The sequence below is a fragment of the Lemur catta genome, chromosome 1 (assembly GCF_020740605.2).
Source record: "Lemur catta isolate mLemCat1 chromosome 1, mLemCat1.pri, whole genome shotgun sequence".
Taxonomy (NCBI): domain Eukaryota; kingdom Metazoa; phylum Chordata; class Mammalia; order Primates; family Lemuridae; genus Lemur; species Lemur catta.
The window spans coordinates 45,081,977-45,143,753 of NC_059128.1; the positions used below are offsets into that span (position 1 = coordinate 45,081,977).

At 39.1% G+C, this 61,777-nt stretch overlaps 1 protein-coding gene and 1 long non-coding RNA gene across 2 annotated transcripts; both read right to left on the reverse strand.

The window, feature by feature from the left end:
• Positions 1-27,748: 27,748 nt before the first annotated feature.
• On the reverse strand, positions 27,749-31,106 carry ARF6 (ADP ribosylation factor 6). Its single transcript, XM_045567686.1, has one exon. It carries the CDS (start codon positions 31,036-31,038, stop codon positions 30,511-30,513), a length of 528 nt encoding a protein of 175 aa, XP_045423642.1. The 5' UTR covers positions 31,039-31,106; the 3' UTR covers positions 27,749-30,510.
• Positions 31,107-52,518: 21,412 nt separating this feature from the next.
• Positions 52,519-55,133, reverse strand: LOC123649497. Its single transcript, XR_006739024.1, has 3 exons — positions 55,019-55,133; positions 52,889-53,003; positions 52,519-52,767 (listed from the first exon to the last, which is right to left on the reverse strand). It is a non-coding gene; the product is annotated as an uncharacterized LOC123649497 (long non-coding RNA).
• Positions 55,134-61,777: the final 6,644 nt, after the last annotated feature.

Consider the following 61,777-nt stretch of genomic DNA (forward strand, 5'->3'; position numbering starts at 1 on the left):
ATGGAAAAACAAACACTGCATGTATTCATTGTTAAATTGGAACTGACCGATGAGCACACATGTGCACAGAGGGAAGTAAAACAGTAGAAATCAAGCAAGGGGGAGAGGGGAGTAGGGGAGGGGCAAAAACCTACCTAATGGGGACAATAAACACTATTTGTGTGATGGGCACACCTATAGCTGTGACTCATGCATTACAAAAGCAATCCATGTAACGAAAAACATTTGTATCCCCTTAATATTTTGAAATTTTGAAAAAATGCTTGAGAGAGAATGAATATTCTTCTCGAAGTAGCAAACCCAAAATGTAGGCTAGTGGTAAGCAATGCAAAGGTTTATTTATGAAAAATAAAGTACTTGTGGTTTGTGAGGTTTTTTTTTTTTTTTAATGTTTAAAAGCAGACAGTGTAACATCTACAAATTCAACATTTATTGTGCATTATATGTCCATCAATCAAGGGGTTTTTTTGTTTGTTTTGAGACAAGGTCTCTCTATATTACCCAGGCTGGCCTTGAACTGCTGGGCTTAAGGGATCCTCCAGCCTCAGCCTCTCGAGTAGTTGGGACTGCAGGCATAATCCACTGTGAAAGGCTTTTTTTTCTTTTCTTTTGGCTAAGCCCACCTGCTTTGAAGCATATGATTTTTATCAGCTCCTTTTCTTTTCAGAACTAGCCATAACGATAGCTTAAAATTGAGCTGGAAGAGTCTGCCTTATACCATCATCAGCTGCCTTCCCTTCCCCGCCACCCCACCCTGCCACGCCTCATCTCCTCCCAGACCCAGTCAATAGGCACCACAGCAATCCCAACTGATGGGTCTTTCTCTGTCAGCCAATCTTGGTGGTTGGGATATTATGTGCTAGATCAACGCAAAGCCTTGGACAGGGAATGAACTAGAATGGTCCTGGCTCACCTTAGCTTTTTCTGGGAGAAAGGTGTTTCACAGCACACACGCTTGGTCTATTAGGCTGTTGAATTCCAGGTTAAGTGGAAAGAGGGCAAACACAATGGTGAAATGTGCATTGACACCAACATCATTGATGTAACATGTCTTCTGCTAACATGAACTTCCCTCAATCTTTTAAAACAGTTATTACAGCAGAGTTTATTTCTAGATCCAAAGAGATATGGAAACTCCTGAGATGATGTATAGAGCACACATCTGTCCCATACCCCATATTCCTGGGACTATCTCATCATTGACATAGTATGTTGAGGCAGAATATATCAAAACATACCAGCACTCAATTTTTAAAGTGAGTTATATCTAGACTGAGAGCCATTAATTGATTACCTTAAAACAAATTAGACATTAGGTAAATTCTGAAAAGTGTGACACAAATTCTCCGAGAGGAAAGGATTGAACATTTATGTGAGATATTAATAGGAAAAGCTATATCCAGCCAGGACAGACTAAAGAAAGTTTAAGGGTACTTTCTCCACAATATTTTATTATAAAAAATTTTAAACAGGAGTTGAAAGAGTTTTATAGTGAACACCTATATACCCAGTGCCTAGATTCCACCATTACCATTTTACTACACTTGCTATTAATATATCATTCTATCTTTCCCTCTATCTATTGTTAATACATCTGATTTTTTGATACATTTCAAAGAAAATTAGACATCAGTATACTTTTCCCTAAATACTTTAGCATGCATATTAGCTAGAATTTAATATTTTACAGTTTTATGTAAAAATCATATACAATGAAATATATACTCTTTAAGTGTGTATTTGCTGAGCTTTGACAAATGCACACATGTGTAACCCAAATCCCTATCAAAATACAGAACATTAACATTGCCCCAAAACTTTCCTCATGCCCCTTCCCAGTTAATCCACACTTCCATGCCCTTAGATGCACAGTCACCTGTCTGATCATTTTTCTACATAGACTAGTTCTTGTTCTAGAATTTCATATAAATGGAATTGTGGAATATGTACTCTTTTGTATATGGTTTCTTTTGCTCAGCATAATATTTTTATGTGTCAGTAGTTTATTTCTTTTTATTGCTGAGCTATGGTTTACTATATAAATATACCACAGTGTATTTACCCTTTCTCATGTTCACAGACACATATGCTATTTCCAGTTTGGGGCTGTTATGAATAAGGCTGCTATGAACATCCTGTATTTTGTATAAGTCTTTTTATTAACATGTTTTTATTTTTCTGGGTCGCAGGTAGCTACATTTCATTTTATAAGAAACTGCTACATTTCTCATAAGTTATACATTTTACATCCCCACCAGAATATTTGAGGGTTCCAGTTGCTCCACATCACCATCAATGTTTGGTGTTGTTACTTTTTAGTTTTAGCCATTTTAGTGGTTGTGTAAGCAGTTTTATTTCTTAATTAAAATATTCTTCCTGGGTGGGTGCAGTGGCTCACACCTATCAGCCCATCACTTTGGGAGGCTGAGGGAGGAGGATTGCTTGAGACTAGACGTTTGAGACCACCCTGAGCAACACAGCCAGACCTCATCTCTACAAAAAATATAAAAAAATTACCTAGGCGTGGTTGCACGTGCCTATAGTCCCAGCTACTGGGGAGGCTGAGGTAGGAGGATCACTTAGCCCAGGAGTTTGAGGTTGCAGTGAGCTATGGTGATGGCACTATCTCTAGCCCAGACAAGAGTATATATATAAAAAAATCCTTACTCTAAACAGTGTTTACAGAAGATAACAAAAATTCATATAATATGAAAAACGAAAATCAGAGTGAAGAAAGAACAAGGGTCCATAGGATGATGAAGCCAGGAAGCATTAATACAGAGAAATAAATGCATGAGGGAAGTGGCTCATAATAGAGCTTCTTAGTGGCCCAAATAAAGATGGAAACATGACCAGTTATAGAATTTATTCTGTCATTAAGGTAAAAACATATTAGCTGTTGTCCTGACACTGGGACTGTGGGTTCTCATGTAGAACACACTGAGTGAGTGATGGTGTAGCCCGTACTCTCAACAGTTCTGTGACAAATACAAAACTGAGTATCAAATTGCCTTTTTACATATAACATCTCTCAATGCAATCTAAAGGTATATAAGGGCTTATGACTCCAAAACACCCCCAAGAAATGAAGTACATCAGAAAATATAAATATCACCTTTCATAATGAGCTAAGAGCATGCAAATTACCTTTTCTAATTTTTTCTCTGCCTCATAATCTGTCTTATCCAAGCTGACCATTTGAAGTCAAAGAATCGATTTGTATTAGATTAAACTCAAATTATTCATATGTATTTATTGAAACATTATTCTCTACATTATTTCCAAAAAAATGTATTATATTTTGTTATCTTATATGTTTTTACCAGTGACCTTAAATCTTCTGTGTAAATAAACACTACCTTCCCAACTAGATTATAAATTCCTCAAGGGCAATGACAACGTATATATTTCAGTCAACAATGTTAACTATTAGTAAAATTGCTGGTAGAGAAGACAATGACATAAATATTAGCATTGTGCTACTCTCCATGGGTAGCATAGCATTCACATTAAAATAGAAAAGTAGAACCACTAAAACACATGCAGAACACCATAAATCTGTTATAGCAGACAGCTAAACATAACACCATTTAGAAGTCACTATTACTTTACATATCCAATTATCCCTTTGGTTCTTTTCAAATTGGGCCTTTAATCATTTCTCTCTTAAAAATTCTAAGAGGGAAAGTCTGTTTTATTACTTGAAAAATTCTTCCTTGATCACTTATAAGGATATGTAATATTCAGTTGGCACCCATAAATATTAAATATTATCACCACCTCACTAGGGTGAGAAGAGCTACTTGTACCACATACTGTGTGTTGACCGATCAGCCTACATTTCTACACCTTTCTCCCTCACCTGTCTTCACTGAAGAAGATACCAAAGGTAAAATCTCAATTTCCTAGATGCCTTAGTGTCTTGGTGTGGTCATGTGATGGTTTTGGCAAATGGAGCACAAATGGAAGTATGGTAGCATCCCTATTTCTTTTCCCCCACCTTCCAGCCTGATACCTAAAAGCAACACCTGGAGGTACCACAGCCATATTTAACCATAGGACAAAGGCTTATAACTAGGGATGGAAGAATGGCAAATTAGAAAGAGCCTGAGACCATGATGACATACCTGAGTCTTCATACCAGCGGTGGATTTCCTACTGTTGTGGCCAGCATCTAAGATGATCCCCAGTGACCCTCAATTGCTGCTATGTATTCATACCTTTGAGTAGGCCCATCCTACAATAAATCGGGGCTGACCTGTGTGATTAATAGAGCAGAAGTTGAGGGTGTGTGACTTCTGATGCTAGAATATTAAAGGCATTGCAGCTTCTGTGTTCTCTTGGCTTATTCACTGTGAGGGCAGTCAAGCTACCCTGTGGAGAGGCCCAGCAGACTTCCTGCCAATAGCCAGCACCAACTTGCCAATTATGAAAGTGAGCCACGGTGGAAGTGGATTCTCCAGCCCTAGTCAAGCCTTCGGATGACAACAGCCCTCACAGCAACCTGGTCAGAGTCCTGCAGACTGAATCACCTAGCCAAAGTGCTTCTGAATTATTGAACTACAGAAAGCATCAGAGAGAGGAAATTATTGTTTAATACATTAAGTTTTATTTTGTTTTGTTTTGTTTTGTTTTGAGACAGAGTCTCACTCTGTTGCCTGGGCTAGAGTGAGTGCCATGGTGTCAGCCTAGCTCACAGCAACCTCAAACTCCTGGGCTCAAGCAATCCTCCTGCCTCAGCCTCCCGAGTAGCTGGGACTACAGGTATGCGCCACCATGCCTGGCTAATTTTTCTATATATATTTTTAGCTGTCCATATAATTTCTTTCTATTTTTAGTAGAGACAGGGGTCTCGCTCTTGTTCAGGCTGGTCTCGAACTCCTGAGCTCAAACAATCCGCCCGCCTCGGCCTCCCAGAGTGCTAGAATTACAGGCGTGAGCCACCGCGCCCGGCCCAATACATTAAGTTTTAGGGGTGATTTGTTATGCATCATTAGATAACAAATATATCAAAATTTTTGTTATGAACGATGAGTTTCTGACAGTGTGTGTTGGTTAATCTTTTATTTGTAGCCAGACATTCCTAACTGAAACTACTCTGGAAATTTAAAAAAAAAGTAGCTATATACATTTCTATATGCTGATCTAGCCTAAAAACAGTAGCTAAGGCAATATCTGATACAAAATGAGGTTTAATTTCAATACTAATTTAAGGAACAGAACGGGGAAAAAAATGAACCATGTCTCATGAAATCTAAACTCTACCCCCAACTTCATCATAATTTGCCTATGACACCATGCAAAGCAACTTGCTAGAGTTGCTTTTTTTCATTTGAATGAGAGAACTAGACTAGATCATCTCTATAGCTCCCTTTAACTCCTAAATTCTGACCCTTCAGTTATAAGAGTTCCTTGGTGCTATTTTTCAGGGCTCTTAGTGATCTTTAAAGAGAAAATTTTGCCTACAATACTCAATACTGGAAAAAATGCAGGAAGACTGGCATTCACACACTGTTGTTGGGGACACAAATTGGACTAATCCTCTTAGAAAGTAATTTGGTATTATGTCAATAGTCTTTTAAGTCAATATTCTTACAGAAAATAATGGCATTGTAATCTTAAAGGTGAAACATACAGTATCATTAGAAATTATGTTTATAAAGAATTTATAACAAATATATTTTCATGCTAAGAAAATTGAAAAAGTAGAAATATCTATGCTACTAGCTTTCTTTGGGTGGTGGATCTAGAGATTTTCTTCTCTCCATTTTTTTTTTTTTGTATTTTCCCAATTTTTTATAAAGATCATGGCTCACTTTCATAATTTTAAAGCTTTAATGCAAGGTTAGTTAGAGAAGGTAAAATTCAAAGAGAAAAATTCAAGAGAATGAAAAAAATTAAAATTCGAGAGGATGACTTTAGGTAGGCTAAATAACCCCAGGATCTATTGTGAGTATCTTGGGGGATGGTCAAAAAAGGATGTTGGCAGTAAGATAGATTAGTGAAAGAAGAGCCAGTTGGTGAGGCTATGACTTGGAAAATTGGATTAGGAAATATTCAAACATATATGGCACAAACCCAAGAATAGAGTTTATAGAGTCCTAGGAGTCAAGGCCAATGGGAAGTGAAAAATGAAACATTCAACAAAATATATGAACATAGCAATCACCTAAATAACAGGTAGAATGGGAAAACTAGTGTAAACACTCAATATAGGTGTTGTATAATAGGGGATATTTGAGTCAATCAACAGACCACAAAAACACAAAATCAAGGATTCGGTTTTTTAACATGGAGTGTAATATAAGCACTAGGTCATTCACAACTGGAAATTCATATTGGAGCATAATCTTAGGGGGTTTTTTGGCCTCATTAAAATTAATAGAATGTTATAGTTGGTGAGCATAAGAAGGAACTGAATACCATGTGTTGTACTCACTTTCACTATCTGGGAGCTGATTACAGTCAGGAGACCAAAGGTGAGCATGGGCAATACCAGCCCCAGAAAGTGTGTATCATTTCAAAACACAACAAAGAGACTGTGTCAACTTGGGGAGGGTCTAGGAAGGACTTTCCTCCTGGGCTTTCTAGATTCAGACATTTTCCTTTTGTGTGTCTCCTCACCAAATTAAAATGTGTACTTCAGTACAAAAACCTATAAAGGTGGAGTACCTTTAAGGAATGTGACAGTACATACAAGAATTGTTGTGAAACTACAAATCAAGGTAACAGAGAAAAGTTCTGCTTAGATATCTGTACTGGTTGTAACCTGGAGACAAAGATAAGCCAAAACAAACATATCATTAACTTAGCACACCAGCAGACTTTCCTACACCCGGTACAGTGCTCCATAACGTGCCAAATGAACAATTCTTGTGTAATCTCACTGATCCTCTGGTGGTAGTTTTTTCTCCATCCTCTAATTATGAGCATGCCTTTGGATCAGTCCTTGCCACCCTGTCCTGGCCTTTCTTCACGGGACAACTTATCCACATTCATAGCAATGCATTGAACATACAGATATTGAGCACCAACTGAGAACCAGGCACTATACTAGATACCAAGAACACTTGTCCATGACCCAGAGAAAAACACTTGAATAGCAATACATAGTGATAAAGTGCTCTACTAAAGATTAAAGAGAATTACCATGGGAAGAGAAAGAAAGGAATGACACATCTGAGAAGTCTTCATAAAAAGAGGTATTGCTAAAGGATAATCAAAACGTTCAAAGGTACAAATGACAATTGCAGACAAAAGGAACAATAGATGCAAAGGCATGAGATCATGACACAGCATAGGATGTATAAAATAGGACAAGAAGTTTGGTGGTAGGAGAAATTAGAGTGCGGGAAGATGCAAGGATGTGAGGCTGGAGATAAAATGGGGGCCATGGAAAGTCTTTTAAGCCCTGCTGATGAATTTTAACTTTATTTTGCACTGAAAGCCATTAAAAGGGGGCCAGGCACAGTGGCTCACGCCTGTAATCCTAGCACTTTGGGAGGCAGAGGTGGGAGGATTGCTTGAGCTCAGGAGTTAGAGACCAGCCTGAACAAGAGTGAGACTCCCACTCTACTAAAAATAGAAAAGTTAGCCGGGCATGGTGGCTCATGCCTGTAGTCCCAGCTATTCGGGAGGCTGAGGCAGTAGGATCACTTAAGCCCAGGAGTTTGAGGTTGCTGTGAGCTAGGCTGACGTCACGGCACTCACTCTAGCCTGGGCAACAGAGCAAGACTCTGTCTCAAAAAAAAAAAAAAAAAAAAGAAAAGAAAAGAAAAGGTGGGGGTTAAGCAAGAAAGAGACGTGGTCATATTTGTATTTTAAAATGACCCCTTGGGTTGCAGTGTGGATGTTTCCCTGCTAAGACTTAAGCAGGTAAGAAGCATTTCAATAATCCAGGTGAGAAGTGATGGGAGTCTAAACTAAGAGTGGCAGTGGGAGATGGAGAGGAAGGATAGATTCAAGAGACAGAATTTATTAGCTCTATGAGCAAAAGGAGGTAGGGGGTAAAGAGAGGGATCAATCAAAGAGAAGCGCAAAGTTTTAAATGTAGTCAGCTAGTTGGATGTTGATATCACTAAATGAGACAATATGAGGCAAGAAAGAGAGGAATGAGGCAAGGGGAAAGAAGAAAATGATAACTGTTTCAGATATGTTGAGCTGGAAGAGTCCATTGGGACATCCAAGAGCAGATGTCCCAAGAACAATTGAATATAAGAGTATGGAGCTTAGAAATAAATGTGCAGGCTAAAGCCATCACCAAGTGACAGCTTCAGCATTGAAATAAAAACCACACAGGTAATATATGACAGAAAGTATCTACTTTTATCTAGAAATTCAAACTTTTCTCCAATATTTTATTCTCAAAAACTCTGTCCTTATCTTCATCTATTTATCAGATTTTTCCATTTGGATATCCGACCATCACCTCAAATATGAATGCATCTAATATTGTAGGTAAAAAATGGTTGAATATTAGAATTGCAAATGTTTCAACCTTAATAATTAGCCTTTCACGACTACATTATCACAGCAGTATCCTAGCTTCCTTACCTCCTGCTTATCTCCTTATAATTCCTATCGCCAAATATTTCTCAAACCCTTTCTTCATATCGTAGTCTCCTGTTCAAAACTCTTTAGTAGTAGCCTATTAATCACTACACACTAGAGCCAAGCTAACCCCCACCCTCACTTTCCATCACTTTTCAATATGATTCTCCACCTCCATCGAAGGCCAGGCTCTTCGATGTCCTGTGACCTAACCGCAGTGCTCATTCCATCTTTGGTTCATGTTGTACCCCTTACCTGGAATTTCCTTCTCTTGGCTTATCCAAATCTTTTTTTTTTTTTTTGAGACAGAGTCTCACTCTGTTGCCCTGGCTAGAGTGCTATGGTGTCAGCCTAGCTCACAGCAACCTCAAACTCCTGGGCTCAAGCAATCCTTTTGCCTCAGCCTCCCGAGTAGCTGGGACTACAGGCATGTGCCACCATGCCTGGCTAATTTTTTGTATATATATTTTTAGTTGTCCATATAATTTCTTTCTATTTTTAGTAGAGATGGGGGTCTCACTCTTGCTCAGGCTGGTCTCAAACTCCTGAGCTCAAATGATTCACCTGCCTCGGCCTCCCAGAGTGCTAGGATTACAGGTGTGGGCCACCACGCCCAGCCTAAATCCTGTTTAAGAGAACTTTTAAAGCAGGGTTTCTCAGCTTTTTGACCATGATTCTATTTGATAAAGCTAACTCAAAACCCATTCTGAACCTCTTTCCTCCTGTCTCCTTCCACTGGAGAGGCTAGAAGTTAAGTGCTACTTTTCTGAGGCTCCTTTGTAATTAGGAAAAGCCACGTGAAGCAGTTCAGGCCAATAGCACTACCCACTTCTCCTTCCTGCCTTGAAAATGGGCACAAGTACTTAGAACTGCAGCAGTCGTCTTGGAATCATAAGTCCATAGGCCGGCACACTAAAGATCACAGAGTAGTAAAAACCTTCCGGATCCTTAATTACATCCCTGAGCCACAACAGGCCAGGACTGCCTACTTCTAGACTTACTATGTGAGAAAGTAAGTCACTAATCATTTAGGCTACAGTGCCTATTTTTATTTTTGTCTTTGTTTTTGCTGCAGAAAATATTCCAAATTGATATACATAACATGCTCACATTATATATATTTCTACAAGCAATAACATTCTCTTATAGCCAATAAATTAATGGGAGTCTTTATGCACACAAAGATTAACATTTACTTCATACTTTAAACATGTATCTAATGATGGCAAATTGTTTTGCTAAGCCAGCTAGAATTTGTAGACACATATATTTCACCAATTATGCCTTTTTACAGGAGTTATTCTCTCTGAAGGTCACAGAATCTAAGGTAGTCAATAGTTAAAATACTTCTATAATATTAGTTAAAGGGAGAGTTTCAATTCTTCAGTAGCAATATGTTTAAATCATTCTATAAGCATTTAGTTCTCCTTTCCTGAAACTAGAAAAAAGAGTGCTAAGTTCTAAATTTTTGATATTTTTTTCAACAACAACAAAAAGTTTCTTTCTTACCTATATATTCCAAACTGTTCCTAATTGGTGTCTAGGCCTCCTACAAGGAGACATCCAGGAAACCTGTTCCTTACTTACATCTTAGGGCTCCTCTGTCCTCAACAACACATGGCTTTCAAGTAAGCTGTGCTATTCTGTATAAACCCAGAAGAAAGGAAAGTAGCATGGAAGAGTATGTGAGGGAGGATTTTATAGATGAGACCAAAAAGTAACATAAGAGGTCTGTCCGGAAAGTATCCAGCCATTGTTAATATAAAAATGGTTTGCATAACATTGATGTAACCTGGCAGCCAAGGCAAGGGGACTGGGATGCACATGCGTGAACAATGACAACTTCACTGTACTAGTCAGTGGAGCGCCAGAGGCCACTGAGTGAGCGTGTGTACCGTGTGGTCATCGCATTCAAAATGACCGAGCAAATAGAGCAACGAATCTTCATCAAATTTTGCATTAAGCTTGAACAATCGTCCACAGAAACTATTTGGATGATTCAGAAGGCTTTCAGGGATGATGCGCAATGAGTGCAGCACAAATGAAAGCGTGGCACAAATGCTTCAAAGATGGTTGAGAATCTGTTCAAAGCAATCCACATTCTGGAAGGCCTGCAACAAGCAGAACACCTGAGAATGTTGAACGTGTGCGGGTTAGGTTAAGAGACACTGGGAGAACTGTGTGAGGTCCCAAGGTGCCTACTTTGAAGGGGACTGAAGCGTCATTGTCCTATGTACAATGTTTCTTGTATCTTCTTCAATAAATATCTCTATTTTTCATATGGCATGGCCGGATACTTTCTGGACAGACCTCGTATATCACTTTCATTCATATTTAATTGGCTAGAACTCAGTTGCAAGGCCGCATCTAACTGCAAGTCCAGATGGGAAATGTAGTCTCTTGGTACACAAAAGAAAAGGAAATGGATTCTGTGAATTGCTAGCCAATCTATGGCACACAAGAAAAGAAAGTTGAAGTTAAAAGGGAATAAGAAGGCAAGTCCCTCTGAAAACAATCTTAAACTGTTTCTCCTAAGGCATTTTCACACTTAAATCCCCACTTTCCTCCTAACAAAATAATGGCTCCATCCTCAAGGGCATGGAGAGGTGGGACTCTCCTGATGCATTTTAACCTTTTGCTTTCCCATGTAAAAAGAGATGGACAACCCATCAGAGTGGAGTACAGGTATATCCTCTATACTGATTTGGGCAGATAACCATCCCATGCTATGCTAGGCAGTCTCTAAGCCCCCAATAATCCCCACCTCCTGGTTTTTACACCCATGTTAATCCCCTCCCCTTAAATGTGTGTGGACTTAATGGCCAGATCATATGCTAACTCTCTGTTTATCATTCTGAGGAACTGCCAAACTGTTTTTCTAAAGAGGCTACAGCATTTTACAATCCAGATGAACTACTTTTTAATCTATGGAACCAAATGCAAATTATTTAACCTGAGTTTTCCATCATTTATAAAATAATAGTCATCATTTTTAGTTTCAAAAATAAAGACTAGTATTTATTGAGCACTTAAAATACACCAACACTATTCTAAGTACTTTCTAAAATTTTACTAATTTAATCCTCTGTGATAGGGTTATCAGATAAAATACAGGACATTCCATGAAATTTACATTTCATATTTAAATAACTAATCTTTTAGGCCTGGTGCCTCATGCCCATAATCCCAGCACTTTGGGAGCCCAAGGCAAGAGGATCAATTGAGGCCAGGAGTTCGAGACCAGCCTGGGCAACATAACAAGGCCCCATCTCTAGAAACATTTCGAAAGTTAGCCAGATGTTGTGGTATGTGCCTGTAGTCCCAGCTCCTTGGGAGGCTGACACAGGAGGACCACTTGAGCCTGGGGCTACAGTGAGCTATGATGGATCGGTCACTGCACTCCAGCCTGGGTGACAGAGTGAGACCCTGTCTTAAAAAAATATTTAAAAACTAATCTTTTACAATAGTATAATTATGTCCCATGCAATCTTTGCCCAAAGTCTCATAGTATTATATACTATTGTATGGCAGGCCTAAAACTTAGGTAGTCTGACTGTAGAACAACCATGGTTAGTTTCAAGTAACTTCAAGCAGTTCTTGCAAGACAAATAAAGGACATAAGAGGACATGGTAACAACAATAGTAAATTCTTAATAAGTGTTAGTTCCTTTCCAGGTCACTGCCTTCCCTGTCCTTGATCTTTCCTCCTCACCTGATACCTCCATCACCATTAGAATTAAAGCAACCCTTTTGGGTGCCCATAGCACTTTACTTATTAAATATGAAGATACTTAATATTTAATCCCCTACTAGTTCCTTAAGTACCAGGATGGTGGGTGTTATTGTTGAATGATTGTAATTCCTGAAATGAAACTGTAATGAGAATTCATTTAAATATAAATCTAGTATACCAGGTTATAGTAAAGATAACAAAATCCTTGGGGAAAGTTTTAAGAAAGAAACAATTGTAAATTCAGAACAGGAAAGTGAAAGTCCTTGTTCTGTCTAAATTGATACTTGATTTCTAATTTTGTTCTTTAAAAATAAGTCTTTCATCCCAACACTTTGGGAGGCTGAGGTAGGAGGATCACTCTAGCCCAGGAGTTCAAGACCAAGCTGGGCAACATAGCAAGACTCTGTCTCTACAAAAATTAAAAAAATTAGCCAGGCAGGGTGGCACATGCCTGTAGTCCCAGCTACTCAGGAGGCTGAGGCAGGAGGGTTGCCTGAGCCCAGGAGTTTGAAGTTGCAGTGAGCTATGATGATGCCACTATACCCTAGCTCAAGCAGCAGAGTGAGACCCTATCTCAAAAAAAAAAAAAAAAGAGAAAGTCTTTCACAGCTAGCCAGGAGAAAAATAAATGAATAAATAAATAAATAAAAATAAGTCTTTAATTAATGATCAAGAACATCAAACGACTGAAATACTAAGTATATCAATCTAATTCTACTCCTGTACTATGAATACCAATAGTTTAAATATATCAATGGTAATTCTTTTTTCTAAGAAAGTTTCTCAAATACATTGGTCTGTAGGCTTTACCCCAACAGGATTTGCAGAGATTTTTTAAAAAGGAGATCTTTAGTTTTCTGCAGTAATCAATGTGCCTTTAAACAATCATTAAACACAAGAAAATCCTACAGTTTTTTTCTTCTATATCTCAATGCTGTATGCTGTACATCCCCATTTGTAAGTAGCCCATGTTTGTTTGCTCTCTAGAATTTTTTCAATTATGTTTGTAACTTGGTATATATTCATTCTTAGAAAATTAATATAGGGCTGGGCACGGTGGCTCACGCCTGTAATCCTAGCACTCAGAAAGGCCAAGGCAGGAGGATTGCTTGAGTTCAGGAGTTTGAGACTAGCCTGAGCAAGACTGAGACCCCGTCTGTACTAAAAATAGAAAAAAATTAGCTGGGCAACTAAAAATAGATAAAATTAGTCGGGCTCGGTGACACACACCTGTAGTCCCAGCTACTCAGGAGGCTGAAGCAGGAGGATTGCTTGAGCCCAGGAGTTGCTGTGAACTAGGCTGGCGCCTTGGCACTCCAGAGACTCTGTCTCAAAAAGGAAAAAGAGAAGAAAATTAATATGGTTCAGAAGAGAAAATGCTGGTATGTCTTCATTATTAATTCTGAGATAATAGAGAAAATGTTTGTATATAAAGCTGGTTCCAGTGTCAGAGCAGTCATTTTGGTAACTGTGTTTCTTGGCCCAACTGCTCTCTTTTTGCAGCTGAAAATTTTGTTGGCAGGGAGCCATACCACAGAAACTCCACCCTGAGAAGTGACTCAGATAATTAGACAAAAGCATTCAAACCTCTTCAGGATTTTTTCAGGCTTCCTTCTTGGCGCTCCTTTCTCTTAGTCAAAGAATTGGTGGTCACACATTTTATGTAGTTGAAGGAAAAAAACTACTACCACCATTCTTGAATCAATAATGCCTGTTCTCAATTGCTATCTTTTAAAGGATACAACACAACAAATAGTTGATTCTTCATCATATGGAGAATATCTGTGTTCACTGAATATTTTATGTATAGCATAATTTTTAAAACTTTTTATTATAGACAATTTCAAATATATAAATAATGAACACCCATTCACTCAGCTTCAACAATTATCAACCTACCGTATTGTTTCATCTATAATCCCACTCCTCACTCTCAGATTATTTTAATACAAATCCTAGACATACAATTTCTTTTTTTATACAGTATATCTTATTTTATTTTATTTTATTTATTTTTTTTCAGACAGGATCTCCTGTAGCCTGGGCTAGAGTGCAGTGACATCATGATAGCTCACTGCAACCTCAAACTCCTGGGTTCAAGTGATCCTATTGCCTAAACCTCACAAATAGCTGGGACTACAGGAGGAAGCCACAATGCCCAGCTAATTTTTCTATTTTTTTGTAGAGACAGGGTCTTGCTCTTGCTTAGGTTGGCCCCAAACTCCTGGCCTCAAGCAATCATCCCCCCTCAGCCTCCCAAAGTGATAAAATTACAGGCATGAGCCACCTTGCCTGGCCCTATGATTCCATCTTTAAATATTTCAATGACATGAGCTTAAATCTTGAATTTTATTTCTGATTTAATTTTTTAAATTATTAAACTAGAGGAAAGAAGGAAAATAGGACTAATTCTATTGAGTGCTTATCATGCCAGATACTCATGCTAAGGACTTTCTCATAAGTTACTACTTTTAGCGATAAAACTGCTGGATGAACATTTTAGAAGAAAAAACTGAAACAAAGAGACAAGCTTTCCAATGTCACTTAGCCATTGAGTAGCAGGGGTTGAGATTCTTTGAGTAAGTTTGACTCAAAACTCTATGCTCTTTCTCAAAATCAACCCCATCAGGTAGGAAACTAAAAATGCCTGTGAAAAGGTAGGAAGTATCTTATATGACCTATTTGAGGAAAAGTGGCTCTCTTCCACCTTCAGTCCTCTTTCCATTTTATGATTGGCCTTCATAACATCATACGTACAATGTTCCCAGATTCTAATTTTTCTAGTATTTCTAACACTATAATCCAGAATCCAGAAGTCACAAGTTTCCTAAGTCACTATTTTGATGCTCAGCAAAGCAACATGGACTCTGAGGTGTACTAGTAGGCAACATTTAGGTTTTATTAGGATGGAACATGCAGCAAGAAAAATAACCTAGAAATTACCATAGGTTTGAAAGGAGAAAACTTTACATGTCTAAGCATATAAAAACAATAGCCCTGCCAACCATACTGATAGAAAGATTAGTTTATCTAGGAAGCAATTTAGAAATTTTGTCATGCTAGTCTAAAATTCATACTCTATTCAACAAGTTACCCCCAAAATAATAAGAGTACCTATTAGTATTTATTTAAAACATTTTCTCCAAGATACCACTATCATATTATTAAACTAAGTAAAAAAGAATAAGAACTTAATGTTTTATTATATAACTCGTTTGTCTTGATGACAAAAATAGGACTTAAGTATCTCAAGCAGGTGTCTAAATACTAAATTCCTGTTTGAAATGCATTTAATATCTTAAATCAAGTATTATTCATGAACTGGACAGAATGAAAAATGCAATCTGGAGTCCACTTGCTTAAGGTTTCTTGGGCATGGTTCTGGGTCATGGTCCTCAAATTTGAATCAGAATAAACCTCTTTAAGTTATTTAAAAAAATGCAATCCGAGCTTATAAAAAGAGTCCAAATCATAAAGATAAGCAATCAACCATAAAAGTTTGAGAATTTTTCATATAATAGTACCAATGTTTACTTTGAGATACCTATCTTTACCCATAGACCTGATCACTAGTTACATTTCAGACTTTCAAAGTTTCAAAAATAAGCATAATGCAATGTGTTCATTTCAGTTATGGGCTCAAGGTTCCTAAGGAATAATTCATGGCTAGGAAAAAAACCCTCCACCGTATCAAATAGAAGTGTGATGTGTCAATAGCTACCAGCTTTCCAGGTTTGTCCTGTTAAATCCAATAATGACTCATCAGTTATTAACTTCAAAAAAACTTCTTTTAAAAGCTGATTAACAATCACTATTGGTTACCTACAGCTAAATGTATATACAAAGATACTGATAGATCACCCATATTTTCAAATCACTACATTTTTTTAAAGAATATAGCTACTAGTTTTTTCTACTAAATATTTGTTGAAAGAATAAATGAATCCAAATAATAGTAAAAGATTTCTGAAAACAAAAAACTCAATTTTTAATTCGCTAATTGCAAGCAGGAAGATTTTTCTAATAATTCAGTGTTAAGCTCTCAAAGTCAAAGCCTCAGAAAAAGGAAAGTTATGGTTTGTAGTCACTGACTCATTTCCTTAGATGATTCAACCTCATGGCCTTAACACTAACTTGTCTTCCCCTCTCCTTTCCAATTTTAATTCAGAACATGGGGGAAACAAACCTTTAATACTTTAGAGCTAGCTTGTTTTCCTCTGCTACCACATTATAATATTTTGAATAAACCAAGTCTTTCCACAAGCTTTTATATACTTTTGAAATTGAAGTTCTATTACATAATAATTAACAGTGGATCAAACTTGGAACATGCTACACAGATTTTTCTAAAAGTTATTGAGAAAAATTCAAAGATTTTTTTCCACCTCTTAAAAATGAACAGTCAAATTGTCACTGGCACAGAGATGATTTCAATAAAACATGTGTATTTCTGCTACACTGCACAAACCTTTGAAAATAAGTCTGTGCTACATCTTGTTTTTTCCATGTATTCTTGAAATATTTATACACCTTAAATGTTGAGTTCTTGATGAATAAGTTCTTGAGTTTACCTAATACAAAGTCCAGCCCTCAAAGAGAAATAAAGAGAATTAAACACGAACACACCAAAGGCACGTCTTCACATGCCCATGACTCCTGGCCAAATGCACAACAGAAACAATACATCTGGCTCCTTTCTGAGTAAGGGCAAGAAAACTATAAAATAGGGCTCAGAAATCATGTGTATGGATGCTGCTATTGAAAAGAGCAACTTGCGAACCATTCCTTCATCCAGTACACACAGAGGTATAGCTCAAACTAATATGGTATCACCTTATCTAACAACGTAGGGTAGGAGAGCAACATACAGTGTGCTCTCTTCCTCTTCACCACTTGTGCCCCACGCCAATGCCTTTCTCTTCAACCAGGCCCTCAGGTACTAGTGGATATATAAAAAAAGAATGTTTGGGATTTATTTAAAATTGCCAACTCCCTCACTCATTGGAGGGAAGCACTTCCTCATATACTCCCTCATCCCTATCTTTCCAAAATAGTGCTTTGTCTTCAGGAACACATACGAGTACCTGATAAATTAGACTGACAGATTTGCTGGATCACAGCGACCATGTCTTACCAGATTCAGTGCTTAAGAATATATCCACACACACATAGCAGTTTGTCAGAAGTCTCTCTTCCCAAAGGATATTGCTTTGGAATTAACAAGACTTAGATTTGAGTATAGGCTCTGCTACTTTATAGATGTGGTGTCATGGACAAATGACTTAAGTTTCAGTGCATTAAGTTTCTTTTCTGTATAAAGGGAGAGAATACCATCTATTTTACTGGTCTGTTATAAGGACTATTTTTAAAGCCCACAGCACACTGACAGGCACACAATCATTATTCAATAATGTGTGCTATTGTTTAATTCTATATTCCATTTTCTCATCCTGTAGATTTTTTTTTACGCTAACTCCTAAATCATTGTGCAAGAAAATATCCTACAGTTCAGAACTGGTGCTGACATAAAGTATTAAATTTGAGTTTGCAAATCTTAAGAGATATTTCATTGTAAATTGACAACTATATTTTAGCTAAAAGGGGATGGATTAAGTTAATGTGGTGCCTCCATGTTAGAAATTCTTTTAAATTTCATTCTGTGACTATCTGAGTGATAAATACCAAGAAATTTTGAGTCTAGTCTCAGCTATATCACTAATGCCTATAATTTACTAGACAAGTCTCAAGTTACAGCTGCCATAGCTTACTTTCTACACTTTTTTAAGACAGGGTCTTGCTGTGTTGCCTAGGCTACAGTGCAGTGGCATCATCATAGCTCACTTCAACCTCAAACTCCTGGGCTCAAAGGATCCTCCTGCCTCAGCCTCCCAAGTAGCTGGAACTACAGGTGTGTGCCACTATGCCTGGCTATTTTTTTCTATTTTTTTGTAGAGATAAAGCTGGTCTCAAACTCCTGGCCTCAAGTGATCCACCCACCTTGGCCTCGAAAACTGCTAGAATTATAGGGATGAGCCACTGCGCCTAGTCTACTTTCTACATTTCTGAGATGAGGACACCACCATCTACATTGATAATTACAGTGGTACTAGAATTACTTGGGCATGGTCATAATAGCCATTTCCAAGAGGAGACCCTTAACTATGGAAGAAGAAGAAGAAGAGGGGGGTGATGGAGGCAGGGAGGAGGAGAAAGAAAGGAGGGGGAGGAAGAAGAAGAAGAGGAGGCAGAAGAAACAGTTTAAGGAATTAAGATTAACATTTTTCAAATGGATTCTTTTTCCAATTTCCCCTTATCTCTAGGAAATGATGGTGGAAGAACACATGTTCCTCATTTCCCACTCCACCACCAACCATCAATACCTATAATACTTATCTGAACAATGTTTTGAAAATTAAATGACCTGTTATAGTCAAGTGTTTTTGATAAACTTTCATACACATCTGTCTCTGGCTATCACACCCTTAACATCTATCATCTTCCCTTCATCACCAGCTTTTTGGAATACTATTAGCTTCTCTACTGCCTCCTGTCTTTTTTACTGCAAACTAGTTTCTGACCACTTCACGCAAACTTTTCTAACTAAGGAAGTTCCAATGACTTTCTTTCTTTTTTTTTTTTTTGTTCACTGAACGGTACAGTCTGGACCGATGACTTTCTAATGTCAGTTCTAAGGAATTCTTTCTGAACTTCAACCTTCTCAATTTGTCTATAGAATATGACATTGGTGTTCTCTCCTTCTCTAATTATTTCCCTGACTCCTTATTCTCTGTCTTCTCTGTTAACACCCTCTTCTTCTACCTAGTCCTTAAACACTGATGTTCTCCCCCCAGGGTTCCATCCTCTGCCTTTTGCTCTTCTCACTCCCGGGAAATCTCCATAGCATCTATGGTTTCATGCTAACTCTATTTACAAGGTAACTCCTAAGCCGCTATCTGTAGTCTGGATCTCTCTGGAACTCCTGACCTATCTACTAGATATCTCCATTTAGACCTGTCCATGCCATCAGCACCTAAAACTTACTGTCAGAACTGGCATGTAGCCTCCTCCTCCCTCTTAAAACTTTTCTTCTTTCTAAATTATATCTTTGTATATTAATATGTAACCTTCAGCAGCAGCCAGTCAAGCAGATTTCTCTCCTTGTTCCTTCTCATTCGGTTGGCCAAAACTTGTTGGTTCTGCTTCTAAAATAGGGTTTCCCGGCAGAGCATGGTGGCTCATGTCTATAATTCTAGCACTCTGGGAGGCCAAGGCGGACAGATCGTTTGAGCTCAGGAGTTTGAAATCAGCCTGAGCAAGAGCGAGACCCCATCTCTACTAAAAAAATAGAAAGAAATTATATGGACAACTAAAAATACATAGAAAAAATCAGCTGGGTGTGGTGGTGCATGCCTGTAGTCCCAGCTACTCGGGAGGCTGAGGCAGAAGGACTGCTTGAGCCCAGGAGTTTCAGGTTGCTGTGAGCTAGGCTGACGCCACGGCACTCTAGCCAGGGTGACAGAGCAGGACTCTGCCTCAAAAAAATAAAAATAAAAATAAAATAAAATAAAATAGGGTTTCCCAAACTACAGTCCATGGAAGTGGTTCCGTAGTATAGCAATCAGTATTTTAAGAAAAAATTAAGGTTCTATGATCAAATGAGTTTGGGAAATACTAGGTTAAAGCAGGACTTTAGAACCTTCAACCTTCAACAGCCTAAGAACCTTCAACATGGTAATGTGCCTTGTGAGTCCCAAAGGCAGACATAATATAAAGTATTTCCCCAATAACTCAGAAGCCTTTTTTTCCCAAGCGTCATCTTCTACCATAAGTGTTCTATACTTTGGGGAAGTGCCATTCAAATATTTCTTAAATGTGTTCTATCCTGTCCATCACCATATCCATTGCCTCAATTAGGGAACTTCTCTCTCACCTAGTCTACGGTAGGTTTCCTGCCTAGGATTTTTGCTCTACCTTTGTTCACCTTTACATGGTAGTCAGTAAGCTCCCCAAAATGTAAGTCTCATTCAATTTCCTGCTTCAAAATCCCACAAGGCCGTCCCAGTGCCCAAGTTATAAAATCCAAAATTCCTTAGAAAAGTCAAAGGCACTTCGTGATCCAGTCTCTGACACTCCTTCCATGTTTACCTCACACCAGTCTACCCCATACTCCAGGCATAATAAAGTAGCTATTAATTCCTGATGGTGTCATGCTAACACCTTCTGAGTTATGTACATAACTCTTCCACTGCCTAAAATGTCATCCACCTCTTGTTCATCTGAATAACTCCTACTCATCCTTTAAAATAATCTCCAGTGGACCTCTTTTTATGAAGCCTTCTATTCTTCTCACTACTTCCCATTCCTTAGACAGAGGAAGGTGCCTCACTGGTGTGCACCCAATGCACTTCATACTATAACACATCTTTGAAATTATCTGTGTACACATCTCTATTTTTCAACTATACTGTGAACTTCTTGAAGATGAAGGATATTTATTTATTCCTACTAATAGAGCCTAGTATTGCTCCTGGAACCTAGTAGGCTTTCAATAAATGCTTGGTGAATAAATGAATATATATGGAAATATATATATAGAAACATTATATATAAAATCTTTATTTCAGTATTATTTCTTTTGGGAATTTCATTTTAATTGTATAAAGTATATGTTTTATACCTGAGACTTTAGGGTATTGACAAACTTTTTCTATAAAGGGCCAAAGAGTAAATGTTTTAGGCTTTGTGGGCCATGTGACCTCTGTCATAGCCATTCAACTTTGCTGTTGTGCAAAAGCAGCCATGGACAATACACAAATGAATGACTGTGGCTGTGTTCGGATAAAACTTTAATTACAAAAATAGGCAGTGGGCGCGATTTGGCTCACAGTTTACCAACCCCTGGCCTAGAAAATCCATCGCATCCAAATTGTCTCAACTGGTACCCTCTACTACAGTTGCCGAAGTTATAGGCATGGTATTAGGAAGGCATAATCACCTTCTAAGAATGAACTGTCCATCCAGTATCATTACCACTAGCCACATGTGGCTATTGAGCACTGAAATGTGTCTAGTCCAAATTGAGATGAGCTTTAAGTGTAAAATATACATTTGAATTGTGAAGATTTTATATGAAATAAAAGTCTAAAATATCTCAATAATTATTTTATACTGGTGACATATTGAAATAATATATTTGATATATTGGGTTAAACAAGACATTAAAATTAGTTTTACTTGTTTCTTTTTGCTTTTCTAAATGTGACTACTAAAAAATTTAAAATTACATATGTGGCTTCCACTATATTTCTACTGGGCAAACACTGCTCTGAGGAAGAATAATTACAAAAGAGATAATGCCTAACAGATTCAAACTCTTTTCAGTACTGCAAATGAAATACTTTACCCAATTATCAAAGTCTCTCCACTCAAATATGCTGTATATCCTGATTTCTTTCTATTAATGGTGCTACTATTATCTTTTACATAAGAATTAAAGGCCAAAATCTTTAACTTTCTTCTTCTGTAAGTAATGTATTTCACCAATTTATTTCATCTCACTTCTTTCTCACTTTTTCTACACCATACTTGGCCCTCATTTTCTCAACTGAATTATTGATAAAGTCTTCTAAAAGGACTTATTTCTTCCAATCTCTATCCACGATCCTGATACATGATTATATGCAAAGCTACTAGATTAACACTCCTTAACGTTGTGACTCTCTCCTGTTATATATATACACATACATATAAATTTATGTGTATATATAAATTTACATATATAAAAATTCAGTGGCTCCCATTACACACAAAACAATGTCCAAACTATTTGGTCTAGCTCTTGAGGCCTTCTAAAAATCTCATTTTTTAACTTCCATTTTGAACCTTACTTCCTCTCATACCACTCAAGTCAGATACAGGATGGTAGATAAAATTTAAATAGCCAGTTTAATTTGAATTTCAGATTAAAAAAAATTTTAGTATATAATTTTAGTATAGTGCTTAGATATACTTGTACTAAAAATTATTCATTGTCTGGAATTAAAATTTAATTGGGTACCTAGCAACCTTAGTCAAATGAGTGCATTCTCTATCTTCCAAATATCATATGCATATTTACTACCTATGCACCTTTGCTCATACTTTTTTTCTTTGTTTTTTCCAGAGACAAGGTCTTGCTGTCTCCCAGGCTGGAGAGCAGTGGTGTGATCACAGGATAGCTCATTGCACCCTCAAACTCCTGGGCTCAAGTGATGGTCTTGCTGAGTAGCTGGGACTATAGGCATGTGCCACCGCACCCGGATAATTTATTTATATATTTTTATTTTATTTATTTATTTATTCATTCATTGACTCATTCATTCATTTATGAGACAGAGTCTTACTCTGTCACCCCAGCTAGAGTGCAGTGGTGTCATCATAGCTCACTGCAACCTCAAACTCCTGGGCTCAAGTGATCCTTCTGCCTCAGCCACCCGAGTAGCTGGGACTACAGGTGTGTGCTACCACGCCTGGCAAATTTTTCTATGTTTGGTATAGACATGGTCTCGCTGTTGCTCAGGCTGGTCTTGAACTCCTAATCTCCAGTGATCCTCCTGCCCCATCCTCCTATAGTGCTAGGATTACAGGAATGAGCCATCGCACCTGGTGCCAACTAAGCTTTTAAAAAATTTTTTGTAGAGACAGGATCTTGTTATGGGATTACAGGTGTGAGCCACTGCACTACACCTTCTCACACATTTGAAATGCAATAATGCATGTAACATAAATTCGAGGTTGCAGTGAGATATGATTGGGCCACTGTACTCTAGCCTGGGTGACAGTGAGACCATCTCTAAAACAATAAATAAATAACGGTAAAAAAAAAGCCCTTAGCTGACCCTCGCCTCTAGGTTCTAACTGACATGAAGATATAATGTGTTCCCAAAAGTGAGTTGTAATGTTATCTATAAAGCAAGAAATTCAGTTATTAAATGATACCTGAAATGTCTGTAGTTATGAATTTGTCAGGTAGAGATAATATAAATTGTGTACTTTAAATTTTATAAAACTTTTTTCTTAGAAGGACTTTAAGAAACTCGTTTTATAACATATAAATAAGCATGCAAATAATCTGCTTATATAAACATGCAAATAATCTGCTCAGTGAAAACCTTACCTTTTCCTATACTTTACAATGATCTCTAACATTCACAATCCAATAGTCAAATATGATTTTTACAGAAAAAAAATTCTCTCAAGCAGTCTAATACCATGTTCACCATTATACAGAAGACTCAAATGGGGCTGGTCTGGATGGCTCAGGCCTGTAATCCTAACACTCGGGAGGGCCGAGGCGTGAAGATTACTTGAGGCCAGGATTTTGAGACCAGCCTGAGCAAGAGCGAGACCCTGTCTCTACAAAAAATAGAAAAATTACCCGGGTGTGGTGGCCTGTCCTGTAGTCCCAGCTACTTGGGAGGCTGAGGCAAGAGGATTGCTTGAGCCCAGGAGTTTGAGGTTGCAGTGAGCTATGATGACACCATGGCACTCTAGCCTGGGTAAGAGTGAGACTTTGTCTCAAAAAAATAAAACACAACAGAAGACTCAAATAATCCCAGCACTTTGAGAAGTCAAGGCAGGAGGATGGCTTGAATGTAGGAGTTCGAGACCAGCCTGAGCAACATATAGCAAGACCAGCCTGAGCAACATATAGCAAGGCCCCATCTCTATCAAAAAAAAAAAAACAAAAAAACCCACAAACTGTTGATGATCAAATAATTAAGGGAAATTACTCTAAAAAAGCAAGCTATTTATTTATAAGAAAACACACACACACAAAATATATATATATATATATAAACATTATTAACCACTGGATCACCTCAGTTAAATTCATAGTACAATACAGACTACTTGAATCCAAAACCTGGCTCTGCTACTTATTAACATGCACCTCTCTGTACCTGTTACCTCAATTATAAAATGGGAACTCTATCTCCCAAGGTGGTTGTAAGGATTTAGAGAATTAATACCCATTCAGTGATTAGAACAATGCCTGACACGTGGCAAACATTCAATAAGTGCTAAGCATTATTCTTAGAATATTTCCCAATTTGATCTCCTTAGGCCTAACTCCAACCTAGGACTTATTCATAAAACTAACTTTTAAAAACAAAGATATGGGCTGCACACAGTGGCTCACGCCTGTAATTCCAGCACTTTGGGAGGCCAAGGCAGAAGGATCACTGGAGCCCAGGAGTTTGAGACCAGCCTGAGCAACACAGCGAGACCACTATCTCTACAAATAAATTTTTTTTTAAAAAATTAGCCAGGCATGATGGCATGAGCCTGTAATCCCAGCTATTTGGGAGGTTGAGGTGGGAGGATCGCTTGAACCCAGGAGTTCGAGGATGCAGTGACCTATGACCATGATACTGCACTCCAGCTTAGGCAACAGAGCAAGACCTTCTATTTAAGTAAATAAAGATATGGAGATAAAACAGTTTGGTTTACCATATCATAACAAACTTCAAAGATCCTAATGCTTGCTTCTATAACTGAAACAAATTTGGTTTTGTTTTGCTTACCTTCTCATATACTAAGACCTTCTCAAGCTAGCCTGTTCAGCTGTAATGGAAAGCAGCTTTTGTCATAAATAACCAATTTCACATACGTCTTTCTGTGACAACAAGTGTTTTCATTTTTTTAAAGCTCATTTGTAAATGTCTCCCATAAAACTTACTTCCATAACTCCTGATAAATTACTTTGTTTAGTTTCTCTTTTAAAAGTTATTGGGATGGGGGGTGTAGTGAGGATAAAATACAAAAAATAAGTCATACCTTCCACATCCTACTACATTAGTAGTGTAGCACTCTCCAGGCAAGAAATAATTTATATGTGAAGTAAATTATTTTTCTAGTTTATATTGGTTAAAGGAATAATATTGGAATAAATCAAATATCATGCAATATCTTAGTTTCCAAGTCAATAAAATACTTTCTTTTACAAAGCCTTTTTTTTTCCCTACCCCCACCCCCCAAAGTTTCTTAATATAAAATACTAGACTCAAGACTTGATTACAGCACTAGTGAGTGAATAAAAGCCAGTTAAATGATGTTATCTGAATATACTCCAAACTAATCTAGGTTATCTGGAGGAAAGGGCACTTGAACAGAGCAGCACATTTAAATTAAATCCTAAGACCAGTAAAACTACTATAAAAATAAGGGAAATATTTAAAATGAAATGATTCACAAATGATGTTTTTAAAGAATGATGTTAAAACTCAAACCAAGAAACTACTCTAATTTCACACATTTAAACGTATTTAGGAAAAAAAAAAATTCCAGGTTAGACTACTCAATAGCAAATCTCAGGGCTTGCTAAATGTGTGAACGTGGTAAATTCTCTATGCCTCTGTTCCCAAAAGTTTTGACTAGACTCATTCATTAAACAATGGTCTTTTGCTTTAAATTGTTGGATTTCCTATATATTTTGATAGTTTTGTGTTTTGTTTTACTATTTTAGTTATTGGTACAGATTTCTTTGATCCTGGTATATTTGGATAATATTTAAAAAATTGGGCTTTAGACTCGGGGTCAACAAAGCGCTGGATAGTAAATATTTTAGGTTTTTCAGGCCACATACTATCTTTGTCAAATATTCATGGTATTTTTTCCTTACAATGTTTAAAAATCCTTCAAAAATGTAAAAACTACTCTTAGCACAGCCCCTATAAAAACAGGCTTCAGCCAGATTTGCCCTTGGCCATAGTTTTCCCACCCCCAGCTCTACACTATACATGTTATCTTTTTGTTACTATGTCAATTATACCAATGTTAATATTTCCTTCCTTCAAATATTTGTTCATGTCACCTTCTCAATGAGGCCTTCTCTGAACATGTTCCTACCTATTCCTCTATAACACACTACATAATATATATTGTATCACCTAACAGACTTTTACTTATCATCTGATCTTTGTTCTCTCTCCCCACCCCATGTGAGTCCATGAAGGCAGATATTTTGTTTTTTCACTGATGTATCTCCTGCACATAAACCATGCCAGGTATATTAGTACACTCTCAATAAATAAACCTACTCTCACGCTTAGAAAACAAATACTATGGAGGAAATATATATTCTCCAACAAATGAAAAGATATTCAAGGACAAGATTGACAAATACTTTCGTTTTTAAATTATTTCAAGTAGTCATAAAACACTGTAAAGAAAAAAAGGTTAAAAATTAAAACATTTTCTTACTGTTCCACAAAATGAGGTTAGTTCTTATAGTTTAATTCTCATGAAGTTTACCACTACTTGAGCTAATTTAATAACAAATTTCAATTGTAATTCCTAAATCCCTCTACAAACCTGTTCTGCCTTGTTTGATCTCATCTATGTGGTCTCTGCCAGTTCAACTCACTAATCTAGTCTGGCAACTTTAAGTTTGGCAAAGCAGGGAGAAGTTGCTTTGCCTCTTCTATGGCTCCATCTCCCAATATTCCATGTTTATAAACTTCCTAATACTATAATCTTTACTACTTAGTCTCTACCATTTAATTAAAGCAAAAAGCTAGATTCTACTGAATGTTATACATTATGCTCAGTGATTAGACTTAAAAGTTATTTATAATTGCTATATATGATTTTATAATACAATTTTTACCTACATGGAAAGAGAGAAGACTTGCCTTACTTATAACCCTGATTGTCAAGGTATTTAGGAAATGACTGAGAATTTAAAAAGCTCCATTACCATTCAGATTATAGCTACTATATTTCTAAGCTTATTAAAGCATAAAAACTGAAGAGGGAAATATTTTATACTGCTATCACTGACAAATTGATAATTATCTTAATAAACCATACTACTAAATACACTAATATATATTAACATGGGGGTTAAATCATACTACAGATAACATTAAGACATTCTAAAACCAAATTATAAAAATAGCTGATACAGGAGGGAATGCTTACAAAAATGTGTTTAAAAAACTCATTTATCCAACAAGTTATTTTTTATCTACTATTTTTGCTAAGTGACTACAATTCTGACATTTTTATCTGACAAAGCAACTTTGACCTCTAAAAGAAACTTTTAAAATCCAAGTCTACTGTCAAGGGTTAAAACTTAAGGCCAATTCTTTAGACACAACTCTGTACTAAAAATGCTAAGGTTGTGATTTAGAAAAACAATAGAATAAAGACTGCTATAGGACCTTCCAATTTTTAAAAATTATTTTCTACTGTTTTTCTGTTCTAAATTATAAAATCAGATTAAGTTTGGTGGAACTAAAACAGGGCAAACCTCCTTTAAAGTCAGCATTTATAAGAACCAAACATTCTCTTTTCTGTGCTTATAAAAGTCAACTGATTTCCAAATCATGAATTTTTACCATATACCCTGGAGAATAACATGGCCCAACACACCACACGTCCCATTTATCTAGTTCAAGTGAGTAACATAACGTGAGAAACTGCACTGTGTAATTCCTTTATTTTCTGCATATTAGTGCTTTACCAACACTACAACCATAAAGAACACAATTCCAAGTACTGTACTTTTTAGTTTGGGGAGATCACAGTCTACAGACTCATTTACTTATATTAAAACAAGATTAACCTCATTCAAAACTTACTGCAGTTTATAAATTCACATAAATACAGAAATTGATGCAATTAAACAGAAATTTCAGGATCTTATTTTTTAAATTCTTAAATTATAATTTTTTCTGCAGGTGATAATTACCTGCTCCATAATCACCAATGATTATGGTTCAATTTAACTACATCAATTATAAACCTTTTATATCCTTAAAGAAAATGTAAGTGAAAATTACAATTTCTTACCAAAAGTTTTAGGGTTTTCCAAATTTCAAATATTTGCTTCCCCCTCCCCCCTTTTTTCAGACATTTCAGATAAACCAAAATAACATCTCACCTGCAACATTCAATATCAATCACTTGATGTATAAAATCTTTTAACTATGCCCCCAGTTATTTTAAGACACAAAAAAATGGCTGCCTACCAATCTGTCTTCACAAGTTAGAAATACTACATTTAAGAATTAACATGAGGGTTTCAAGTTTCCTCCAGTTTAGGCATATTTATACCTTTGTGCTTGTTTTGTTTCAGGATGTTACTATAGCATTGATATTTGGATAACCCATGTTTATGTACCTTAAAATGTAATCATTCAAAACACTAAGAATTACATTTATGGTGGAGCTTTGGGAATTTTAAAAAGCAACCAAAATGTTCTTAGCTGTATTTATCAGCCTCATTGCTAGAGATACTTCTACTAAAGTGAAACAGAAATCTGTATTTTAGTTGCATCTTGAAATAAAAAAATCCCTCTGCACCAGCAGGAGCCTGCAACGTAGCACCTTTTCTCATCTGCTTTAAGTACAATATTCGTCAAGAGTTTTACTTTGAATAGTTTTTTTTTTTAATAGCCTTATTTGTCTTATACGTCTTTGGTAAGAGCTCCATTATACAATATGGCCAAAGCTTGAAGGACCAATACTGTCCAACTATACCTTGATATCCCGCTCAATTTTAGTTTTCAGACACCCTCATAAACAAAACCCACTCCACCTTTTCCTGTATACTGCCTTTGCAGTCTACACTTCTGAAATTCCCTAAGTTTAATTCCTTGAGGATCACTAAAATTAATCCTTAAGGCTATATAAGAACCAGATGCTGCTTCACAATTCTGTGATCAAGCATTAACATTTGGTTCAAAATATCATAAGTGGTCTCAATCTAGTTACTGGTCCTAACCAGCTAACCAAGTAATCTTGTTAGGATCTGGATATCACGAGTGAGCACACTGCTTACCCTTGAAGAAAAATAAGTTTACATTCATTGTCATCTGTAGGTTTTCTCTTCATCCTACTTCCCCTTTGTCATCCCTCAAGTCTACACATCATTCATTCATCACATTTCCTTCTTTAAAGGAGACAGTGTACTATTGAACCAACAGGATATCTATCTGCATGAGTTAATCCTATAAACAAAATTAAATATCTCTTTTATAAAACATCTTTTCCAGTGTTCTAATTAATGGAGATGTGGATCACTCATCTATGAAAAATGACTTGGATCTTCAGCTTAATCAGTTGCTGTGAAAACAGGAAATATGTATTTTTTCAACTAGGTTAAAGGTGCATATAATTTGAATTGTTAAAGCTAATGCTTTATTAACAAAGTAAATGGTTTAGTACTTTTAAAACTACTGGTCTTAGACATTTGAAACAAGGTAAAAGTATACATTCCAGTTTTGCCCAAAAGTCACTGAAAATATCTACAAACATTTTGTGTGTGGCATACACCATTATTGCTCCAATTTCTGGAAAGAGTCTATTTTTAAAGTTAAAAAAGAAGAAAAACAGCAGAGTGACTAAATTTGCAGTGAAAAACAAATCTGTGTCCTTGATGGGTTTACACTTTCATATTTTTAGCGCAAGTTAGCTACATTAGGGGGAACTTGGGTTTTATTCCTACTCATGCATGATGTACGTTTCAGAACTTAATTGCTGACATTGTAAAAAACTTCTTACATTACCTGTTTAACATACTGATGTGCAACTGGAACATATTACAATGATATTACTCATTATTTGCCACTGTGGGCTGAGTTTACTGTACTGGTCTTAGATATAAAAGGTCACATTTGAAATTACTAAGTTAAAGTTAGAACTCATAAGGGAGGGAGGAAAGGCCTTAAATATAAAAGACAAACGGCAGTTTGATTAAGCAATAATTTTCAGTTTACTAGATGAAACAGACTTGCAACATAGTCTGCATGAATGCAAAATAAGCCATCTACAGCAAGTGATAAGGAAACTGGGCAAAAAGGAAAAAGCATACATTGGGGAAAGAAAGATTTTCTCAAAAAAAAAAAAAAAAAAAAATCAAACCATTATTACAAAGGACTTTACCAAGAACTGCTATATTTCCCCCATCCCATTTGCTGGAAGTTAACAAGAGCATCTAGCACTTCGTGTTCATGTCAAATGTCAGATCAGAGCATCCTAACGCAAAGGGAAAAAAAAAAAAAGGGAAAAAGAGAAACAAAAAAGAAAACCCCCAGCCACCCCCCCCAAACCGTAGAACAGTAACTCCAGAGTTCAAATTCAAAAGAGAAAAGTGGCGATTCAAAGAGGTGATGGTGGCGATAATCCTATGAATGGGTTTTTGATTTCTCTCCTTCCAGGGGATGGGTGGAGAATGCTCATTAGGATTTGTAGTTAGAGGTTAACCATGTGAGCCCCTCATAGAGTCCGTCCCCTGAGGTGGCACAGGAGGGCTGCACATACCAGTTCCTGTCCCGAATCCGGGTCAGGCCCAGTTTCTCCTGGATCTCGTGGGGTTTCATGGCATCAGGCAGGTCCTGCTTGTTGGCGAAGATGAGGATTATGGCGTCCCTCATCTCCCGGTCATTGATAATGCGGTGCAGCTCCTGGCGGGCCTCGTCGATGCGGTCGCGGTCGGCGCAGTCCACTACGAAGATCAGACCCTGGGTCCCGGTGTAGTAATGCCGCCAGAGCGGCCGGATCTTGTCCTGGCCGCCCACATCCCATACGTTGAACTTGACGTTTTTGTAAGTCACCGTCTCCACGTTGAAACCCACGGTGGGAATGGTGGTCACCGACTGGCCCAGCTTCAACTTGTACAGGATTGTTGTCTTGCCGGCCGCGTCCAGGCCCAACATGAGGATCCGCATTTCCTTGTTCCCGAAGATTTTGGATAGCACCTTCCCCATCGCGTCGGAGTAGCCGGGGCCGGGGGCATTCAGGTGTCCCGTTTCCCCTCAGGCAACAACGCCGCCGCCGCTGCGAAACCGAAACGAAGCCTCCCCGCTGCGAGGGCGCCCGAGCGGCCTGCGTGGGAGTTGCCGCCTAGGGGCAGAGGCCCGGGCCGGCCGCTCACTCGGGCATCACCGACCGCACAACTTGATTCCTCCAGTCGCCGCTGTCGCCGGGGCCCTGAGTCTGCGCTGGGAGAGCCGCCGCCCTGCTGAGGCGCGGCCCGGCCCGGAACTGCCCTTCCCCCCGCAGGCGCCGCGCGAGCGCCGCCGCGGTTCCCGCTTCTCCGCCTTCTCACCCCGCCACGGGACACTGCGGCCCTCCGGCCCGTCCGCCGGCCCGCGAACACCCGGCTCACCACCGACCCAGGACACCCGAGAGGCAGTGCGGCTCCGGCGCCCCGTCAGGTCATTGATCCTCGCCGTAACTCGGTGCGCTGCCTGCAGGGACACAGAGAGGGAGAAGGGAGTTACTGTCGGAGCCCCAGAGGGGAGCGGAGGCCGAGGAGGCCCGTCTTTCCAGCTCGGCCCGGGAGGTTACCTCCAGCCGCCGCCCCGAGCGCGGGCTCCCTCCCGCCTCCACCTCCTCCTCGCTGCTCTGCCGCCGCCGCTGCCGGAAAAGGCGCCGAGGAAACCGCCTCACTTCCCCTCCCGACCACGCAGGCGCAGCAGAGGCCGACCGTTCGGACAAGAGCGACCTCTGTAAGGAGAGCCGCTCGCGCGCCTAGCATCATGGGCGCCACGCGCCGGAGGGGGCGGGGCTACGGCGTCTCGGAGGGCTCGCAGGTGGGGCCCGCCCGGAGCCCGCGAATCTCGGACTCTAACCTGATCCCACCTGTGGCTCCTCTAGAGTTTCCTCCCCTGCCTGTTTTTCTCATCTGCGCTCTGTTCTTTCCCTCCCCGCCCGAATCAGGAGAGCAGATCCACTGGGAGGGCTCCACAGTGTTGACCCGCGGCTTTCAGGCCCGTTCTCAGACCCCGGTGCCCGCCAGATGCTCCGCGTGCTCCCTCCAGCCCGCCCCAGCCTTTGCGCGCCCCGAGTCTCCCAGGGACGACCTAGTCGCTGTTCTTACTTTGTTCCCAGCCTCTCCTGGGCTTCTTTCATCCCTCGAGTTCTGTGTTTCCTGGAGGACACGTGAGAAGCCAGTGTTTCCTGTGGACTCTGCCAGCCGGTGCAGCGCTTTTACGGGGCTTGAGTTTACTCTGAAGCCCTTCTTTTAAGTGTTTGAGCCTTACGTATATGCTTGTCATGACCAACCCACGTTTATGAAAAAATTACGATATTATTAAGAGTTCCTGTGCCTTGCCGCGTTTTCAACTTTTTAGAAGACAGTAACTTTTCATATTTAAATATCACCTTTCAGTATGACTAATAGTAGCTTCTCACCCACCCACCCGTTCTTATCTTTAAGAAACCTAGATGGTATTAGCATAGCATTTAGAATCAGAAAAACTACTTCTATGGCCAGGATCTGGGCACTAAACCTTGCTGAGTTTATCTCCTATGTAAACTGACCTTACTTGCTTCACCCCACTTGAGGACTAAATAATACAATATTTGTGGAAGGCTTTAGGAAACCTTTTTGTATCAAATGGTTAGTAATAAAGTTAGACTTAACGTAAAAGCTAAAATATGAAGTGGAGAAAAAAAAACAGGAAGTAGTTTTTTTCAAAAAAGGAAGATGCTATAACAGCATATGATAACATATTATTTTTATGTCACAATTTAAGAAAATTTGATAGTGGTAGATAGGTTAAATGATAACCTTATAAAATTCAGCCTCAAAATTCAGCCTCACTTATTAATATTCTAACGATGATCTAATTTACTATCTACTTTAGGATGCACTGTCATAAAACTGATAGGATTTGGAGCCAGAAGATTGAAGATCAAGTGTCACCCCTCCATTTTATAGCTGTGAATCCTTATGTCTCCATCTTTGTGAACCTCAATTTCTTTATCTGTAAAATCTTGAAGAGTGATAATATCACTAATGAAAATAGCGTTTATTGAATGTTATGACAAACACTGTCATAAATACTTTAAATATTTTAGTGTACACTGCAACGATATGAATTAGCTTTGAGTATTAACATTTTACACATAAGAAAACTGAGGATCAGAGAGGTTAAGTACTTTTTTGACGGTCACAGAACTGGAATTAAATCATTAATCTACAGCCCATCCTCTTAACCCAAAAATTATGCCACCTCCCTGTCTACTTCACACAGTTGTTGGCTCATTTACTAAGAGCAACTATAAGTTGACATTAGTAATTGTTATATTTGGAGGAAGAATTTTTTGATATGTGCCAAATAGAAGCAAGTTTGTATTTTCTTCTTTTCCAGTGTAATACTTTTCTCAGAACAGATATCCAGTTTTACGAAGTAGATAGGAGATTGACCTGCTGCACTGGGATTTATTTTTCAATGGAAGGCGTGGTATAATTAAATACAGGTGCAATAGGAAGCACTAGCATCTTCCTGGCACTGGCACTATGCTAGAGCTAAGAAATTTGTTTTCTAAAGCCATTTTCAGTTTATTTTCCACCAGAATACAAACATAATGAAGGCAGGGACACAATATCCCCAGTGACTATAAGACAGCATGTAGGTATGAGAAGTTCAATCGTTATTTGAAGGAATGAATCCCTTTTATACCACAGATAAGACTAAAAAGGAAAAGCACATTTTTTTTTCATTCTGGATGTTTGGAGTAATGGGTTACCTGACAAGCTTCATACAGTGGCATCTTAGAGTATTCTTAGAGATATGACAATATCTTAGAGTATTGGGTATCTAGAATGATCATTATATAATTATATAAGTAATAATCATAACAAAAATTATAATGCCCAGAAAATAAACACACAATGAAACTGTTAAACTTAATCATGCCAGTAAAAAAAAGTAAGTGTATTTTAATAAAACCAAAACATCTGCAAATGGTAATAATTTAGGCAATTACTAATCATACCACAGATGAAACATTTTATTTTCTTGATTCCTTCTTGAAACAATTAACAATTTTAACAGAGTAACACTTTTTTTTTTTTTTGAGACAGAGTCTCAGTCTGTTGCCCTAATGCCCTGAGTAGAGTGTCATGGCGTCAGCCTAGCTCAGCAACCTCAAACTCCTGGGCTCAAACAATCCTTCTGCCTCAGCCTCTCAAGTAGCTGGGACTACAGGCGTTAGCCACCACGTCCAGCTAATTTTTTATTTCTATTTTTAATTGACTGGCTAATTTTTTCTATTTTTAGTAGAGATGGGGTCTCACTCTTGCTCAGGCTGGTCTCGAACTCCTGAGCTCAAGTGATCTTCCCACTTCAGCCTCCCAGAGTACTAGACAGAGAAACATTTAATTTTAAAAATATTATTTCCACACAGTGAAATATTTTACAGATAAACTAAAATTTTTGTTTATGAAGCAAAGTATTTCATTTCTCTGTTTGCACTGTTTCACTGTTTTAAATTTCCAACAAATAAAAACTCTTAACAGCCAACTACAGAAAAATTGATCTCTGCTTTTTAACTCACAGAGCTTACGCCTATAATCCCAGCACTTCGGGAGGCCAAGGCAGGAGGATCACTTGAGGCAGGAGTTCAAGACCAGCCTGGGCAACATAGCAAGATCTTGTCTCTACAAAAAATTAAAAAATCCGGTGGGCTTGGTAGTGCATGCCTGTAATCCCAGCTACTCGGGAGGCTGAGTTGGGAGGATCACTTGAGCCCAGGAGTTGGAGGTTATAGTGAGTTATGACCAAGCCACTGCACTCTACCCTGGGCAACAGAATGAGACCCTGTTGGCAAAAAAAAGTAATTCTCAGTGCCTATAAATGAGATTTCTCCAACTTACCTATAAACCAGACTTCCTAGAAAATTTCATTTCATAATTTCTAATCTGTTCAACAATCACATATAATATGCTTGTAATATTCCTGATTGAAATACTATCTAATAAGAAAAATATTTACTTGTAAAAAATGGCTTAGACTTCTTGTTTTTAAAATAAAATGAATGTCTTCTCTAACAATAGTAACCCACACTGTTCAGCCCTATTCCCAAATTCTTATAGCCCTGAAAAATCATACATTCTATAAAACCCTGTCATATATTTCTTTTTATCCCATCCTGTGCCAAAGACAATTCTAACCACATGGCAAGGGTGGCCGGACCATATACTTGTTTGCTAATGATTTCTCCCATTTATCATTTGGAACCCTGGCTAGACTTACCCAGAATTGAGCTCTATCTAGTTTAAAGAAGGGATAGATCCCCAGGAAATCTATCCACAGTAGAAATAAAGGGTAAGTAAGAATCTATAATAAAGTGTATCTTTAGAAAAATTATTACCTTCAGTTTGCAACTGAAACTACTAATTGAGGCAGAAGAATTAGCCCTCCCTTGATATTCTATGTGTTTATAAGCTCTGTAAGAAAGGTTTCATGTCCTTTTCACTTTTAAATTCTTAGTGCCTAGCATAATGACTGGTATATAGTATAATAAAATTTCAAATGTTTTTTAATCTTAACAGTTAAGATTGAGACTCTCAAAACTAGAAAATTCAATGAAAACAAATAACTTTCATGTGTAAGTATTCTTGGTAACCTTAGTGGATGCACTAAAGTTTTCATTTTTTTTGAGACAGGGTCTCACTGTGTTGCCTTTGCTAGAATGCCATGGCGTCATCATAGCTCACTGCAACTTCAGACTCCTGGGGCTCAAGTGATTCTCCTGCCTCAGTTTCTTGAGTAACTGGGACTAGCACCACCATACCAGGCTAATTTTTATAATTTTTTTTTTGTACAGCTGAGGTCTCACTATTGCCCACTGTGGTCTTGAACTCTTGGTCTCAAGCAATCCTCCCACCTCAGCCTCCCAAAGTGCTGCGATTACAGGCCCGAGCCACCCTGCCCCACCTATTTTTTTTTTTTTTTTTTTGAGACAGAGTCTCACTCTGTTACCCGGGCTAGAGTGAGTGCCGTGGCATCATCCTAGCTCACAGCAACCTCAAACTCTTAGACTCAAGCGATCCTTCTGCCTCACCCTCCCGAGTAGCTGGGACTACAGGCATGTGCCACCATGCCCGGCTAATTTTTTCTATATATATTTTTAGCTGTCCATATAATTTCTTTCTATTTTTAGTAGAGACGGGGTCGCTCTTGCTCAGGCTGGTCTCGAACTCCTGAGCTCAAACAATCTGCCCGCCTGGGCCTCCCAGAGTGCTAGGATTATAGGCGTGAGCCACCGCGGCCTTGCCCCACCTATTTTTAAGTATTTAAAGAGACACTGTGGGTGCCAAAATGATAGTTCACTCCCTTGCCCTCTCCCTGTGTCAGCTGAGGACCTACTTTCTAGTTCTTCCTCTTTAACCATAAAAAATGTTGTATCCCAATGAAAACCTTGATAATTACTTTAGTTATACCTGAATATGATGCCTGTATCTCATTTTTAGGAATATTAAAAGAGGGAATGATAGAATTAAAAACAAAAGTTTGAATTATAGTTGCTATTTTAACAAATTGTTTAATAATTATGGCTTCAGACAATAAGCACTCGGACAACATGGTCCAGTGTATGGTAGAAGTGAAGGGAAAGAGCTAAATTACACCCTTAAATTACCCCCACAACACTCTTGGCTTACCAAGGTATACCTTGGGTAAGTTATTCATCCCCGTTGATAATCAATTTCTTTGTTTCTGCAAGGGAAAGAGCTCTCTTAATCGTTGAAGATGGTATCTATTGTTATTCTCCATTACAGTTGAAGGAGCTGAGGCACTGACAGGGTAAGCAACTTTCTTAAGGTTAATAAATGGTACGTACAGAGGAGATTCAAATTAAGATTTTTTGATCCAAGTTTTGTGTTCTTTTCTCTACCGTCTTGTGTTTATCTGTGAAATCAGGAAGCAGGATCAGATCAATGATTTTCAGCTCTAGCTGCACATTAGATTCATTCACCTGGGGAGCTTTAAAACCACAAAGCTGTTTGGGCCACACCCCGAATTAATTAAGTCAAGATATCTGGGGTTGAGGGCCTACTCACTGATATTTGTTTTAAAGGCCCCTGAATGATCCTCATGTGCAGCTAAGATTGAGAACCACTGACCTAATTGCTAAGTTCCTTTCACATTCAAAATTTTATGAATTCTGAACTCTACTTATTTTGTTATCCCTCATCCTCAAAATATATACTTTCATATGTATATTTTTGCATAGTATGATGCAATAATACTTTAACCACTAATATAACCTACCAAAACATTAGACATGTCAGACAAGAGCATAAATATTTCTGAGATTCTTGCAAAAAGATATTTTGAAAATGTGCCATAATTATAGCTAAAATTATTAAATTATTAATAGAACTACTATTAATTAGTCAGCACCATGAAAAGAAGACAAAGTAAGACAATCTTTGGCAACCATAGGATGACCAAGCTCATAAACTCTAAACTAATACTTGTCCCTTTCCTATCTTCCTGGTAGCTAGGATTTGGGTAAGTGAGCTGGTCTCAACCAATTAACTAATCAGTGTCCTGGTCCAGACTTTGAATTTTGAGAGATCCAAATCTCTCTGGGACAAGAGTTCAGAGTGGCTGAGCCCAGAAGCATGGTAGCAGATATCCAGTGACAGAAAGTGCCAGTGGTAACAAGCGTTATATAGTGAAAGCACCATGGGATGTGTCCAAAGACAACGGTTCCTATGACATAATCCTAGCAGTATCTTCTCTCTCCTGTCTGTATAGCATCCTGATACACTTCCAATAAAATTACTTTCTGCTCAGTTTAACCAGAGTCAATTTTTACTGACTGTAATTAACCGTGAATGGCACACATTTTAACTTAAAGAATGCAAAATAAAATTATCAACATTGTACAAATTGAACATCTGATTGTGTTAATTTTTCCATTAGGCAGTCATTTGAAAATGATGTCAGACAAGTAGAATTCTAAAATCATCATCATTTCCAATCTGTTAAAATTATGTTCCTTCTCATGGCAGTTTGTGACTATACTGTTTTTATATCAGCCATTTAAATCACTAAAATTTTTGCAGTGAGAAGCATTATTTCATTTCCTGGAGATATGATACCATCCTCTATTAAGAAGCAGAATACGGTCTCAGAAATTTGACTTTTGGTATCAAAAGAGTATTTTTTTTAAGAGAGTATTGTTATGTTGCCCAGGCTGGCCTCAAACACCTGGGCTCCAGCAATCCTGCCACCTCAGCCTCCCAAGTAACTGGAACTACAGGCACACCACCACGTCCTATGCCAAATCAAGATTATTCAGCCTAAACTGACAAAGAGTTTACAATATTGATCTGCTGAGTTTTGTTTTTTTAAGAACAGAGAGGCTAAAGTCATTCAGACTGCTTAATTGACTGAATACTCCCAACCTTATGATTAAGTTAAGAAACAATGCATGTAGTGTTTGCAATAACAGTTGTTGGGCCCTGTGCTATTAGTTACACAGTTGTGATGTTATTAATATGATACAGTAACATACTATACAGCTGTATTTTGGTGCAGATGATGTGCTATTCAGGAAGAAACTCGAGGGACATCAAAGATCTGAGGGCTAAAATCCTTGTCCTACCTTTATAGTGATTCCAGCTTAAAATTTCCTAATTTATAGGTTTTGTCTTTTTTCTGCTTTTGCTTGTTTTCTCCCATAAATATATGAAGGAAATGGTATATAAGCAAAACACTGACTTCTAATTGGGGAATAGGTCACAATAGTACTAAACAGATTTGCTAATCTAAGGCATTATGCAATATTAGCTCTCCATATTACTTTTTGCCTCTAACATAGTATTTTGCATTCTATCTATCTGCCTTACTTCCTAACTTGTTGGTTGGAGGTTCAGCTTCTCACACGAATCCTTCTAATTGCCAGCTTGGTGGGAAAAGCAAGGTGGAAGAACTTTCCATGTTGTAGAACCCAGAAAAAAGAATGAATCTTCCAAATCTCAAGAAAAAGTTGGTCTCACGCCTGTAATCCTAGCACTCTGGGAGGCCGAGGCGGGTGGATCGCTCGAGGTCAGGAGTTCGAGACCAGCCTGAGCAAGAGTGAGACCCCGTCTCTACTAAAAATAGAAAGAAATTATCTGGCCAACTAAAAAAATATATATAGAAAAAATTAGCCGGGCATGGTGGCGCATGCCTGTAGTCCCAGCTACTCGGGAGGCTGAGGCAGTAGGATCGCTTGAGCCCAGGAGTTTGAGGTTGCTGTGAGCTAGGCTGATGCCACGGCACTCACTCTAGCCTGGGCAACAGAGTGAGACTCTGTCTCAAAAAAAAAAAAAAAAAAGAAAAAGTTGGTAAGTCAGTAAATTTATAACTGTTTATAGATTAGAAAATATACAAACAAAATAACTTTAAGTGCCACACAGTGCTGCTTCAAAGAGAGAGAATAAATGAATGAATTTAAAAAATGAGTGAGAAAGAGGAAGAAAAGAAGCAAAAAAGCAGAGAAAGAAGAAAAAGAAGTAAGGAAGGACAAAAGGAAAAGTATTGAAAAGTAGAACTTGGCAATGTTGTAAACTGATACCTTAACCTAAAACCCAGTTTTGGGTTGGAAAGATAAAATTCCTTAGGAAATTATAACCAGGTAGATTCATATGCAATTTCCTGCTCCATAACCTTTTTTTATTTTGCTTTATAAACACACATAGTATATGTTCTAAAAACAAACAATGGAACAGCTTCTATGCTGTTTAGAACCTTTGAACCATCAGTATATAATTTTCTGTAGTAGCTTCTGCTGTAAGATACAGTTTTGAGCACAGTGACCAAGATTTATGAGTGTGGAAATGATTGTAAATGTTACACTGTAACCAATTTAACAACAGCTTAACTTGGCACAATTTATGGGTTTGTTTCCATTTCAAGTAGGAAAGATTTATATTCCAATAGACTTAGAAAGACACCTACTGGATTATATGTCCACAAATAATGGTCAAATAACATAAACATGCTGAGTTAATGACTAGCTTCAGGGGTAACATTACAATTCCTTAATCTGGATCATTGGTGCTATGACCCTCTCTGGTGAATTAGGGTAATAGTTCTGTGCTCTCCTCATTGTGAGAAGGTCAGCTACCCTGTGTGCCAACTTTCCAAATTAACTAGATCAATGCCAGAAAAGGAAAGTTTCAGAGCCTTTGAAGCAGTTTCTGATGTTTGATTTCATTTCCAAATGTGAAAATGGGTCTTTCTGCTGTTTATTATGTCTTTTTAACATTACAGGAAAAATAAGTCATGAATTCAGTGTGCTTACAGTGGTAATCTTGGTGATGTAAGAAGGTTGACCTGGAACTTCATAACACTTTTGGTATGGATAAATCTTTAACAGTATATCAAAGATTCTAGGAGTAGAACAAGTTATCCAATGTGTTGACACTCTGAGGCTCTCTTTAGAAACTGCTGCCCCATCCAAAGAATATAGGAGTAGACTCCTAGCAGTCCTGGTTTTTCCACGTGATTCCTCAACACATGCAGCTCTGGTCATACCAACTGGACCACAGGTAGACTCATGATCCTAATTGGCTAATTGGATTCTCATTCTTAAGAATTTAGAGTCAGATCTGAAGAAAACCCATACCAGTCTCTCTCTTCCCAGTGGATCTGCATCCTGTCAATTAGAGCCTGTCACAGCCATATTCTGCTTTGAGTACTGGGTGGCAGACAGAAGTTAGTCTTCAAGGAGAAAGAAAGAAGCAAATGTGTGGAGAAAAGCAGAGATGAAGCAGAAACTATTTCCCCACATTCCAGATTCTTCCCAGGGTCTAGCTGCATACCAACCAGAGTTTCATGACATACCCTGTATCTGTATGTTAAATTACCTTTCTTTTTGCTAAAGCAAGCTCTAGTAGTCTTCTGTTACATATAAACAAAGTGATAGTTTTACAAGATGTGTCAAGAAAAAGTAGTGTGCAAGCAAAACAAAATTTTAACAAAATAAATATATCAGAGTCACAGACTTTAATGCTTCAAGAGAATTATAATATATGTGGTATAATAACAGCTATTATATAATACGTAATAATTACATACTACCATCACTGTTACATCATAAAACCACCATTAAAATCAGAGGAGTTAGAAGTAGACCATTGATAAGTCTAATGTAATTTATAAAGAGCACTAAATAGATCTGTGACCTAGTCTCTTGACCTATCCCTGAATTGTTTTATAGAGCTCTTAGAGTAATTTAATGCATTCCCTCATGCTATAGCGATGGTTTTATTAATGTGGGAAGAGAGAGGAATATCATGGAATCACTGGAGAGGTTTTTCTTTCTTTTTTTTTTTTTCCCCTGTGGTATTCTGTTATAGCGAAGAGGGGTTTTTCTGTCAGTATCATTTTCCCAAAACAGAAGGTAATCATAAAAATTAATACAATAGACTTCACTTCTGGGAAGATGGAATAAGTATACTTTTTTTCAATTCTTCCCTCTTAGTAAAATTTAAAACCCTAAGTATTACAAATAAAAGAAGCACAAGAAGACTGAAAGGTGGAGAGAGGAGGCAGACTGGCTAGGGACCTAGACACTCAAGGAATGGCTTAGAAGTGAGTTCCCTGGGTTCTCTTTTTGCCTCATGTCTTCCAAAGTTGGAGCTTAAGAAGCCTGCAGCCTGGAAATGTCAAAAAAGCCAAGAAAAGCCTTCTCTCTTTAGCCAAAGGACCAGGGAAGGGGCAGCCTAGGAAGACAGAAAACTCTTAGAAACTAATCACTTTAGTCAAACATGAAAGAAAAATCTGTGGCCCCACCTCCACCCCTGGTAGAAAAGGCCAAGTGGGGAGCTGTCGACCCTTACTGAGGCAAACTAAATGTAAGTAGTCTATTTGGGCTGAGATTGAGGACTGCAACCTGAGAGCATAGTTTCAAATCGCCCTGAACATATTCTTGGATTAGCAGCAGTTACCAGTGGGTTTCTAAATTGTTTACCAAGAATTTACATTAAAATAACCTAAGCTATTGATTGGCTATATGTTGTTCTTTGTATCGCAAATTCCGGGAACATGAAGATAATGGGTAAGGCAGCTAGTCAGGAACCAAATGCCTTTAAACAATTGCCCCTAAGCATGGGTGTGTGTGGGTGTGTGTAGGATGAGACTGAAGTCCTCTTCTCAAGACTCTCTGGGCTTGATAAATTTTGTATACCTCGCATAGCTCAGACTGCTCTGAGCTATTTTTCTTTTCTCAGAGACTAGGCTTCCACACTTGCCAGGCCCTATTTATTTATTTATTTTAAGTTTTAGAGACGGGTCTTACTGTGTCACTCAGGCTGAAGTGCACTGCTGTGATCATAGCTCACTGCAGCCTCCAACTCCTGGGCTCAAGTGATCCTCCCACCTCAGCCTCTGCAGTAGCTAGGATTACAGGCTGGAGCCACCACACCTGGCTTGCCAGGCTCTTAATGAGGTTTCACTCCTGCCCTCTCACCAAGTAGAGTAGGGTACAGGGACTTCCATCCCCTCCAGGTAGTAATGAACCCCACCCTAATTCTTGGTGTCAAAGGTGACTACATGGGGAACCTGCTTGGCAGTAGGAGGCACTCTTCCCCCTCCTTGTTGGGTTGGTGCCAGAGGAGGCCTAGTGGAAAGTCAGGATTTTCATCATAAGAAGGCCAGCCCCCTCTCCCACCATTACCTTCCTTCCTGTGATATTGTGATATAATAAGAAGAAATATATATTTGATTTTTGTCCCCAATTCCTTGCACAAAGCTTCTAAAACTTGGAATTTCCTGACTGATAGGAGTGAAAGGAACATCTTTTGTTATTCATAATAAACCCCTATCTAACATACATGAGTTTATGCTCACATAAAGGACAAAAAGGGTTAGAGGATGGGGGTTAGTTGCCAGAGGAACCAACTATGTGATTACAGGGTTGGAATTTTTAGTCCCAATCCCTGACCTCAAGATCCAGAAAGAGAAGAGAGTCTGGGGATTCAGTTAGTCACCAACGGCTGATGATTTAATCAATCATGCCTACATAATGAAACTCATAAGAAGGCTAACAAACAAGGTTCACAGAGCTTCCAGGTTGGCGAACACAGCAAGGTGCTGGAAAGATAGCACCCCTGGAAAGGGCATGGAAGCTCCATGCACCCCCATCCCTACACCTTGCCCTGTGCATCTCTCTCATTTGGCTGTTCCTGAATTTTATCCTTTATAATAAACAAATAATAGTAAGTAAAGTGCTTTCCTGAGTTCTATGAGTCATCTTAGCAAGTTATCAAACCCGAGAAGGGAATCACGAGAGCCCCTGATTTATAGCCAGTTGGTCAGAAGTATAGGTCAAAACCTAAGATTTAAGACTGGTTTCTGAAGTGGGAGGACAGCCTTGTGAGACTGAATCTTTAACCTGTGGGGTGTGTGCTAATTCTAGGTAGTTACTGTCATAATTGAATAGTAGGACACCCAGTCAGGGTCTAGAGAGTTGGAGAATTGCTTAATGTGAAGGGAAAACCCCACACATTTGGTGTCAGAAATGTGAGTGTATAGAAAAACAGGTTATTTTTCCTTTTACCTCTTATCCCCAATACCACTCTTTCTTGTGGTATGATGTCAGTGAAAACCATGTGGAGAGCAGTAAAGAGGCATTCCTACCCTTTCCAGCCAGGGAAGCATCACTGAAGGTCTAGTGGGTAGCCAGTGCTCCCACGTCCACCCTACAATAACAAAAAGCCACCACCCAGGGTGTTAACAGAGGCTAAATAAATAGGGAACCTAGACTTCTGTTCCCACCTAGCAGTAACAAGGTGGTGCTCCCCTTCCCCTGTTGGGCGGGTGTTAGAGGAAGCCAGCTAAAACAGAAGGTTAAATAAGATCCAGAGTCTTATACCATATCACCCAAAATATTCAGGTCTTAACCAAAAATCAGTCATCATAAAAAGTTATTAAACTGACTGAAAAAAGACAATAAATGCCAAAGCCAAGATAACAAAGATGTTGGAATAATCTGACAAAGATTTTACAAGAACAGCTAGCATAAAAATGCTTTAATGAGCAATTGTGAATATACTTGAAATGATTGAAAAAAATATGAAGTCTCAGCAGAGAAATAGAAAGTCTCAGCAGAGATATAGAAGATATAAAGAAGCACCAATTCAAAATCTTAGAACTAGAAAATACAACTGAAATGAAGATCCCAAGGGAAGGGTTTAACAACAGAATAGAAGGGACAGAGGAAAGAATTAGTGAACTGGAAGATACAACAATAGAAACTGCCCAGTCTGAAGAACAGAAAATAGAGGAAAGAAAGAAAAGAGAAAAGATCTTCATAGACCTGTGAGACTATAACTAAATATCTAACATTTATGTCATTGGAGTCCTGGAATAAGAGGAAAAATAGAGTGAAGCTGAAAAACACACAAAGAAATCATGGCTAAAAATGTCCCCAAAATTGGTGAGAGACATGAACCTACAGATTCAAAAAGCTGACCTATCCTCCAAACTGGATAAACCTGAGGAAACCCACATCAAGATACATTATAGTCAAACTTCTTAAAGCTAAAGACAAAGAAAAAATCTTGAAAGAAGGCAGAGGGAAACAGCACCTTACCTACGGGAGAAAAAACAATTTGATGATGGTGGATTTCGGAAGTTGCACATTTTTTAAATGCTTAAAGAAAAGAACTATCAACCCAGAATCCTGTAGCCAGTGAAAATATCCTTCAGGAATGAAGGGGAAATAAGACATTCTTAAATGAAGGAAAACTAAGAGAATTTCACCAGCAGACCTATCCTTAAAAATGGCTAGAAGCCAGGTGCAGTGGCATACCCTGTAGCCCTAGCTACTCAGGAGACCAAAGCAGGAGAATCCCTCTAGCCGAGGAATTCCAGACCAGCCTGCACAACGTAGTAAGATCCCATCTCAACTTTTTAAAAGAAGTTAGAATTTCTCTAAATGGAAAGGAAAAGATTTTTTTTTTTTTAAAAAAAAAAGAGCATTAGAACACCAGGAAGGAAGAAAGAACATGGTAAGCATAACTTTGGGTAAATGAAATAGATTTTCCTTCTCCTCTCAAATTGTCTAAATTATGTTTGATGATTGAAGCAAAAATTATAACACCCTCTGATGTGTTTCTAAATGTATGGAGAGGAAATATTAAAGACAATTATAAACAGAGAAGAATAAAGGAACATAAATAGCAACAAAAACTGAGAACTAAAAGGGAGAAAGAGACAAATCCACAATTATATTTGGAGATTTCAAACCCCTCTCTCAACAACTGATAGAACAACTGGACAGAAAATCAGCAAGGATATAGGAAAACTCAACAACAGCGTCAACCAACAAGACATGATTGACATTTATAGTACATTTCACGCAACTCAACAACATATAATGCTCCTTATTATCAAGTGCCTGTGGAACATATACTAAAGTGGATGATATCCTGGGGCATAAAACAAACCTCAACAAATTTATAAAGAATTGAAATCATACAGAGTATGTTCTTCAACTACAAATGGAATCAAACTAGAAATCAATAACAGAAAAATAACAGGAAAATCTCTGAACACTTGGAAACTAAACAACATACCTGTGAATAATCCAAGGGTCCACGGGTCAGGCCGGGCGCGGTGGCTCATGCCTGTAATCCTAGCACTCTGGGAGGCCGAGGTGGGTGGATTGTTTGAACTCAGGAGTTCGAGACCAGCCTAACCAAGAGCGAGACCCCTGTCTCTACTAAAAGTAGAAAGAAATTATCTGGACAACTAAAAATATACAGAAAAAATTAGCTGGGCATGGTGGCGCATGCCTGTAGTCCCAGCTACTCGGGAGGCTGAGGCAGTAGGATTGTTTGAGCTCAGGAGTTTGAGGTTGCTGTGAGCTAGGCTGATGCCACAGCACTCTAGCCCAGGCAACAGAGTGAGACTCTGTCTCAAAAAATAATAATAATAATAATCCATGGGTCAAAGAATAAGAATCAGAGAAGTAAAAATATATTGAAATGAATGAAAATGAAAATACAACATATCAAATTATCAAATTTTGGGGGACACAAATAAAGTAGTAAAAAGAGGGAAATTTATTTACTTATTTATTTTGATATGGGTTCTTATTATATTGGCCAGGCTAGTCTCCAACTCCTGGGCTCAAGCGATCCTCCTGCCTCAGCTTCCCCAGTAGCTGGGATTATAGGCATACACCACCTGTGCCTAAGAGGGAAATTTATAGCACTAATTGCATACATTAGAAGAGGAAAAGTCACAAACCTAAGCTCCCGCATCAAGAATCTATTTTAAAAAGAGCAAAATAAATACAAAGCAACAGAAGGAAGGAAATAATAAAGATCAGAGAAGAAATCAATAAAATTGAGAAGAGAAAAACAATAGAGAAAAATCAATGAAACAAAAGAGCTGGTTCTTTGGAAATATCAATTAAAGCAACAACTTCTAGCAAGATGGACAAAGAACAAAAGAGGGAAGACAAATTACCAATATCAGAAGTGTAACATGAGATATCACTAGAGACTCCACAGATAGAAAAATAATAAGAGAATGCTACAAACAACTCTATACACATAAATTTGACAATGCATATGAAAAGACCAAGTTCTCAAAAAGCACAAACTACCCCAACTTACCCAATATGAAATAGATAATTTGAGTAGCCCTATAATTATTAAGGAAATTGAATTTGTAATTTTAAAACTCCACCCCCCAAAAAGGACATCTAATGACCCCACCCAGATGCTACCAAACATTAAAGAATAGCAGGAAATAGAAGGGAAGGGAATACTTCCCACTTCATTTTGTGAAGGTACTATTACCCTGATACTAAAACAAGATAATATAGTACAAATAAGTACACATACACAAACAAAAACTATAAACCAATATTTTTAATTTATACAGATACAAACATTGTTAACAAAATATTAGCAAATAAAATTTAGCAGTATATAACAATAATCATACACCATGACTAAGTGAAGTTTATTTCAGGGATGCAAAGATGTTTGAATATTTGAAAATCAATCAATGTAATCTACCATATTAATAGGCTAATGAAGAAAATTCACCTCATCATCTCTATCAAGGCAGAAAAAGTATTTGACAAAATTTGGCACCTATTCATGGTATAAAACTCTATGAAAAACAGGAATGGAGAACTTCCCCAACTTGCTTTTTTAAAAAATCTACAAAACTAAAATAAAAAAACTATACAGCTAATGTTATACCTAATGGTAAAAGACTGAGTGCTCCCTCCACTAAGATCAGGAACAAAGCAAGGCTGTCACTTTCTAGCCAGTGCATTAAGGCAAGAAGGAGAAATAAAAGGCATATAGATTGGAAAGGAAGAAATAAAACCGTCCCTATTTGTGGAAGACATTATTACCTATACAGAAAATCCGAAGAAATCTAAAAACAAAAATAAAAAACCTCCTACAGCTAATGAGTTTGGCAAGATTGTAGAATTACAAATTAACACACAATAATCAATTGTATTTCTATACACTAGCAATAAACACATGGACACTAAAATTTTAAATACAATATTTATATTTACTCAAAAATGGAAATCTAAAGAATTTATATTCTGGAAAGTACAAAAATACTAGTTAAAAACATCAAAGAATATCTAAAGATAAGGCAAGATATATTGTGTTCATGGATTGGAAGATTCAACATGGTAAGATGTCAGTTTTCTCCAGGTTTAATTCAATTACTATCAAAATTCCAGCAGCAAGATTTATTTTTGTAGATGTAGACAAGATTATTCTTTATTTATATAGAAAGGCAAAGGAACTAAAATATTTAAAACAATTCTCAAAACAAAAAGTGGGAGGAATCAGTCTCTCCAATTTTAAGATTGATTATGTAGCTGTAGTAATTAAGACTGTGTGGTCTTGGTGGAGGGATAGACACATAGATCAGTGGAACACAATAGAACAACGGAGAACAATAATTAATTTATTTATATAAATAAATTGTGTTAAAATATATATACAACATAAAATTTGCCATTTAAAAATCTTCAAGTGTGCAGTTTTCAGGAACATTAATTACATGCACAATGTTATGCGCCCATCACTACTATTTCCAAAACTTTTTATTTATTTATTTTTTTTTGAGACAGACTCTCTGTTGCCCAGGCTAGAGTGCTGTAGCGTCAGCCTAGCTCACAGCAACCTCAAACTCCTGGGCTCAAGCGATCCTCCTGCCTCAGCCTCCTGAGTAGCTGGGACTACAGGTATGCACCACCATGCCCAGCTAATTTTTTCTATATATATTTTTAGCTGTCCATGTAATTTCTTTCTATTTTTAGTAGAGACGGGGTCTCGCTCTTGCTCAGGCTGGTCTCGAACTCCTGAGCTCAAACGATCTACCTGCCTCGGCCTCCCAGAGTGCTAGGATTACAGGCGTGAGTCACCGTAGCCGGCCTCCAAAATTTTTCATCACTCCAAACAGAAACTTTATGCCTATTAAGTAATAACTCCCCATTCCCCACTCCTACCAACTTTTCTCTACTTTCTGTCTCTATTTATTTGCCTGTCCTAGATATTTTCACATAATACAATATTTGTCCTTTTGTGTCTGCCTTATTTCACTTTATATGTTTTCAAGGTTTATCATGTTATAGCATGTGTCAGAATTTTATTCCTGTTTATGGCTGAATAAGAATTCATCATACCACATTTTTTTACCCATTCATCTGTTGATGGACACTTGGGTTGTTTCTACCTTTTGACTATTGTGAATAATGCTTTAACAAACATTGATGTACAAGTATCTGTTTGAGTCCCTGCTTTCAGTTCTTTTGGGTCTATAGCTAGGATTGGAATTGCTCAATCAGGTGGTATGTTTAACTTTTTGAGGAACTGTCAAACTGTTTTTCACAGCAGCTACACCATTTTTCATTCCCACCAGCAATGTAGGACAGTTCTAATTTCCCCACATCCTTGCCAACACTTGTTATTTTCTGTGTTGTTGTTGTTGTTATAGTGATTCTAGTAGGAGTGAATTTGTGTATCACTGTGGTTTTCACTGCATTTCCCTTATGACTAATGATGTATTGTTAATGGGTAGAGTGAATGAATGAATGAATGCACAAAGGGATTATAAATCTTATGATCAAAAGGAGATAAATCATTCTTCTAGTTTATGTTATAATATTAAGGTATAAGAGCATTAATATTAGTTTTTATAATGATAATAAGTCATAACTCAGCATTTGTATATATTGGTCTGGATTATACAAATACCCTTTTGTAATATGCAGTACTGTTTATCCATACATCATGGTGACTATAGATTGTCTCCCTTAACAGAATGTTACAACAAATGTGTAGTGGTTTTGCCTTTCTTTATTTCTTGCCACACCTCTGGCTATGCTGCCCCTTGGAAAATAAGCTGTGCTACAAAATGAATTAGAGCTTTGTCATGGTACAGGGAGGGGGTTCAGTTGAACAGGCACAAACAGCATGTGCCTTGAATATTCTCTATATAACTAGGGCTGCTTTCAAAGTTCATTATCGGTAAAAGCAACCCCTGAGAAAAGTGTGATTCCCTTTGGTCATAAAATGTCGTACACTGAAACCACAGTGTAACACAATATATTTTAAATTATTAACAGTGTGAGTTGTGGTGACAGAATGTATTTATAAAGCATCCCCTACAAGCACCAGTGGTGCTAACTATTCAACCATCACATCATAAAATCTCAACAAAGTAATTTAAAAATTATCTAAACTGAACACATGAAAGCTTAAAATTTCCACCTCCAAAATAAAAGAAGTGAAAATAGATTGCCATTTGAACCTCAGAAGGTCATTTACAGCCACAGTGTTTTTCCATTTATTCATGGTAAGGGGAGGAGGTCTAGGGTAAGATATTACTCTCCTCACCACCTCCACATTGGGAAAGCCCTAGGATTTTTATATTAGTCATGGTCGGGGAGAGAGATCATGCAAAAATCAGACATGTTTCCTGTGATTCTTCTACCTAAAAATCGTGTTTTTCCTCCAGGTCCAAGATGAATAGACATAAAGTATACATTATTAGACTGCTTGTATCTTGTCAAGCATATTGTTTCCTTGTTTACACTTTTATTCTCAAAACGATTCTTTCTCCCTAACATTAATAGTTGACACTTTGGGGCACCTAGCATTTAGCAGGTGCTCAATATTTATTTGTTGGGTGAGTAAGTGAATGGTTTAGACAAAGAACTTTATCTTGATTCTCTCTCACCTTAGTGAAAGCTGTATGCAATTTAAAGTACTGGTTTTCCTACCAAAATCCCAGCTGTTCAAATATATTAACCTCAACAAATAATTAGCCTTGAGAATAGAAACTCAAGGAAAGGCAAACCTATTTGCCAATTATTCTGGCAGAGTATGACATTAGCCTAACTCTTCGGAGTCCCAGAAAAGGAAGCATTCTTCAAACGTTAGCTGAAGAAAATGAAGCATTTTAATGACTTTCAAAATGAACAAATTAAATACAGCAGAAAGCTTTTACCACACTGGTGTGAAGAGATAAAATCAATAGCTGTGATAAAGTCTGTTAAATATCAGGATTTTAATGTATGGAGTTTTGGTTTGGGGACATGATTTATTACACATCGGGTAAGAATCAATGTAATAAATAGTCATATTATAAAAGAGTTCTGAGATCTAAAACGTCAAAACATTTCCGCAGAACTGTCGGATGAAAATCAAATCGTATTCAAACGGCAGAAAATAGGCGCGGGAAATTTAAGGTATACTTAGAGGCCTAGCATCTTCCAAGATTTAAAAACCTGCCACAAGAAAGGAGTTTCTGGATTGATGAAATATTGTGTATTAGCCATATTAAAGGCTCTTCCTCCACGCAGGGTGTTTTCAAGAAGAAAACGTATGTTATGTGAAAGTGTAATTCTAGTTAATCCATCTCCTTTATTAAACGGAATGGAATCAGAGACTACCCACCGGACACGTCCCTGAAATGCAAATAACCTGCCGTAATGAAAACCCTGCCGGAGCTGCTGAAAACTAGCAGTCGATCGAGGGTGCAGGTACTGGGCTCTTCGCGGGAGTACGCGGCCCGCGCGTAACCGCTAGACCTGCAGCGCGGGTCTCACGCTGGGGAATCTGTTCGCCTGGCGCCCTGGCGGCCCCGCCTCTGCGCCTCCCCCGCCCCCTGGCGGCCCCGCCTCTGCACCTCCCCCTCCTCCCCGCTGGCGGCCCCGCCTCTGCACCTCCCCCTCCTCCCCGCTGGCGGCCCCGCCTCTGCACCTCCCCCTCCTCCCCGGTGGCGGCCCCGCCTCTGCGCCTCCCCCGCCCCCTGGCGGCCCCGCCTCTGCACCTCCCCCTCCTCCCCGGTGGCGGCCCCGCCTCTGCGCCTCCCCCTCCTCCCCGGTGGCGGCCCCGCCTCTGCGCCTCCCTCTCCTCCCCGGTGGCGGCCCCGCCTCTGCACCTCCCCCCCCCTCCCCGATGGCGGCCCCGCCTCTGCACCCCCCCCCGCCCCCTGGAGGCCCCGCCTCTCCCTCCCTTAGGGCCCCCGCCTTTCCTTCTGCTGGCGGCCCCGCCTCTGCCCTAGAGTCCCCGCCTCTCTCCCCCCGGAGGTCCCGCCTCTTCCCTTAGGGGCCCCGCCTCTTGCCCTGGGTCTCCCCGCCCTGCCTCTCCCTCCCCTGGGGCCCCCACCTTTGCCCTCCCCCAGCGGCCCCGCCTCTTCCCCTAGGGCCCCGGCTCGCTGGGCGTCGAAGCTCCGGCTCTTCTGCTAGTTCTGCTGGGCTGGGGAGCGAGCTGTTAACTTTCTTTGGGGTGCGCCTCTTTCTCTTGGTCGTCTGTGATCTCTGTGCCATTTTCTCTTCTTCAGCTGCGTCAGGCCCCCTCCTCGAGTGCCCTCTTAGGGCCCACCAATCTGGCCTGTGCGGCCCGGGTCCACCCTCTGCCATGTCCCATGCCCCTTCCCTGGTGGCCGCTGAGAACTCAAGGCCCAGACCCAGCTTGCCCACAAGCTTTCTCCTGCAACCAGGGCTGAAAGCCTTTTCGTCTGATTCCATGCTCTTCATTTAAGGTCCCCGAAGGACAGATTTATAAACTGTTGAGTCCCGTGGCGTGGAGTTTTGCAGACAGACTGAGACGTGCCATTTGGGATGAGGACGTTATCTATTATAATGTTTAGTGGTACAGAATTTACCTTCATACAGGTTACATTTTGAACGAGCAAAACCCCATACAGCTGGACATGGCCTTGTTTTTGGCACTGTTAAAAGGCAAACAGCTGATTAGAGCTTGTGCGTAATTGACTTAGCATTGGATATTATGCCTAATACTAATTCGTAAATCTAAACAGGTGAAACGTATAGAATGATGAAGTGATGGTCAGTGTAACTTATAGTGGTTCTATTTAAACCATCATAAATTATGATGCATCAATTGAAGAGATTGTATACTGCCACTAAAAAGAATAGTGACAAATGAGAAAGAGAAGCAGAACACAAAAATTTTATTTACAACACAATTATAATAAAAATGGATATGACTATAAATAAAGATTGTAGAATACAGAACTGAAACTAGAAAATCGGACTCTTCTTACAGGAGGTTGAAGATAGTTCCTCCCGTTGTGGTGCCCTGTAGATGCCTGGAGCTCTTTTGGCTCCTGCTCTTTCTGAGTTCTGGTTATCAGGGATTTTCTTCTGTGAACTTCCCTACATCTGGTAGAGTACAGAGTATCCTGCAATAATAGAGACCCCAAAATATCATGATTTAAATGAAATGGAAGCTTATTTCTCATATAACATTCCAGAGTTAGGGGTGGCACAGACTGGCAAGGTGGCTCCGCTCCATTATCTCACCCATGGACCGTGGTGTCTTTCCTCTTGATCCTCTGCTATCCACTAGGATATTTTTCCTCATTTGCATGGTTAACGCAGGGGCACTGCAGTGTCTCTGCACTGACGCCATCTAGCGCTGGAGAAGAGCAAAAGAGCAGAAGTGGAGGGCAACTGATTTATTTTAAAGCATATCACTGTCATTTACATTCCATTGGTGAGAACTTGACCACACTTGGTTGTAAGGGAAACTGGGAAATGTAGTCTCTAACTGGGACTTCCTGTGCTCAGCTAAAAATGTATTAGTGTAGTGAAAGGGGAGAACAGACTCTAGGGAACAACACGCTGCCACGTACCCATTTTCTTCCAATCAATTCCTTAAGAGGAGTTCGTTTATTTCAGTCTACAGACAGTTCTTGTTTGCAATCGAAGTACGTTAACCGATGCCTCATTCTTCAAGCCCCAATTTAAGTGATACCTCCTCAAAGAGACTTACCTGAGTACCTTCTCTAAAACAGGTCCCCTCCCCTTTCCTGCCACCATTGTTTATATCTCGATGCCTTGATTCTTTCACCAGCACTTATCACAGTTTGTAATTATAATTTTTTTTGCTACGTTTTTGTCTCTTTCATGTGTCTCTTTTCTTCACTAGTACATCCCCATCACCTAGCACAGTGTCTGTCATTGGATAGGCAAGAAATAAATATTTGGTATTGAAAGAATGAAACAGTAGTCAAAGATGACTCAGAGAATTCTGAAGGGAACAACCAAGTATCCTGATAGAGAGTGAGACTATAGGAACATTGAGCAAGTTTGGAGGAAGAGAAAATGAACGGTTTTGCTTGCAAATGTTGAATTTGAAGTTTTGAATGATTTCAAGGTGACAACCAGTAGGCAGCTAAAAATGTAGATATGGAGCTCTACAAAAAGCATCAGATTGGAGTTACAGATTTGACAGCCTTGAGAATTGATGAGATTATGAATGAAGAGCATGGAGAGAGACCAGAGAAGGTTTAGGAGGGAACTACAAGGAATCACATTTACAGAGTGGGCAGAGTAGAGACCAGCAAAGCCTAGGAGGACCTACCTGAAGCTGTCAACAAACACCAGGAAGAAGAAACTTTCAGGGAGGAGGTAGCAAGCACAAGTGCTCCAGTTGGGTGGTGGTAGTAAATAATGTCACCTAGGTCACCTCCTAAACCTGCCAATTAGGAGGCTTAGGTATGGAAGCCTTAGCTAGAATAGTTTCAGCGGATTGATGGGCTGTGTGCTGAAGACAGCACGTTAGGAAGCAAATGTGGCAATGGTAGAACATGCTTTCAAAAAGTGCAGCTATGAAAGCAATGGAAAGATTTCATTTGGAAAGGGAGGTAAGGTCAAAGGAGAGGTTTCTTTTTAAATGAAAGAGGGCTAGTAATCTCTTTATATGAGAAAGAGAGAGAGGTAGGAGGAGAGGGAGGGTGGGATAGATAGGATGGGTGGAAATGATTGATGGAGGGATTTTTGCCAATAGGGTTTGAGTTAGGAAGGGACAACAGAGGGTTGCTCTTTTCTGAAGATGTAAAGATAAATTCAGAGGAAGGGAGAGCAGCAAGCAGTTGAAAGAGTTCATGTCTAATAGCCTTTAATTTTTCTAAGACGAAGGGAGCAAAATTATCTGCTGCAAGGACAGAGGTGGAGGGGAAACTTTGGACTGGCTGATCAACCATGGTTGGAAATTCTTTTTTCTTTCTTCTCCTCTGCCCGTTCCCAACCTAAGCTTCTCCCCAAAAGGACTTTAGGTTGCCAAACCCAAATTCTTCTAATCTACCCAGATACTAGCTTCTCTAACAATAATGGGCAAGGAATATGCGGGGGTGGCGAAAGCAGACAGTTGCCTTGGCCTCCTTTCCTTCCAGTTAGGATTGAGGTAGCCTCCAGCACTTTTGCGAACCCCCCAACCTCTGCCACTGTGGGTTATTCTCCTTCGTACACCGCAGGCACCTCCTAAATGCTTGCTGAGGATAATGAAAGATTTAAAGCCAGATAGTTCCCTCCTAAATAAGGTCCCACAAAAGATGCAGCACGTATTCAAGGCCTGCTGAAGCAAGTCACGCTGAGGGACCAGGTAATCGTGTTTCCTTTTTTCCCCCGTTGCGTGTCTGGACACCACACCTGTAAGTATAAAGCGCAGGCTGACCAATTTCTGTTAAACAGCAACGCACGCAGCTTTAGAGCAAAACACCGGAAGCCGAGCCCACAGCAGGTCAGCTGACTTTCCTCCCTGGGATCCCAGCGGGGCAGGATAGCAGCCCCGCCCAGAAGGCGTCACGCGAATTAAGCCTGGAGACCGCCTCGCGCCGGGCGTGCCCAAGCTCCCCACGCCCCAGCCCCGTCCCTCCCCCGGTGACGTCACCACACGCGTAGCCTCTAGTACATTTTTGCAGCGATTGCAAGCGCCGGACGCGGTGGCGCGCGCCTGTAGTCCCAGCTACTCGGGAGGCTGAGGCAGGAGGATCGCTTGAGTCCAGGAGTTCTGGGCTGTAGTGCGCTATGCCGATCGGGTGTCCGCACTAAGTTCGGCATCAATATGGTGACCTCCCGGGAGCGGGGGACCACCAGGTTGCCTAAGGAGGGGTGAACCGGCCCAGGTCGGAAACGGAGCAGGTCAAAACTCCCGTGCTGATCAGTAGTGGGATCGCGCCTGTGAATAGCCACTGCACTCCAGCCTGGGCAACATAGCGAGACCCCGTCTCTTTTGCTGCCCCCTCCTTTGACTTAGAGCACCTTTGCAGACTAATACTGTTTCCAAATTTAAGGAAACTTTGCCTCCTTCCGTGTTTATATGTATTCAGGAGTTTGCTAATGTATGCATTAAAATAGAAAAGATATTATTGGGCTTTAAATTTGGCAACTTGCCTCCTTTCCGTTTCTTTTGGGGCTAAAGCTCACCGGTTGGCTTAGGCTTCTTGAGGACTTGAAGCCACCTCATCGCTGACCCCTACTGGAACGTAGTCAAAACGTCTCGGCGAAAAGCTGTAATCGCCCTCGGCGCCGACAGGGGCTGCTCGTTTGCTCACAGCCACTTGGGAAAAATGGCCGCCCGGCAACGCCGCGAAAAGTGCGTTCTCTTAAGAATTTACAAGTTCTTCCCGCGGCGGTCCAGCACGCTGTTCTCAGTTACCACCACTATTTCCTTGCACTGACCTGACCTCCCTCCCCACCTCCTGCCACAGACCCTGTCCTGTTAAGGTTTTTACTTTTCAATGTTGCAGACGGAAGACAGGCTAGTCCCGTCTTTCACCGGAATCCCTACGTTCTACTCGTGTACAGGTAGGGTGGTGGTAGCAAATAATGTCACCTAGGTCAGAAAGGGTCCCTTAAACCTGCCAATTAGGAGGCTTAGGTATGGAAGCCTTAGCTAGAATAGTTTCAGCGGATTGATGGGCTGTGTGCTGAAGACAGCACGTTAGGAAGCAAATGTGGCAATGGTAGAACATGCTTTCAAAAAGTGCAGCTATGAAAGCAATGGAAAGATTTCATTTGGAAAGGGAGGCAAGGTCAAAGGAGAGGTTCAGACGAGGGACTCTGCTGCTCCCTTCCTGTAGGAAAAAAAAATCATCTCAGCGGAGCTCACAACGCCCTTGTAATGTCAGAAGCGAGGGGCCAGCGAAGCAGAGTGCCACCGCCCCCTTGCTTCTGTCACCCTCGCGTTGCCTAAAGCGCATGGCACGTAGACTCAGAACGCTGGGGACGCAACTGAAGCAGAGGGGGTTTAGAGAAGGCACTTCTGGGCCTGGGTCTTCAACCCAGTGTTAAATGAGAGCAAAAACCTCTGCATCCCCCACTGAGCCATATAAGTGTTATCATAGTGCTATCTCATTTTAAAAAGAAGTAAGTGAATAAAGTATGAAAAAAGACACTTGAAATTTTTCAGAAGTTCTTGGTGGCCTGTGATTAAAAATCGTTATGAAAAAAACTGTCTTGGAGGGTTCTTTGTCAAATTCAGGCATTTTAGGGGCAGTGGAAACTGGTCAAGCATTTACATCAGTCTCAACATTATTCTGATAATCTATTGGGAATTTCTTTTTTATTTTTTTAGAGATAGGATCTCGCTCTGTCACGCAGGCTGGAGTGCAGCGGCGTGATCATACTTCACTGCTGCCTCCAACTCCTGGGCTCAAGCGATCCTGCCTCAGCTTCCTGAGTAGCTAGGACTACAGGTGGGCACCACTACACCCCACTAATATTGAAAATTTAAAGACTCCAAGCGCTAAACACAGATTTTCGTTACTATCTATAAAATGAAGAAGGAAAAGGACAATATACTAAACTTTTCATAAAGCTAATTGTATTCAATTTTCTTTTCTTTTAATGCTCATTGCATTTTGAACAAAGATAACCGTCAGAAAAGACCTCATTTTTCCTGTTGTTGTTTCTGGGTCTGTCTCCTTCACCCACGTGGAATGAGTCTTATTCCTGTTCTTCAGGACAACTTTTCAAGAATTTGAAAATCACCTTTCAATGAATGCATTTTTACTAAGTGGAAATACATGGAGATGCTATGTAAAACACACACACACACACATCTTTGCTCTCTCTCCACCCCCCAAATAGGAGGCAAAATACTTTTGGCATGTTTCATTTGTTTTTCGTTAAATGGATCCCTGAATTTGGCCCAAGATGACTTAGCTGTGGATGTAAGGACTGTGTTTGAGTTGCTACGTCTGTTAGCCCTGGGGTTCCTACCCACCTCCGACCTCTGGGAGAACTTCCCAGCTCTGTGGAACTGAGGTGTGATAGGCAGCGTGATTCCCCCCTCCCTAAAGATGTCTATGTGCTAACCAACCGAGGAATATAGACAGGCCTTGGAAACTTGAAATTCCAGGAAAGGGATTCTTCCCTAGAGCCTCCAGAAGGAATGCAGCCCTGCTGAACCATTTTGTACTTCTGACTTCCAGAACTCTAAGATAACAAATTTGTGTTGTTTAAGCCTCTAAATTTCTGCTGAATTGTTACAGCAGGAATAGAAAAGTAATACATGGGAGGAATCAAGCTTAGTCTGTACCTGACAAAACTCTGTAAGGTCAGAAAGATCGGAAAGGAATCATTTCAGTCACAGTCTTCTTTAATGTACTTCTACTTTTTTAAAAAAACTTTTTATATTGAACACATTTTTACATTAATATTTTTTTCATGCATGTGTGTGTGTGTGTGTGTTGGCCATAGTTTTATTTTAAGCTTTTAATTGTGTTTAGGGTGACGGTTAGTGTAGAATACTTTTTACATACAGTGACTTTAAAGTTTTATGTATTTAGATTTATTAATTTAATCCTTTATAGTTTCTGCTTTTGGTGTTTTGCTTTGAAGGGTCTCACCCATGCCAAGACCATATAAATATTACATAAATGTTTATGACTTTTTTATCTTTCAGAGTATATACTGATTCAAAAAATAATACTCTTTGTCCAAAACAATGCTTTTTTGTTCTAAGCTCTAAATTTATTTACCATTAGTATTAGAACTATTAAAAGAAAAACTTTACACAAATTAATCAGAGTTTGTTTGAGCAAAGAATGATTCATGAACAGGACAGTATTCAGAACCATAAGAGGTTCGGAGAGCTCTACATTTTGGGCAGGAGGTATTTTTAAGCAGAAAAGGGAAGTGAGGTACAGAAACAGCTTGATTGGTGACAGCTCGGTGTTTGCCTTTTTGGACATGGTCTGATCAGTTGGCAGCCTGTGACTGGCTGGAGCTTGCTGCTGTTATCATCTCAGACTCAAGTATTTGTTACAAGAATATATTCTTAACTGGGCTTTCAATTATTTTATTTTTTTGAGACAGAGTCTCACTCTGTTGCCCGGGCTAGAGTGAGTGCCGTGGCGTCAGCCTAGCTCACAGCAACCTCAAACTCCTGGGCTTAAGCGATCCTCCTGCCTCAGCCTCCCGAGTAGCTAGGACCACAGGCATGTGCCACCATGCCTGGCTATGGGCTTTCAATTTGTTTACATACTAAGTTAGGTTGCAGTTCAATGTTTAGGGACTCAAGATACAGTGACAACCTTAGGCCAAATTTAATTTAACAGAACACTTACTTTTGTATTTAATGTATTTGCTTAAATTTGCCTATTTTTTGGTGTTATTTATTGTATATAACAAACTACTCCAAAACTTAGTAGTTTGAAACAACAGCCACTTTATTTTATTTCATGATTTTGGGGTTCAGGAATTTGGACAAAGCTCTGATGAACAATTCTGCTACTGGTGATGTTGACTGTGGTACTTAGTGGTTGGCCGGTCTAACATGGAAGGTCTAAGATGATTTAATTCACATGCCTGTAGCTTGACAAGGTTGGCTATAAAGCTGGGCTCAGACATGCCTCTCTGTCTCCATGTAGTCTCAAGGCCTCTCTACAGCAAGTTAGTTATTAGACTTCTTACATAGTGACTCAGGCTTTAAGAGACCAAGTTGGAAGCTACCAGTCTTCTTAAAGGATAGAGCCCCAAATAGCATAGAATCAGTTCTCTCTGCTGTGTTTTATTGGCCAAAGCAGTCATAGGGCAGCCTAGATTCAAAGGTGTGGAGAGAACAGAACCTACTCCATGGATGTTAAAGCAGGTGTGGCCATTTTTAATTTCTACCACACCTATCTTTTTTTTCTCTCTACATTGAAATCAGGTTTTGCTATGTTGGCTAGGCTGGTCTCAAACTCTTGGGCTCAAACAATCCTCCTGCTTCAACCTCCTGAGTAGCTGGGATTATAGGTGCATGCCACTGTGCCCAGTTCATGTACCTATCCTTTAACTTTGTTTTTTTTCTCTGTTTGTTTTGTTTTTTAACTTTGTGAGATATGTCATATATATGAAAGTGTGCATAAGACATATATGTGATGTAAGCTTAGAGAATTTATAAAGCAAGAAACTATACAACTAGCATTTAGAAATATAATTTGATCTGTATACCAGAATCCCATGCCCAAATACTTCTCTCTCTTGGATATAATCCATTCTTCTGACTTTGTGACATTATCTTGTTGTTTTTTATGGTTTAATATCTACGCATGCATCCTGAAATAACTCTTTTAACAGTGTTGACTGCTAGAAAGTTCTTCCTTACATTAAAACTTAATCTGTTACTCTAAAATTAGCACTTTAACGCTTGGTGTTACAAATAATAAATTTAGCATCATTTTCACCCATAAGAATCTCAATTATTTCCTGTGTTACTTGGTTTCAATCTCATCTCATTTTACTATTCTATTTGTCCAATCTGTATAACTTTCTTGGAAAATATGATTCCCCAGCATAGGATAAAGTATTCTACCTCTGGTTTGCTATCTAAGCATAGGACTAAAAAAATTCCACCTCTCATTCTAGATTCCAAACTTCTATTGATTAGTGATGGCCAAACATAATGATGCCTAATGCTGAGCTTATTAGACTAAACTATCTCCTATAAAACAGTGCCTAGGGCTTAATTTATGGCTATTGAATAAATATATGGAAGAATAAAAAAGCCTTGTTAAAATATGCAGACGAGAATATGGCAGAATAGGGAATTCCTAGTCTCTGTATCTCTACAACAGCAAGAAATAAGTGGCAAAACTGTCAGAATCAACTTTGTTTTGAATTCTGAAATCTCTACCTGTCACCTTATCTAAAAGTAAAAAAAGAAGGGTATCAAAAAGATTAAAACAAGTTAAAAAAAGAAAAATAAAAAAATGAATTCTGAAATCTCATTAAAAAATTACAACAACCAGAGAAATCGTTAATGAAGAAAAATCTGCTGAATTTTCGTAGGAAAACTATGTAGACTTTTAATTTACCCTGTTACAATTTCCTACTTCCCAGTTTAGCAGTAGCCTTGAAAACAGAGCTCACGTTTCTTGAGCAAGGTGCTGGTAGCAGAAGGTACAGTACAGACCTTATTCTCCAAGAATTGTGGTTGTGTATTTTGATTTGCCTGGGGATTCCATAAGGATCAGCTCAAGGGCTTCCCTCCCTTCCTTTTTTTCCCCCAGGGCTGGGGATGCTTTATGGACAGCATTTGTTGGAAACATTTAGATGCAAATGTATTAGCTGCCACCTGGTGCAAGAAATAACACTTAGGGTAAGAAATAGACCCAAAGCCAGAAGTTCCTTGGGGAATAAGGGCTGTGTAAGGCTCTGGTATATTTCAAGGAATCTGGAAGCCTATACAACACAAGTGCCCAGGGCAGGAGAGATGCTCAGAAAAGACATGAGAAGACCCTAAGCTCTTACTTCTGGCTGCTCTTCAGACCCTAAGCAAGAAGGAAGTTGAAGGCTAAGGCAGAGTTGTAAACCTGCAGGCTAAATGTTGAAGAAATGCTCTGACACAGACCAACCTGCCAAGTGAGGGAGAGTTCTTTTGTTTATTTGTTTGGTTGGTTCTACATTTAAGAAAATTCCTGTGAAATTTTCAGTGGACTGTGTTGTTCTGATGAAATGGAGAGTTCAGTGACCACAAACAACAAAGAGTAAAGACAGTGACATTAGTTCACAAGTTCACAAACAGCTACAATAAGCAATAAAAACAAACACTGGGAGTGTGAGGAAATCAGATTTCTAGAGATGCTACATTATAATGTTAAAATGACCAATTTTCAACAACAACAAAAAAATATGAGTATGCAAAGAAACAAGAAACATGGCAGAAAAAGAGGAAATTATAGAAACTTTCCATGAGGCAGCCCAGGCCGTGGACTTACAAGACAGACTTTATTTATTTATTTATTTAAGACAGAGTCTCACTCTATTCTCCAGGCCAGAGTGCCGTGGCATCAGCCTAGCTCACAGCAACCTCCAACTCCTGGGCTCAAGCGATCCTCTCCCTCAGCCTTCTGAGTAGCTGGGACTACAGGCGCGCACCACCACACCCGGTTGATTTTTTCTATTTGTATTAGAGACGGT

What these genes read in the sequence shown, in the direction of transcription:
- ARF6 (XM_045567686.1), bottom strand. Translation starts at nt 31,038, where the DNA reads ATGGGGAAGGTGCTATCCAAAATCTTCGGGAACAAGGAAATGCGGATC.